Source organism: Cryptotermes secundus, unplaced genomic scaffold (genome assembly GCF_002891405.2).
Source record: "Cryptotermes secundus unplaced genomic scaffold, Csec_1.0 scaffold1991, whole genome shotgun sequence".
Classification (NCBI taxonomy): Eukaryota; Metazoa; Arthropoda; class Insecta; order Blattodea; family Kalotermitidae; genus Cryptotermes; species Cryptotermes secundus.
In genome coordinates, this window is record NW_019743182.1 from 354037 (window position 1) to 426125 (window position 72089).

General features: G+C 38.4%; 5 protein-coding genes across 13 annotated transcripts in view; 3 read left to right on the top strand and 2 right to left on the bottom strand.

The window, feature by feature from the left end:
- Positions 1–4066, top strand: part of LOC111874053 (D-beta-hydroxybutyrate dehydrogenase, mitochondrial) — a 25060-nt gene extending 20994 nt beyond the window's left edge. For all 6 annotated transcript variants that reach the window (XM_023869209.2, XM_023869207.2, XM_023869211.2 and 3 more), the window contains one exon: positions 681–4066. In XM_023869209.2, coding sequence (XP_023724977.1) covers positions 681–836 — 156 coding nt within the window. In that variant the 3' untranslated portion in view covers positions 837–4066. The remainder of the gene's footprint in view (positions 1–680) is intronic.
- A 3717-nt stretch (positions 4067–7783) lies between these two features.
- Positions 7784–22732, top strand: LOC111874052 (D-beta-hydroxybutyrate dehydrogenase, mitochondrial). 3 transcript variants are annotated; one of them, XM_023869203.2, is made up of 9 exons: positions 7784–9943; positions 10041–10139; positions 12865–13133; positions 14035–14118; positions 15472–15628; positions 15899–16051; positions 18410–18577; positions 19581–19723; positions 22412–22732. In XM_023869203.2, exons 3-9 carry the CDS (start codon positions 12936–12938, stop codon positions 22565–22567), a joined length of 1059 nt encoding a protein of 352 aa, XP_023724971.1. In that variant the 5' UTR covers positions 7784–9943; positions 10041–10139; positions 12865–12935; the 3' UTR covers positions 22568–22732. The 3 variants fall into 3 exon arrangements, with proteins under 3 accessions (XP_023724971.1, XP_023724972.1, XP_023724973.1); XM_023869204.2 differs by lacking the exon at positions 10041–10139; XM_023869205.2 differs by lacking the exons at positions 7784–9943; positions 10041–10139 and adding an exon at positions 12184–12368.
- A 5343-nt stretch (positions 22733–28075) lies between these two features.
- Positions 28076–54917, top strand: LOC111874068. 2 transcript variants are annotated; one of them, XM_023869248.2, is made up of 5 exons: positions 28076–28221; positions 29356–29570; positions 48681–48782; positions 53918–54059; positions 54233–54917. In XM_023869248.2, the coding sequence occupies exons 2-5, from the start codon at positions 29526–29528 to the stop codon at positions 54415–54417; spliced, it is 474 nt and encodes a 157-aa protein (XP_023725016.1). In that variant the 5' UTR covers positions 28076–28221; positions 29356–29525; the 3' UTR covers positions 54418–54917. The 2 variants fall into 2 exon arrangements, with proteins under 2 accessions (XP_023725016.1, XP_023725015.1); XM_023869247.2 differs by lacking the exons at positions 28076–28221; positions 29356–29570 and adding an exon at positions 47640–48043.
- On the bottom strand, positions 31718–36907 carry LOC111874067 (zinc finger protein 436). The gene is made up of 4 exons (XM_023869246.2): positions 36403–36907; positions 34812–34961; positions 33692–33792; positions 31718–32893 (listed from the first exon to the last, which is right to left on the bottom strand). Exons 1-4 carry the CDS (start codon positions 36523–36525, stop codon positions 32146–32148), a joined length of 1122 nt encoding a protein of 373 aa, XP_023725014.1. The 5' UTR covers positions 36526–36907; the 3' UTR covers positions 31718–32145.
- On the bottom strand, positions 41417–46472 carry LOC111874066 (oocyte zinc finger protein XlCOF6.1). Its single transcript, XM_023869245.2, has 4 exons — positions 45617–46472; positions 44299–44448; positions 42728–42843; positions 41417–42530 (listed from the first exon to the last, which is right to left on the bottom strand). Exons 1-4 carry the CDS (start codon positions 45767–45769, stop codon positions 41720–41722), a joined length of 1230 nt encoding a protein of 409 aa, XP_023725013.1. The 5' UTR covers positions 45770–46472; the 3' UTR covers positions 41417–41719.
- Positions 54918–72089: the final 17172 nt, after the last annotated feature.

Below are 72089 nucleotides of genomic sequence, written 5' to 3' on the forward strand. Positions count from 1 at the left end.
TTTACAGATGAACAATTTCTCCAAGTACTTCGGTTTCCCCTGCCAATTCTCATTCCATCAACTTCTCTGCTCCCATCTATGATCATTTTCATCATCTTCATTGCTGTCATCATTATCATCATCATCATTGTCATCACGCAGGGCTGGTAAAATAGGCCAGATAGTGGCTGTCATACCAAGTCATTTCAGTCTCAATCCGCACAAAAATTAAAAAGAAATTTCTTTTTTGATATGGAGAGGTTTAATATGTAGAGGTCTGATTGATTTGTGGGTTTCTTAATGATGTTTATAATGCCTAATCTGTAGAGCATGAAAAGAACTTTGGAAGGTAGTAGTGAATGGTAAATATGTAAGGTTATGGAAGGAGTGGTCATATCCTCTTTAAAAATGCTATTCTATTAAACTGCAATATTCTAAAATTGAAGAGCGCTACAGAGAACTCCATTCAGGATAGCAAGTGACCCACTTGGCATTTGTACTGGATACTGTCCATTTGTGCAATTGTAGAGTGTTATGCAGTCCTGCTTGGTGTATGGCGCTTTTATTTTTTGTGAGAAGAAATTACCTTTTGTTAGTTATGCCTGTCTGTGGCCAAAAGTCGGAGCTTTTTAACATTAAAGCAGGTGGTACATTTGCCCATCTATATCACCCTGAATACCTTGGATGAAACTATGTTACAGGACATACCCAGAACACCTGTGGTGGATGCATACATGCTGGCACTGGTGCATCGCTTTCCTCATCCTCGCTATCAGCCAATGGAACTGAGAATGAAGATAATGGTTTGGGTGCATACTCATCTCCCGGAATGGGTGTTTGAGAAAATTTTTACGTAGATGTATACCCAGAAGTTGCATGAGACTAACAGCAATCCATCTGGTGGGATTAAGAGCCAGTTCAGAGAGGTCATTAACAAATGAACATTTTTAAATAAGATTTGAAGCTTTCATGGCAAAGAAATGCATTAAAATCTTCTTGGGCGGTCAACCATATCAAAGTTGGTTTTAGAAACCGTCTTGATGCAGACTAGCTGACAGAGTACGGCCATTTCCCTGGTTAAGCAACAGGGTACAACAACTTAAGCAGGAATGAGAACCACTCAGTTTGTCTCTGCTCGCCTGCTGCCTTTCACACCAATGAGGAGGAGGCACTGTGTTGACAGATTTATGTGTCTGTGAGTTATGGTTGCTTCCTACATTGACCCTGATGATGAGACAGAACAAGTCTCCAGAATAGTTTGTATGTCAATTTTGATGCAGCTGATCACCAGGGAAGCTATCACATCTTTATTATAAAAATGTTAACACATTTAACTTCTATGTTACTATAGGCTTACTAATTTGAGGTGTTAGCCCTAGGATGCTGAAGCTGTTATTTTTAATTCAGATTACTAAGATGAGAATAATTGAATCCTTAAGTTATAAACTGAATTTGGTGAGGACCAGGTTGAGAGCATAACTGAGGACTGAGGTCATGATAGAAGTTCTTGTTTCTTTTGCCTGCCACACATCTCTGGGATGGTGATTAGCAGGAATAGCTGGAGTTACTTTAAGAAAAATCACTACCAGTGTTACTTAATGTGTCACAAATGTAACGTGGATGATGTCAGCAGTGAACCCAAACCTCTGGAATGGGAACTTGGTATCATAGCACACTCATGAAACATCAGCTTGGCATTTAAACCTCATGTGATCAAAGATACTGGGTTGTGAGCTGCAGCAATTTTTAATATCATAAACTTTATTCCCTTCATATCCAAAATAATTTTCCTTTAGGATGACTCTAATACATAATATAATTTATGTAAGTTTTCAGGATTTAATGGTAGTAATTGCTCAAATTATGGTCTTCTGGGATGTGACACCATGTAGTCTTGTGGAAGATAACAACATACAGGGTGAATATGCTGCCTCCACCTTCAAGATTGAAGTTTGTAGAGTGATGAGACAGTTGGGTTTTATAGGCAGGTTGCAAACAAGGTGTTCACTCAGATTCATAGGAGGTGGATGAGATGGAACTTGGTCCAGGGCAATAGGAATAGCAAACAGGAAACAGATTGAGTGGCACTCCAACAGCACAAACAGGGATGATGGATTCTCCTTCAGCAAGTTGTCGAAGCCTCTTATCCACTTCCTGAAACAAAAGATGGTGAAAGTTGTCTGCAAGGACAAGGTACTCTTTTCCTTCCAAGATCGCACTCCTCCATACTGGTGCCCAAAGAATGAAAGGCTTGCTTTCTCATGTCCCATCTGCAGGAAACCTGGAGAAGGCCATCTTTTCTCATGACCCCATTTCCCTTCTGTGGTGAATGGAAGAATTGTGACACTCAGTGGGAATATTTCCTTTTCACCATTTTTCTCAAGATGTCTCCTCTTCCTCTCTTATGGGTCTTAGTGATTGACTTCCCTGCAACCGCCCAATAAAAATTAATTAGCTGCTCACCCTACACACTTCAACCCTGAAATGGAAGGACTGTGTTCCTTTGAAACATTGGTATCCACATACCGGAGTATATGGCATAACAGTCTATAAGATCACAACTTAAAAGGGTAAGGTGTTATAAAGTTTTGATATGCAAACAGTTTTGATCAAAATAAGGAAAATGCTGAAAATCATCATTAAAAATGTTAGCAGAATTCTAATCACTACAGTTTTCTGTGTAAACTGTCAATTGTTCTGTAGTAAAGATTCTTGCAGTCAAGGTAAGTGTTCATACAGCAGATTGCAGTGCCTTGTAAGAAAGGGGCCAATGGCATCAGCTGGCAGAAGCTTAGGAAGTCAATCTTTGCACCCATCTGGTGTTGAACGCGACCTGATTTCAAACAACACTTTATGTACAATTTTGATGAAAAGTATAGTTCTGATAAAAATATTACTTGATTGTTCTCATTAAACCTGCATTACTAGCTCTAAAAGATATTTTAATAAGAGTTTGTCATCAGTATATGTTGCAAAATTGAATTTCACAAAACAATTAATTATCTATATACTACATAACAGCCAAAGTCCATTTGCCCATTTATCAAATCCTGTTTCTCCCATGTGGTGCATCGAAGAAAAAAATTATGGAAATGAAAGATATTCCTCATGGAGAGAGAACCATAGATACATTGTACATTTTGTACATGAATATGAATCCAAGTCACTTTCCTCATGACCTCCCCATAAGAGAAGCATTTTGATCATGATGAAAATGAGTATGTAAACTTTGTATGTTTTATAATGACCATGGTAACGAGCTGCTTTTACATTACTTGTGACATATTTTCATGCTTATTTTAAGATATTAATAACTTACTTGTGTCTGCATAAATATAAGTAGTGTACTCCACTTTTATGTATGTGAACTTCCAATGACAGCTAGGCTGTTTTATTGATGGAATACAGTCTTCTTTATACAGCATGTCCCACAGGAACTGTGTTCCAAACGTGATGTGTGTTTGAGTCCAAGAACCTAGGGATGTTAAATGTAAGTAACCTCTACAAAAAACAAAAATAATTTCTGAAATTGCAGTGCCGATTTTTCTGCATGGGAATGCTAGTTACAGTAATATAATCTTTAGTGTGTAAAATAATTATGCTGATCTCCACCATTTGATGCTCAATAAATATGCAGTGAACGTTGAACATTATGAATATTTTGAAGTGTATCTAAACTTTTCTTTTTGCTTGTAAATTAATTGTGTCAGCTGCAGGGAAAGCCAGATGTGAGTGAAAAATATTACAATGAAGTAACGTGTAAGCTTATATAGAAAAAACTGTAAATCCAGCAATGGAGGTATCACTACCCATAAAATGGCCATCTCAGTTCATATGACATATAGTACACTGCAAAACAAAGTAAGAGACACTATGTTTGTTTCTTCTGGTTTATGAGGGCATCCCAACTTCAGCTAAGGAAAAACAGGACATTACAAAAAATAATTTAGGAAATGTACACAAGGCATAAGAATTTTGGCACACTTGTGGCCATCACACAACAAACTCCTGCCCCAGCAAGAACATACAAGACAGCCACAGCCAACAAACCAACAAAACCATAAGGCAAACACACGCAGTTCAAGAACACCCAAATAAAACAGCTGGTTACCCCACATAACCAGAAGTAACCCATCGCAACTGCATAATTCAATTCAATTCAATTCAATTTTATTTCATCCATGGATCATNAGGCAACTGCATAAGGGAAACAGAACAGCATTACAGTGAGCAACAGATTCCTTCATCAGAACAACCTGTATATCTGAAGATGGCTGGTTAGGCGGAGACATGTAGTGTCAATAAAGAAAGAAAAATGACAAGTGAGTAGTAACCAACACTGCACATATGTGGCATAAAAGCAAAATTCAAAGTCAGATCTATACAGTGCAACAGGATGCTGCAACATAACATTATGACCTTGTATGACTCAGAAATATCTTGCTTACATTTGGAAATTATGTATGGTATAAGTAGAATAGTTAAAGAGTATTTGAAAGGTTGCCTCAGTTTGAAAATGTGTTTTATGCATGGTTGAGTATAATTTCTTTTAAGGAAAACTGTCTCAACTTGGGAAATTATGTCATGTATGATACAGCAAAGCAGTAGATAAATATACATTGTCTTTTGCAGTATGAAGTTCTGTAGGTAGTCACCACCTACCAAACTGTGTTGTGTCTTAATCCAGAAAATGACAATCTTCATTGCTGTGAAAATGTCATGTCTCATCAGTTGTCAAATTAATAAATAAACAAGTTGGAAATGCATGTATAGCATAACTATTCTGGCATGTTTGCTACCTTGTATTTAATTATCTAAGAAACTGTGAAAGTTGTATAAACTGGTATATTGAGCATAAAATTTGTTTCATTTTTCTCTACAGCTTATGTATAAAACATGTTTTGGTAAATATTTAGCAAGTTACATGCACGTAAAACAGAAGGTGCCTGAAAGAACATACATAGGGCTTAACATAAAGTATCCATTATTGTTATCAGTTTTAACCAAAACTGGAACAGGTTAACATGTTTTAGTTAAACTCCCTAGTATCATGCTTAATGGCTATATGTCTAATCATGCTTAATTGCTATATGTCTACAGGAAAACTGGTGGACAGAACAGTTTTAATATGGGCTCCACAGGATGCAAACATTCTTAATAAAAAGACAACAAGAGAATAAATGAGCTTTTGTCAGAGGAAGAGAAACAGGCCATAATAGCAAGCAAACATGATTGTGATTTCCTGACTGAGAGTAGAGGCTAATTAAGATTAATATACAATATATTTCATACAAGAACTAATGCACTGTAAAACTTTGATTTATATTTTGTAATATTTGGGTGCATGTTTATTTTTAGACAAGTGGTCTTTTTTTTTGTTGTTGTTAACCAAAGAGGTAAAGTTTAATATAGAATATGTGGCTTATACTCAAGAGATATTTCATTTGAACCTTCGACTGTGGTAACTATACTGAATATTTTATTTCTTATAGGCAGATACCTGGATATTGCCTTCTCTGAAACAGACATATGCTGCCTCCTTCCTATATCCGTCTCCTTCACTGATGTTTTGACACAACAGTCCCTGAGTATAGTCACCTGTTATTTCTGTGAAAAAGACAACATAATCTAATACTTTGATGGTGTTGACAGTTTGAGTGCACAGAAACAGTAGGTTCAGACAAATTTCATATGAAACTTGTAACCACATAAGATTTGGCATACCAAGCAAGTTGTGGTAATGCTTCTGAGTTGTATTCAGGAGGTAACTTGTTTCTAATCTCTTCCATGACACCAGTTACCCTGACTGAAGATCTTTGTGGTTTTCCTAAGTAATTTCGAGGAGATTCCAGAATAACTTAATTAGGCCATGAGTGTTCCCTTCCATATCATTTAAAATTCATTTTTCACTACCACCGAGTCATTTGAGTTACTGACAGTATCATTAAGTAAACTACAGTCTTTAGGGTATAAGATGGAGTCACCAGTTTGCTCCAAATATTGGTACCTATCTTCCAAGCTGCACAGCATCACATCCCAAAATATTCACTGTCAGAGAATCAGATCTCACATATGTTAATTCATATTCAGTTCTTTGGATGTTCTCTGTTTATTTAAGTAGAATAATGCTTTTGATAACGTTAATATGGTATGGACATTTGTAACGGCTCCAGCAGATGAGGTGGTCAAATTAGATTTGGAATTCAGTACTCCCAGAGAGGCACAAATGCTCATTTTCGTGGTCTGTTTTATAAGACTGTGAGTATCTCAAACCATACTGATGAATAATGAACTCTAAAGGATTTTAAAGGAAGCAGTCATGGCTTAATTGATGTACAGTCCCAGAATTTGCCTGGGGGGAGCTGAGGAAAACCACTAAAAACATCAACCAGTATACCCAGTGTTCCAGCCAAGGTTTAAATGGAACACCTCACAAATACAAGGTTAGACCATTATTGCTAAACAATTAGTGTGGTAGAAGAAGAAGTTTGGAAGCTGGCAAGCAACATGAAACAATTATGATTCTTTGTATTTCATTAACTATTCACATTATCAGCATATTTTTCAAATAACAGTTTTAGATCCTAATAATCTCTTCATCTGATGTTTCATTATATTTCTTTTTGAAGAATTGATGAATTTTGATTTGAGCTTCACATAAATTGTGTGTTTATTGGACAAATATAAACCAAGGTCAAACCTTTAGTGTAAACCCCCAGTACTAAATTAAAAAGAAATTTATATTAGTAATTTTTTGATATATAACATGCAGACAGAGGAACACAATCACTTCCCATGTCTGCTTACTTCATGTCCTTTCTACAGAAATCACATCTCTAGCTTCCATTTGAAGAAGTCAGAGATTTGAATATTGACTTGTGTTATCACTCTTGCTGGTAAACAAGAGTATTCAGGTTATCTCTGTAGACTGTAGCCTCAAGGATAATGTCGGTAAACTAGAAGATTTGAAGCAGAATTCACTGTAGAAATTGTGTGAAAGTCAGGAAATAGAGGAAAAGAGAGAACTTTGTTTAGAAGGCAGATTATGGTTTGAAACTCACATGAAATGCTGGATTTGAGGCTCTCACATCAGTGATTATGAAGAGCATGGGCATCTGATTCTGAGTTGTAATGCCATGGAGTTCAGACAGCCAAATGGTTCGGAGGAAGATACTATCTCCTTCTTCAGGGTTGAACTGCATGGCATTATGATACAGAAGATTGTGTTCCTCTCTGTGAAATATGTTAGACAAAATAAAATATTTTCTTTGTCAAAATTTAGTTACAAAGGAATTTGATAAAGAGGAGACTTGTCAGTTCAGCACAAGGCAGTTTGATATGGTGGTAATTCTGTTCCTGGTTTGAATTGCAGTTGTACTACTTGGCATCTGGATCAAAGTTTCTTTTGTATTTCTACATCCTCTCTGGACAAATGTCAGGATAGCACTTTGCAATAGGTAATGAGACCCTCCTTCAAAATCCTTATCCACTTGTGGTTCTAGAGTATCTTGTTCGATACTCTCTATGACAACTGGAATACTCCTTCATATTTATGAGGTCCTAGGTTCAAATCCTAACGTAGAGACCAAGATTTCCTCACTGGTGTTTTTTTATTTATTCTGTTGGTTATTCTGTTTCATGTGAGAAATGAAGAAGTGTTAATTAGAGTCAGGAAGAAGAAGAGTCAAAGGAAAGATAGAGGGGCAGATAGAAGTGACAAGAAGATGAGGAAGAAGATGTAAGAAGATGCTGGATGACCTTGGGGACAGAAGAGGATACTGTCATTTGAAGGAGAAAGCTCTAGATCACATTAAATGGAGGAATTGTTTTGGAAGAGACTGTGGACCTGTCGTCTTGACAGATTACTGATGATGATTCTGTTTCGTTTTCATAATTGCAAAATAGATATAATCATATAGTAGGATTATAGATAAATGCATAATTGGAATGTATCTGGAAGGAAGTGTCCATGGCCTAATCGAGATAATACTTCAGCATTTTCCTGGCCGAACTGAGGAAAACCACAAGGAAAACCTCAAACAGGATAGCTGGTATCCTGACCAAGATTTGACCCAAGCATCTCCGGTTAAAAATCTAGGATATTACCACTACAGCATCTTGCCTGGTGATGTTTTTCAGTTTTTCTTAGTTCCTCCAGGCACATACTGTAATAGTACTTCAGAGAAGCCAACACCTGCTTTCTTCCACATTCTTCCCAATTTTATGTACTCAGTCCATGCCTATAACTACTGGTTACATCTGTTTTGTATATTCAGTATTTTACATTCTGGATGTTTCCTTCTCATCAGTGTTACTTGTAGGTCTAATCCATTTTAGAATATTAGCGGAATACCCATTTAAAATTCAACGGGAGAATTTGACAGTTTCCATCTATAGATGTGGTATTAATAGAAAACCCTTCCATTGATCCACTATCTACATTATGGCCCTTAAGGGACACTTTAAAGTCACGATTTCGTTGGATATATGTGCCATGAACCTGTTTTTTTTTTGGCAAAAGTCAGCACTGTAATAGTGACTAAACATTGCCATTTATTGCTTCCATCTCTTGGTTCTGTCATAACAGATTAATTTTGCATTTTGTTTCCATGAAAGCAGCAAATCAACAAACATTACTATTTATAGACTAATTATTTTTCAATATTTTCTTTAAATCTGATTAGAAGTAGTAAAGAAGTAAATGGCATGAACTAGAAGAACTGATCCTGGTAGACTTTATTCATATGGAGTGAAGTTTAGTGCAGTTTTGCCATGATTTCTCAAGAGTAATCAAAGGTGTGTGTTATTTGTTTCATTTCACTGCCTGTCATTTATAGTGATAAATATGCAATTCAGTTAACTTTAATACTGGAACTATTCCTCCACATACATACATACATCTGCGTTTCAGGATATTCATAAATGCAATCTGCACTGAATATGAAACATGTCACAAGCTTTACAAACAACAATACCTCTTTACAATTCCAACATGCCATATCACAATAACAAACAAACATAAATGCAAACAACGTGCATCTAAATAAATACATAAAATACAGATTATATTTACACTTAATGTCTATATTGATGCCTACTGTGGGGCATCCATCAGTCAGCATGCACTCCCCTTCTATTCCTTAGCTGTTGATCCTGACAGAAGAGCAAAAGTTCATCAACAGTATATGACGGATTGTGTAATAGGACATCCCTTATTTCTTTTATAAACTTTTTTATTATGTACTAAATCAGTTAAATAATCTGGCAGACTGTTAAATATTTTTATACTCATGCAATGGACCCTCTTCTGTCTCATTGTGAGATGTGATTGTAGGGCATGTAAATTTCTTTCGTGTCTTGTCGGTTGCTCATAAATTGAATAATTAAAAGTAAAATACTCCAAATTATTTATTATAAAAGTCATCAAAGATAAAGTATATTGAGAGACCAGTGTTAATATATTTAACATGTTTCCATGCTGTGATACTTAATTAATTACTCACAGCTCAACAACAACAACAACTGTATGTTTACTTTATCATTCATTTTGTGTATTTACAAACATTTCTGTTTTATATTAGACAAATAATTTGTTTTTTAATCTTCACTAGAAATAAAAAGAAAATATATAGAATTCAGTTAATGTAAACTTTGTGGAATTCAGGGGCTATGGGTTTTTACTCCACATGTGTTCAACACTGAAAGACTCCATTCCATTATTCAGTTTATCTTGTTTGTTTTAAGAGGCAAGAGTCTCAGGATGGGATCTGTTTACCTTTGCCCAATATTGTTAGGCTTACTTGCATACAGAGTAAGCCCAAGGGAATATCAACAGAAATGCCTGATAAGCTTTCCCTAAAATATACTTAGTTCTTATCATCCCCACCATATACCTGAGTTGAAGGGTATACCTGTATAATGTGTGGTTTGTTTTCAATAGGGAGATTGATCTACTGAATCTAAGGTAAGTTTCTTACTAAACAGAAGCATAACATTGTGATGTATTTATATATTAAACACCTAGTCAACCAGCATAACTTAGTAAAGTGTCCTTACCGCAGGATGGTTGGTGTTTGATGCCTGGCAGAAGAAGGGATATTGCTCAACACCATTAAATCTTAATTGGCTGTAGGGTCCACCAGCCTCCCATTGCCCAACAGGTACTAGAATGGCTTTCCTCGGGGGTAAGGGCATGAAACTGACCACTCATAGCCAATAAATTTGAGAATCTAGAATATATGGCACTGTACTTCAACATCTCTTCACATCCCCTCAGCAGCGCATTTTTACATTTAAAAATCTGAAAGAAATAAGGATAAAACTCTCTGTTTTTATCTAAGTACCACACCATGGAGACATGGGGACATGTTGTTTCAGTAGCACACATTCATAACCTTTAGGACTGATAAAAGAACTGTAATGTAATTGTTACAGCTCATGCATTTATCGTGGTTTTCCTCATAGTGAGATGAGATAGAGGTCAGTGGTCAGCTTCATACCCTGGTCACTTTACACTGAGGTAAATAGCCATATGATAGCAGGTTAAGGGGTCCAAGAGCGAACCTGGATGCAACGGAGAAGAGAAAAATCTCTTACCCTACTGGGATTCGAACTTTGATTACCCAGTCATCCAGTTCATAGCCTAGTCAGTATACTGACTGAGCTTTCCTGGCTCATGTAAATTAAATAGCATGTCACACATGTGAGATATTTGTAGTTATAAAAGCCTTAGCTGTCACAGTAGGTGGGCATTTGATTTGCATTCAAGAGATATTCAATTCAAATGAATACAGGGACTCTTATCCTGATATTGGCTTCTCAGTTTCTCCCTCAATATCTCCAGAAAAATTTCAATGTAGGACCCACCCACCTTGCCTGACAATCCATTATCTTACCACATACTTACTTACTTACTGACATAATGTCAGTAGCTGATACAGCGTTTTAAAAGAGACACACAATAAAGTAAAATGTATTTAAATTTCGACCATCCTGAAACATAATTATTCTAATATTATTTGAGAGTTTCATTGCGTAGAATGCAATTTTTGATCCATCATCAAAGATTTAGGGTCCTGGAGGTCTTTGGGATTTGCATCCGGTGCCAGAGGTATTAGGTTTGAAACCAGCAGGTCTTGTGCATATTTTTCCAACTTCCATCCTCTGTAGTCACCTCAAATATTTTGTGAATTTTGGAGAGAACGGATGGATAGGAGGCCTCCCATTTTTAGCATACTTTCCTTATTTCAAAAAAATGAAAATAGGCTTATAAGACCATCATGCTGTCTGTGTCCGTGAATTCAGCCCCCCCCCATTAACCTTTGAGTTTCTGAATCAGTCTTCATGAAACTTGATGTGAATATCATGGCACCTGAGTCCATCTCAGCAGTATACTTCATAAATCCCTCCCATCAGTCTGTATGTCTGCATATGCATCCCCATATTGTTCATATGCAACGGCTCATTAAAAACGTCACCGTGGCAACAAATACCTCGTATACACGAAACAATAGAAGAATCATTGGATGTGTCGTATGAAAGGAGAGTAGGCTATTAATTCTTCCCAGAACTTCTTGTTTCTTTTTCATGTATGTGGTATGAGAAAGTATTGTAGAAAATGCTTGTCTTGGGAGTTTGATGCGTTTTCATGTTTAACACCCCCCCCCCCCCCCCCCGCCCCCCACCCAAATTTCGTTGTACAAAGCTGTCTGTCTCTTTGTATGTCTGTGTACGACTATCTATGTATGCATGCATATGCACCTCACCAGCGCCTGGGCGGTTGGATGAATTTTATTCATATTCAGTGTGTAAGAATATATCCATGATAGGTCTATGCCCTGTAAATATGAACATTCTAGCTCCAAAATATGGGGCCCTTTCACCTGTAATTTTACAGTTGGTAGTCTAGACATAAGTTGTAGAATATTTTTGGTTCGAGACCAATGCAGTGCAAATTTTCTTGCATGCCTTTTCCTTCCTTCACTTCAGAAAAAGTTAGAATTACTGAATGTGAGGAATACCAGGTCCCACAGAGGTCTGGATCCAGTGTTGGATTGCAGGACTCCCCTTCCAGTGGTCCTTACTGTTATTTTTGATATTAACTTGTCATTGAGAGCGACAGTGAAATCCGACTCACTGCTGCTCCAATCAAGAATATAGATTTCAATTCTTGCCCTAGACAGGCAGATCAAAGCCAAAATGAAGACCTCTATTTCCTGGGACATGATGCCATGCATTCCGATTAATATTCATATACTTTTCAGACGAACGTAGACCATATTCAGTGTCGAAGAGTAAGCCAAGCAAACTGCAAGCCAACTCACCTCATTTGTTGCTGATCTGGCTTACTCCCCAGCCAACAAGATGGTGGCAGTACCTTCCTCCGAAACGTTAGTGATCTTCTAATGGACCACATGAGGTCACATCCCTGAAGACAGTATTTTTCATAGACACTACTGTGAGATCCTTAAATTTAGCACAGAAACCAGAATGGTCAATCACCTCAAGAATAAACTTTTCCATGCAAGAGATCAGGCAGTTGTTTGCCACTTTCTCACCACACAGACCTGGGTATTCCATGAGGGATTAATGGTAGACAAATTAGCACTTGAGGGAAAATTATTCTTTGAGCAGTTGGTTTATCTCCTTCCAATTGCAATTTCCCCAATACTCTGTACTAATCTATCATCAGAGGCTGATGCAGCAGGACCATTTGAGGCTGCAGTCAGAAGGGACTCAGTCTCACTTCATTCTTATCATATTTTCCTGTGTATTATTTATATCACTTCTTTCAACACGTCTAAATTGTTGTAAACTTCTTTTCTCTAACCTGTGTCAGGATAAATAAACTAGCTCTGATTGATTTATAATCTGTTTAATTTACAGGTACCGAAAGCTGTATTCTCTGTGACAAAACATAAGGAAGATTGCTGGCTGTCATACAAAGGGAAACAAAAATGCGTGCCCATATTGACCTGTCTCTGGATGGAGTGTACCGTGCCGTAGTCAGAGGTCTGCAATTTGGGCTGGGAACTGCACTCATATTCTGGCTGCTGGACATTGTATTTTGCCTTTCCTTATTCAGCTTCTGCCCTGCTTTTGTGCTTGGAACTCTTCTGGGAGCTGCATACATATTCTATCAGGACACTCTTAAGGTACTTGTTAAGAATTGTGTCAGTACATAACACAAGATCATTAAATCAGAGGCTCGTTATTTCAACAAAGATAAAGATGTGGTTCTTTTTTTATTTTAAATAGTTTTATAACTACAAAACGTTCTGATTACCGCAACATCTCTAAAAATTCAGTTGTACACAGCCAGATTTTTTGCATTGTATCTTAAATCATTTATGTCCATGTTTGCTATAAGAAGTGTACACTCTGCTTCACACATATACAACAAGATACAACAAATTTCCGTCATCCAAGAAAGAAAGACCACTAGGCTTTTAACTATTAATGTCCGATTTTTAATTAAGACAAACATTCATTTTAAAATTTTTAATTTTGCTCTTCTCAGGAAGGAAAAAAAATACAGTGAAAGAACTTACATCATTTAATTAATATACCTGATGTAGCAGGAGCCGGGATAGTGTAGTTGGTATAGCAACTGGCTACAGGCTGGATGACCAAGGGGTCAGAGTTTGATTCCCTGTAGTATCAAGAATTTTCTCTTATCCACAGCGTCCAGACCAGCTCTGGGGTCCACCCAACCACCTATCCAATAGGTACTGGAGGCACTTTCTCTAGAGGTGCAGCTGCCAGAGTGTGAAGCTTACCACCCGCCTCCAGCTAGTGCCTAGGTCAAGAAAATGTGGATTTATACATCCACTCCCCCATATGCTTTCATGGCGTAGTGCTTAGTTAGTTAAGCACAGGGATGACTTTACCTTACATACTCTGGGGCAGTTCCTACAAGTATTCTTAAATGTCTTAACTTGTAACCAAATTTTTTGGGCTTCCCCCTCCGAAAAAAGAACCTGGCGGCGCCCATGCATGTACTCTGTTATGCTGAGTAGTTATGGGTCTACAGTGTAATATATTATTGTTTTGCAGATTTCTTTGGAAGGGAAAGGGGTGCTTGTGACTGGCTGTGACACTGGTTTTGGACATTCCCTCGCTTTTCAACTTGCTGATCTGGTACAGTAATTGAGTAGATGAATGTATATGCTTAATGAAGTACCTGCAGAAATAATCTTGCAAACTGAATAGCACAGTGAAATTATCTGTAAGTGAAAGTCAGCTGCTCCTCCTATTCAGGTTGACCCCGAACACCTCAGCATGCTTCATAGAAGTGATAGCTAGACAAGTCACTTCAGATAGAAACAGACTATGAAAGTATAGATTGTACATTCAACAAATGCGTTTGACAGAAGGAATTCTAGAAGACATTCTAACAACTGTTATATTCAGTTATTTATAATGCAAGAGAATGAAACTAATGTCAGAAGACAAAGTGACCTGCAATTCTGGAGGTGTCTTATTTTACATAAAATGGATAATTAGGACTACACAATGAACTCTTCTCTTATAATAAACATATATTCACGTTCATTTGTTCATTCCTAGATGAAACTGATCCAGTTTGTTTAGAAGTAATTATTATACACTGAATGAATGAATTATAAGCATTAAGTTTGCAATGTTCACTTTTACTACATAAGCTAAATGAAAATTATATTTATTTTTTGCATCCTCTTGTGTGTAATATAATCAAGGTATTTTGTGATTGTCAAAACAACAATAAACAAAAAGGCTGATCTTATGAGTAAAACTACTCAATACCTGTTTTAGTATGTATAGTGTTTATAGTGTATATACTCAGTAAACACGTTGTAGTATTGGTGTTATTGTTAATTGCTCTGTTGGTGGTCACAAAATATTTTGATTAGATTAAAATTAACTTTCTAAACACTTTCTAGACACTGTGACAGAAACTGTTATTGGTGTTGTGATCCTTAAAACAATTTTGTTTACACCATTGCATAAGATGTTTAGGTTACTGCCAACTAATGGCTATAATGTGAAAATGGTAATCAGAAATTAATTTTCATTTAATGAAAAACAGAACTCAGAAGACAGCTTGTAAAATTTGCCACTCCTAAACTCATGCAGCCCAAGTGGCCACTTGGTTCATTTGTGCTGTCATGCTGTCTCTACTTACAAAAAGAGATGGCTCTATTCTTTTGCCTTTACCATTTGCAGTATCTTCACAAGATAATCATGATTTTGTTAAGATATTTCTATCTGAATAATGATGTCTTATGGGTTGTGACACTGTACAGTCTGGTAGAATTTCATTGATGTTTCAGAGGAACATACTGTCTCCATCTTCACAACCAAAAAATAGTCCAAGCAAGTAGTAAGTAACAAGCAGGTAGCCAAAACACCAGTGAACTTCTACTGGACTGCATGGCATCATATTCCAGAAGGTGGTACTCTTCATAGTCACTTCAAATCCTCGATTTCTACTTATTAAGCATATTTTTCCAGGGTGCAGTGGTGTTTGCAGGATGCCTGACATCACAGGGAGGTGGTGCAGAAAAACTGAAGAGTTACAGGAACATTCATGTTCTACAGCTGGACATAACTTCAGATGAGGAAGTGACAGCAGCACTTAATTATGTTTCTCAGAACCTTCCTGCTCAAGGTGAATACAAAGTAACCACAGAGTTGAGGTTTCCATGGCAGTGTATATTCATATTATGGTCTTCTGTGTTGTGATTGTGTAGTCTGGTAGGAGGTTACAAACTTTTTAGGGGAACATGTAAGTCTGTAAGTTAACTTAATTGAACCATCTGATAGAGCAGCGTATTTTAATTGATATATTAAAGTGTCCACTTCACCCTACATGCTTCAGCAGAATTCTACCATCATTACCCAAGTTATAGCAATAAAATCTGTTTTTTGTCTTTGCCAGGTCTATGGGGAATAGTGAACAATGCTGGTTGGAGTACATTTGGTCATGTGGAATGGGTACCAATCTCTCTCTGTTGCAGGAGCTTAGAAGTTAACATTTGGGGTATGATGAGGATCATCCGAACTTTCCTACCTCTAATCAGGCAGTCAAAAGGTATGTATGTATTTCATAATCACTATAATTCACAAGCCTAACCAGATAACTCCACGGAGTAGATTCCTTCTTGAGAAAGTAATAGTTTCTTAGCCATTCAAGAAATTCATAGCATTTTATAGAACCTGGAAGTTCATTACCAGATTTGCAAGAACCCACCACTCATCTCTAACCTGAGCCACATAAATCCAGTCCACACCCTCCCATGCTGTTTCTTTAAATTCTAGTTTAATATTATCCTTAAGCCTAGTGAAATTGAAATCTACATTCATAAGTACAAAAACCCATGGCTTACCATTCTGTCACTAGGTGGCAGAGTTATTAGTAGTTATGGACAAGACTACCAGGTGGCATGCGAGGTATCTATGCTTCAGCCAGCATATCAATACTGACATTTGCCAGAAACAGATTTCCATTGCCGACAATCAGTGATTTTGTGATTTGATGTCTAAGAGTGGATCAGGGATCTGCAGAAACTGTACCTAGGGATACAAAATGTTTATCTCAGAATTTTCAAATAATTCTTTCATCCGAGACCATTTATGATAATATGAGGCTGCATATTAATGAAATATATATGGGGAAGTGGAGAAATCTGTGGTAAAATTGAAACAATATTTGCTAATGAAATAACAGTGCCTTCCTGTATTCTTCTTGCTTGTATATATTGCTTGGCTTGTTCTTTAAAGGACACAGGACATGCCTTATAAATCCCCACCAGACTACACAGCATTACTTGCAAGAAGATGGTACACTTTATAGTCATCGCCATGAGAACATAACATAACATAACATAACATTAAGATTATTTTTCTCTGGCATGTGACAACATGTAATCTGGTAAATTGATTTTGGATTAACCTACTACTGAAGATTGCAGGAGCCAGGTTAGTGTAGTCAGTAGCGACTGGCTATGGACTGGATGATTGAGGGGTCGGAGTTCGAGTCCCTGTAGGGTCTCGAATTCTCTCTTCTCTAAATCATCCAGACTGCCTCTGGGGTCCACCCAACCTCCTATCCAATGCGTACTGGGGGCTTTTTCCCTGGGGGTAAAGCAGCCGGTGCGTGAAGCTGACCACTCACCTCCAGCTAGTGTTGAGGTCAAGAAAATGTGGATCTATACATCCACTCTCCCATACACCTTCATGATGTAATACTTAACTCGTTGAGCACAGGGACAACTTTACCTTTACTGAAGATTGAGGTAGCATGTTGCTCAGAGATGTTGATGATGATCTACCAAACTACATAGCAGAACATACCAGAAGACAGCAAGAGTCATATTAAGAGTTGTAGTAGACAAACATTATAGATATTAATGAGGTAAACTTTTAGTCATACATATAGTTTTTGCACAATGATGCGTTATTGAAAAATGTATTAAAATGCCCATGAATATTTCCATTCACACACATATTCCAAACACAAGTGAGCTTTGAGAAAGTCTCATCAATCAAATACAGAACTTGATGTGAACTTCACTATATATCATAAAGAAAATCATATGATGACACACATCTCAATTTACACCCCATTATAGTATAAATAAAGAAGTAGCATGTACCGTCGCACAGTGCAAGAGACCCATAACATTACAACCTGGTCCCCAACTACATCATAGCCACAATGCCATAAAAGACTCAAAGACAGGGATAGCCAGTATACTGTTAGAATTGTCAACTAGGCATTCATAACCACCTCAAACTCTTTACAATTTAATACAAATCCATAAACACTGTTTGTAATACTAAAATTCTTTTAACTTTAATTTTAAATTTTAAACTTAAAATTTAATTTAATTTTATACTAATATAGATTAAAGCCAAAGAGTAAACAAACCAGAGGTTTATTACTAAACAATAATCACATAACCTTATAGTCAAATATGAAGAAAATATGAATTCATATTTGAACAAAAATTCAGCATCTAAGTAAACTAAGATACAACTTATGATGACGCAATAAGGGTCAAAGCACGTTGTAAATAATGCATGTAAATAACCATTGTTATTACTCATACTTGAATTATTGCGTTGACGGTTACAAATACACTGTCTGGAATGACACTCGATAGGATGCAACACACAAAGATTTTAATTATTGTCGCTGCTATTGGATATAATTTAAAGGACCACAATAATTTATACTTCTATGAAATTATTGTATTGTGGGGTGTGACACTATATAATGTGATATATTTTTAATAATGTTCCTCTAAAGATCTGTCAGACTACATGGCATCATATTATTGAATACAGTCAGCTTCATAGTCACCACTGTGAGAATCTCAGTCCTCACTTGTACTACAATGATTATGTCAGCTGGAAAAACGTATGTCACATCATGTATTATTTGCAGGAAGGATCGTGAACATGTCTAGTGGCATGGGGCGTCGCTGTGCTCCGAGCAGGGCAAGCTACTGTATCACGAAGTATGGGGTGGAGGCACTGTCAGACTGCTTGCGCTTTGAGATGAGGCAATGGGATGTCAATGTCATCATTGTTGAGCCTGGAAATTTCATTAATGGTATTCAAACCCTAATTTCACATAGAATACTGAATGTAGTGAATGTAAAGGTAAAATTTACATGTGTTTTAATTAAGCACCACACCATGAAGTGATGTGAGCAGAGGTATAAATTGCACAGATTCTTGACTTCAGTATTAAATGAAGTTTCTTGCCCAAGCTGTCTTACCCCTGGGAAAAGAATCCTGGTGCCTCTTATATAGGAGGCCGCTTGGGTACCACAGCTAGCTCCGATACTTTGAAGAAGAGGAAACCCCTGTTAGGAATTGAACCCAAGTTCCTTGGTTTTCTCGCATATACTACGTGTTTATGTAGTTGGAGGAACCTCATTCCTTCATATCCTGAAGATGGATTCAGCAAGCTTCTATGACACTACACAGTGTCACCTAGAATACCACAATCTTAATTTTCATCACTGTGAAAACCTCACTGTAGAGAAATGCAATTATAATTAATTATGATTATACATTATTATTATTATTAATTATGATATAATTATACACCAAATAGTCTGGTGGAGGTTTACTAGCATTTCAAAGGAACAAGCTTCTTGATTTTCAAGGTAGAAGAGTGAAGACGGAAGCTGTACATTCCTCTTAAACATTACTAAATTTCTACCAGAATACATGGCATCACATTTCAGAAAACAGTATTCTTCACAGTCACGTCCATGAGAATCCCAATAAGTTTAATTCTGAAGAAAGTCGTCTTCTGGGTTTAGGCACCGTGTATTCTTCGTTTTGGCCGACGTGTGTGTACACAGCTACTGCTCTACGCATTCCAAGCCATTCAACTGCTTTGAAGATGAAGGCGCTACGTTCCTCCGAAACGTTGGCCAAAACGAAGAATACACGGTGCCTAAACCCAGAAGACGACTTTCTTCATTGTCATCGCCGTGAAAACCTCAAAACTTACAAAGTTTAATTCTGTTAGTCAATATCTATACCATTTTTAAGTTAGGATATGATCCCCTGTATGTTGAAAATCTGCTTTTCTGTAACAGCTACAGGTATATTTACTCCGAGCTCAGTCCGCAGGGATGCTGAAGCCCTCTGGAAGCAGATACCTGAATCAGTCCAGGTGGCCTACACAAAGGAATACTTTGATGGTTTCACTAATAACATGATCAAGTACTCAACATCTGGGGTAAGATACAATTGCTTCTTGAATAATTTGGACTAAAGAAAACACGTGAAAGAATTTAATGTATACTTTCCATGACAGCACATCCTGATGAGGTCATTGGATTTTTCAATTGACCTAATCCTTCCAGCCGCACTATGGCCCTGGGGTCAACTAAGCCTCTAACAGAAATGAATACCATGAATCTTCCTGGGGAGTTAAAGGTGGCTGGCATGTAAGGCTGACCTCACCACCATCTGTTAGGTGACTGTCTAGAAAATGTGGGGGCCTCGACATCTCACCATCCTATGGGCCTCCATCGCCTGTTACAGGGATAGCTTTACTTTTTTTTTGTTTTTTTCCTTCTTCCATGACAGCACAGCCCATAAGGCAGCAACATTTTCCCATTCTAACTCTGACAGTTATGTTGCCTTTGTACATATTACGTCTAACCACCATCTGAAATGCAAAATTTATTTTTGTCTTTTGTATATCATATTGCATCATATTTCAGCCTTGCTCAGCTATCATCAGGTGTTGATATGCTTGCTAAAATGTTTGCGCTATCATCTTAGTATGCCACATGTGAATGTGTTGTAATCTTTAATTTTAAAATCATTAATATCTTCAACGGTTCATAAAATTGCTGATTGAGCCACACTGCATCTGATTGTCAGGTTTGGGTGTTCTGTCCATACGTCATGAGGTTTCCTAGGCAATTACACAAAATAGATCAAATGCACCAGACTTGTTGCATTACCCATACATTTCCTAACTTGTTTGTGTAATGTTCATCCCAGTGCCTTTTGAGACAGATGACAGGAGATTCTTTCCTTTCTTTTTTATTATCATTCAACAATCCATACATATAGGTATATATATATATATAAACACCTATATGCAGCAGCTCAGGCTATATAAGCCCTTTGTCTGATATTGTTATGGTGAAAAGATAAAAGTAAAGTTGTCCCTGTGCTTAAATAATTAAGCCCTACACCATGAAGGCATATGGGGGAGTGGATGTATAGATCAAGATTTTCTTGAACTGGGCACTAGTTGGTATTAGTATTAGTATTAGTATTTATTCAGTATTCCAGACATCCACAAGATGGATACAGAATTTGTCCTCACTCAGTACATACAGACCAATTACAAAAGTTGTTTACATGGACCATTACAACAGTATAAAATAAAAATAGTTAAGGCCTTGGATTACATAAATAAAGAGTCAAAAACATGTCATTTAAGAACAGTCATATTAAATAAGAAATCCGCAATAAACAAATAATTATGAGTTACAAATAGTAAATAAATCCTTCAGATTACTAAAAATAAGATTAATTGGCAATGCACAGGTAGAACTCATAATTATAACGAAGCAGGCATTATAAAATGAGTTTACAATGAACAAAAAAATCATAAATTACAAATATAATACACAAATTAGCCATAAAATTTACATTCAGATATGTTTATTATAACTACTCACATTATTGATCAAAGTACTCTTCTAATGAGTAGAATGAATTCGTGTATAAAAATTTTTTAAAGTGGTTTGGAATTTAACTAAGTTTCCATTAACATTCTTAATATGAGAGTGTAATTGCAGGTGGGTGGTCAACTTCACACCCCAGCTGCATTACTCCCAGAGAAAGAGCCCACAATACCCATTGGATAGGAGACTGGGTGGGCCCCATAGCCAGTCTAGATGCTGTGGAGAAGATAAAAATCTTGACCCTATCAGGACTCAAACTCTGACTCCTTACCCAGTTGCTATACTGACTGTGCCATCCTGGCTCCTAATATTGTTATGATAAATATGAATGGAATGAAATATGCAGAACATGTAGCAAGTATGAAGGAAAAGAAAAATGGTTACATAATATATGTTAGAACAAGCAACAGTGTAAATAAAATTGGTTTAACAATTGAGATAACAATAGCAGTCTTCATCGCAGTGTCTGAAAATGTCATACTAGTACTAATAATTGTGAGAGAAAAAGTTAATCTGGGATGGGTAGGTGGCAAACTTCTCATCGCCTGACGTGGCATTTAGGTTTACACTGACCGTGTCTGGTCATGTCCAGAAGCACACTTTACTATTTGCTGTTTTAACCTTCAGGTTTAATTTTAGTTAGTTAGTGTGTGGCCATGATTCAGCTAGCTCAGATGATGATTCAGTGATCTTCTGTGAATATCGTTACATGACCTTGCAAGTTATAGAAAATAAGGACATTTTTTAACAGATAAATAACTATGAAGTTTCCAAGATGTACTTGATCCATGTTAAGGCTCTTTATTTTTTTATTTATGGTTTATTTAACGACACTGTCAGTAACTCAGACTACATAGTGTTGAATAGTTGGGTGAGCAATGAACAGTGAATTGGAAAGGAGGTGTGAAGAAAATGGCCATGACCTGTTTCAAGGTACTATCCTGGCATTTGCCTAGAGGGACTCTAGAAAACCACAAAACCTGAGTCGGGATAGTTTGTGTTCTACCCAAGATTCAAATCAGGCACCTCCTGGTTACAAGTTAGACATGTCACCTCAGCAGCCAATCTGATTAACATTAAGGCTTTCTTTCAATGAACTGCAAACAATTATCTGTGTGGTCTTTTGTCTGTTACATACTAGACGATGGATGAAGTCCAAAATAAGCCAAAAGAAGTACAATTACCAGTGTGTTTCTTGTTACCTAATAATGTTGCAGTCAACAGACAAGCAGCCTGTGCTGGACGCCTTGATTAATGCTCTTGTGCATCAGTACCCGCATCCCCGCTACCAGCCCATGGAGCTGTACTTCAAATTGTCTGTCTGGGTTAACACTCATCTGCCAGAATGGGTGTTTGAAACCCTATTCACATAAGAATCTACATGGATTACCCATTTTGTTCTTGTACATGGAATCTCCTTAATTGTCTTTCGTAATGCAGTCAGATGTAGATTTTAGGGTAAGTGATCCACAACATAGTGACAAGTATTGTACCTGTGACCTGTACTGAGGGCACAGAATAAAGAACCCAGGATTGAATTCCTCCATGTCTCCTTGAGCTGCTATGCTTTCACCTCCAGTGAATTTCCCTACATTCTCCTCCAGTCATCTAACCAATACTTCACATATGCTGCTACTGATAACCTTGTCTAGTGACAGACACTTTGGGCTTAATGGCATATACTGGAGGATGATACAACAGTAGACACAAGAAGAAGTCTTAAGCACTGTCATCCCTACCATGTATGAGACTTCTGTCCATGGCCTAAGTACAGGTTCAGAACTCACCACAAGTAAATTGTAAGGACATGTTCCAAAATAACTTTGCACATTTAATTTCTTTTAGAACATACTGGAGAGTTCTTGCACATTACGGACCCTCACATGTAACTGTAAGAATATAATCACCTTCAGTCAACATAATTCTAATAGTGTAGCACAGAATACATTCTTATTAAAAGCTTTTGATAAATGATTAAATTATGAACTGTCTTCAGCACCATCTTATATGAGAAATGTAATAATATCTGACAACTATGGTATATTCAGGGTATGATGGAGCAGACATAAACAAACAACAGCCAGGAAATGATATTGAGTTTGACCAAGGAAGTAACTTTGAGAGCAATTCATGTCGTGATGTTACTTGGAAACAAATTGGACATTTAATGGGACTTGTGTAGGCCAACATTGATTGTGAACTAGAAGTCACTGTCCTTGCCCATGTTTATTTCCACTCTGTACACATCCTGAAGAGATGAGACTGTAGACTGCTTTTAATATTGGAAGGACTACATCAATACAGCTAGGAGAGTTTCGTTCTCTACCTTGTTTCCTATGGTGGTAAGCGATATTATTTTTAATACCAAAATATGTACATGATCTGAGTTCAGACTAGCATTAACAAGGTTTGTTTCTGTATCTAATAATTTATAACATCTTTTTTTTTTTTTTACTGCTAGTGGGGTGGGACTAAGTCCCTTGTACTGTGGCCACTTCTGGCCTAGTGTACCAGCCCCAGATGATGGGTGAGGGTGATTGTGGAGCAATTGGTGGAATGAAGATTGGCAGGGGAAACCGAAGTACTCGGAGAAAACGTGCCCCAGCGCCACTTTGTCCACCACAAATCCCACTTGACCAGGCCCATGATTGAACCCAGGCTGCCGCGGGGGGAAGCCAGTGACTAACTGCTTGAGCTATGGCGTGGCCCTTATAACATCTTACTATGAAAGTAGATCTGTGACATAACATTGATGTTTGTAAATGCGTACTTTATTCATTAATTAAGCATAACTAAACAAGTCAATATCAGGACCCTGCTTGTGACAGTATTTTGTGGATCTGTGGGATCGATGTAGCTGCATTCATATCATTCAGCACATTCCCACCATCTGATGGGCTGTGTGCATGCTTACTGATGTTCTCTCTTCCTCCTCCTCTGACATGTATTCATGTATTACCAATTTTATAAGACTGCATCTGGTTTGTGTTTACGTCATAAGATTAATCATCACATGGAATTATATTAAAAAACCTTCTTGCTTATGTCACCTGATTATAATTGTTTATGGTTCAAACACAGAGTGTATAATCAAAAAAAAAAAAAGAGCTGTTTTTATGGAAGTTAGTGTGATAGTTAAGCATATGACAGTGTTACCAACTGCCACCTCCACAGTGTTTAATTGAAAAGCAAGAATTTTTCCTCTAACCCACAGAGGAACATGTCAGACAAGCTGATACAAATTCTGAACAACTGAATAAAGCTGGATTCAATTATGTATTCCAAGTGTGGCAGAGAACTTCTGATTATCTAATGGTTGGGGACTTCAAACATCTGATGGTGAACCACATTATGATATTTATGTTTAAGGAAACAGAACAGCATACCTACACCACAGAAGGGATAGATAGCAGTTAGGATATATGCTACAATTTTTATATAAAAATGCAGATTTCTAGAAAGAGCTAAAGTGAGGTTGCCCCTGTGCTTAGTTAAGCACCATGCCATGAAGATATATAGTGGAATGAAGGTATAACTCCACCTATTCTTAACCTGAACACTATACACAGGTGACTGGTCAGCTTCAAGCCCTGGCTAAATTTTCCTTTGGGCTAATTTCCAGCTTTATGAATTTATGTACAGAACAAGAATAATCAGTTACAGTTTATTTTCATTTATGTTAATGATTATGAAGAAAGATATCATTGTATGCAACATTAGTGTGTCACTTTATGTTTGGGATAGGTTAGATTTGATTATGTTATTATTAGTTACCCTAAAACCATAATATGACTTGGTAAGACCATGGTTGTAGACTGTGGAACTATCAGGGTGGGGACACTGGTTGGAAAGAGAAGAAAGCCATAACCATTTTTCTAACCGCCCCTTAACTTCATAATTTGATTGCAGTGATTAAGATACACCAAACTTGTAGTTACATTCATTTATATAAAAATGTAACTCAATTCCCAATTAATATTGACATTATGTCTCATTTTAAATTACAACATCATAGACTGTTTTACTGTATATTTGGTCTCCCCTCAACATTTGAAGTTTGCAATTGTATTTTGTTTGCTTCAGCTTGGTCCTAGTGCATGTCTAGCATCCCACCTTGATGTTTTATTAGCCATTACATTTAGTGCAAAATTAATACGTTTTCTCAAAAGTTATCTTCATTAAAAGGTGCTATCTTTCCCTATTGCTCTGTCATATAGAACTGAAATGTAAGTTTACTAAATAAAATAAAATCTGATTCATGCATATTTTTATTTAAAAATGTACATAACTTGACACTTTCATAAGAACAAAGGGCACAAAAAAATGTCAATTATTACTTGTCTGAAGACAACATGAAAAATGTGCAGAACTCAAAACAGTTATCTGTCCTGGATCTAGTCCATTAGACAATGAACGCTTCTTTCCCAGGTGAAGGTGCAACACCTCTAGTATCATTAGTCGCAGAGAGTAGATGCGATTTTCTTTGGGTATGACATTCAAGATGGGGAGAAGACATCTTATAATAATCAACTGGTAATGCCTACAATGTGAATGACTCTGAGCTTTTGGAGTTCTTTGTTGTAACCAAAAACAGAGTTCATCTTTCAATCTAATACTTCGCATCTTAGGCATATTTTACAATGTTGTACAAAAATACAAGTGTCTGTTAGAGTATGGAAAAGCTTTGTTCTGCAGATTTTATACTGGAAAGCAGGTACTGAAATTCATAAGGATAAAGGTAAAAGGTAAAGCCATCCCTCTGTCAGGCCATGAAGGTCCATAGGGCTGTAAGACATTGAGGCTCCTACAATTTCTCTAGACAGTCAGCTCACAGATGGTTGTAGGGTTGTCAGAACAACGTGCCAGCCTCCCTTTATTCGCAAGGAAGATTCCTGGTACTCATTTCTGTTAGTGGCTGAGTTGACCCAAGGGCCATAGTGTGGCTGGAAGGTTTAGGTAAATTGCAAAATCTGATGACCTCCTCAGGACTCGAACCCATTACCTCCTGGCTTGTAGCATAGTGCCTCAACCAACTACACTACCGCATTCCCCCAGTTCATATGGATACATGCCACAATTTGTATAACACCTGGCTTCTGTCCAGTTTTGATACATCACTGTATCAGTGGAACAGAGCTCCTCCCATATGGAAGCCTGTTTGCAAATTTCTGCAATATTCTTTTTCTTCCTTTTTCAGATAGGTTGCTTTCATGTTTATCAATAATTGTCATTTTCTGTCACCTGTTTCCATGAGAGCTTTTGTGGTATGTTAATACCGGGGCTATCATCAGGCTGAAGAGTGTCATGGTAATTTCTAGTGATACAAAGTTGAAATACCTAATGTCATGAGTTGCTCCGGCTGCAACTGTTGCTCTCTACGTTACATGCACCCTACAAGCTATTCCCGAGGACTGGCGATGAACTTCCCAGTACATAAAAAACATCACTATTTGTAAAATCTTCCCTTATGTTACATTATCATTCATGGAGATTCTATTTCCTTTCTTAAAACCATTTTTGCTGTTTTGTCTTTCCTCATTTTGAAATAGTTTTCTTTTGCCCATTGAATGATTACGTTGAAGGCCTCCACTTACATATTATTTGCTCTACTACAGTGTGTCTGCATACATGTGAGCTATGGCTAATTTGTTACAGTTCACTGCTGCTGCTATACTGAACAGCAGGGGCTGAGCAGTCGGCATGCAGGCTGCTGTTTATCTAGAAAAAAGTATTTTATGCACTGACATTATTTATTCTGATTTTCTTTACATAAGGATATTTATCATCCTGTAGGGAGCCGGGATAGCATAGTCAGTACAGCGACTGGCTATGGGTTGGACAACCAAGGGGTCAGAGTTCGAGTCCCTGTAAGTTCAAGAATTTTCACTTCTACATGTCGTCCAGATCAGCTCTGAGGTCCACCCAACCTCCTACACAATGGGTACTGGCAGCCCTTTCCCGGGGGTAAAGCGACCGGGGCGTGAAGCTGAGCACTTTAGTGAAACTAGTGCAGAGGTCAAGAAAATGTGGATCTATACATCCACTCCCACATACATCTTCATGGCATGGTGCTTAATTAGGTAGGCACAGGGAAAACTTTACCTTTACCTTACCATCCCATACACTGTACTGTTCAGACTTAATGCCCCAATTTTCCTGTGTGTGTTCATCTAATTAAACAGTCAAATGCTCTACTGTAATTGACGAAAGCACAGCAAAATTTTCGTTTTAAAAGTGCAAGGAATCTTTCACATCGTTGAGTAAAGTATGAAAGTTGTAAATGCCTCTTCTGTATCCAAATTGTTGGTCTGGTATGCGCGGGCGCTTTGACTGCTTCCAGTAAGCCTCTTTCGTGAACAGCTTCGGGAAAATTGTGATATTATTTTCGAGCATTTTTATTTTCCTAAAGGAGCATGGCGAACTTTTATTTCCTTTACCGTACGTAGGATTTTGATCATGTATCCATTAGCACGACAATATTAATACTGTATTATAACTGTATTAACTTTTCAAGCAAAACTATTATTATACAGATATTACGTATTTGTACTTGACTTGTTCCATATTCTACGGTGTCAACCAGTACTTGAATTTATGGAACGTATATAAATTCAAATTCAGATTCATCGAGTCCCTCCGAGACTGCGGTACCTACGGCCTCTTCATGTATTCGGTTTTCGAGCGCCACAGAATGCCTCCCAAAGTAACCCCCCGCCCTGCTAGGTTCAAACTTTTCGAACAATTTCCATCCCTACGACTATTTGCCGTGAGAACGGCCGGAAGTCGTGGAATAAATTTAAAACACGACTTATAAATATCCCTACTGCAGCTTTCACATGAATTAATTATGTTGGTGCCATTGGTCGAAGACGTATGACCTATTCCACTGAACAAGAGGAACTTACCAGAACAAGGACCGTACATGAGACAGAATGCTGAAGCCCAAGTTCTGCTGTGGGAAAAATTCGCCGAAAATCAAATCTATGTATCGGCATATAAAATATCGCCCCTTTCCAAGCACTTTCAGGTACGTGTTTAATTCTGATTTTTTTACCTTAAATATATTTAGATTTGTGACCATTCTTGTGTAATGGGATGACCAGATTTTAGATTAAAAGGGTTCTGGTATTCAGTTTATTAACCCCCACAGATCTGTTATAGTAGTAACTGGAGAAGAAAGATATGTCCATAGCCCATTTAATGGTAACAATATGATATTTATATTTGTTCAAACTAACACGAAACTGCAAACATTTTCTGTCAATATCATGGAATAATTAAGGAACTCAATATTAGCTAAACTGTACTGTTTGTTCATGACCCTTCACATAATAAAAACACCAATCCAAATAATTAAAAATCTGAACTTAACTAAACAGCTTCATTTGTGTTATGATGTAGCACATGATGATCAGACTGCCCAGTCCACATAACAACTTGTCACTACTAAGCTATCCCATCTCATAAGAGGAGAAGTCTTTATTAATAACGTAATTATGGATGTAAATACATCTCCTGTTTTGTGCTTTGTTGTCAGGGTATATTTCTATAACTACATTGTATGCTCTACATCCTACCCTATACACTCCATTTTGTTAATACATGTAGCAAAGACTCTCAGATATGGAGAAACTGAAAAATTATGATGGCTGCTGAAATTTTTAAGAAACTCAGTAGTTCTCCTTAGTTTGTTGGAACACAGAAACTATTCATATTGGATTTATTACTTGGAAATGCTTAGACAACTTACTGAATAGTAATAAATTAACCAGCTGATGACCAAAACTGTGCCACAATTTTACAATCATTATCACTTTATTTCCATAACTTATGATTGCTCAAAACAGAAGATGTACCCACCAATGAAATGACTATTCTGTTGTGTACAACTGCTTCATGGGAGCTGAGATAGCTCAGTTAGTATAATGACTAGGCTATGCAGAATTGGGGTTTGGTTCCTGGCAGGGGCAGAGATTTTTCCCTGATTCTAGAGTCCACCTAACCTATTCAATGGGTAGTGGGGACTCTTCCTCGAGGTTCAAAATGGCTGAGGCATGAAGCTACCCACCTACAACTTTCTAGTGCTAAGGTTAAGAATATATGAAGCTACATGTTCATTCTCCCATGTCTTCATGGTATTTAATTATAAATTGTTCGGCAGGGCATGGGCTCTGAGAGGCGCAAGAGGGTAACAGTGGTGTCTGCCATAGGTAGTGGCACACAAAGAGGAAGAGCTTTCTCTGCACTACTAAACAGAAAAACTAAAGTACACATTGAATTATATTGAGTGACTGGTGAACATTTTACAAATCTTCTATTCCATTGAAAGCTATGGGACATCTCAAGGTCACAGTTCCTGCCCCACTGAACCTACTTGTAAGTACAAGAACAGCTTTACGTTTTATCTTTCACATCTGCTTTATGAACCTCTGCAGCNAGCGTGGCCTTAGAATAAGCTTTACGTTTTATCTTTCACATCTGCTTTATGAACCTCTGCAGCAGCAGCAAATTATGTCATACTGTATTTACATACAAAATAAGGTGACTGTGTAAAGGATTATTATGGGAGGTTGGATTTGAAGTCATCTAAGGTGGTGAAACAGTATAATTTTCTAGGCTGTTGTGCTGTGTAGTTCAGAAGAAGTCCACCAATGTTCAGAGAAACATATTTCATAATTTCTCCTTTGTCTATAATGACCTGGTGTGGTTTTCTCAAAGTCAAATAGAATAAAGTATAATTTGGCTTATTAACTAAACAGACTTAACATAGTGTTGCAATTGGATGGCTGGCACTCCCACTTAGTATTCAGGAGATCGTGAGATGACACCCTGGTCTGCAGATGGGCTACCCCGACTGAAGTTTACAGCCCCTGCAACCAAGTAGATTCTAAAGGGTTCTGATTATGGTGTATAAAACCCTACATCCAAATGCCATAAATTGGGCCATGAATTTCTAATTCTTGCTGACCATTCTCTCATTTGGTACGATATGTTCTGAGTATTTGAAAGCACAAATAAATAAACAAACCATAGATTGTAATTAAATATGTTGTCCTGATAGAACACATTAGAAATATGAAACTATATTATATATTTATTTAAGGATCATTTATCAACTGCTTGATTATGTAGGGTTGACAGTATGTGGTAAGTGAATGATGTAATTAAAGGAATGTTAAAAGAGGTAGTTGTGGCCAGTCTTAAAGCACCATTCTGCTATTTGCCTGGAATGACTAAGGAAAAAAAAACTCCTTTGGGATAGAGTATTGGGTTAAGTTCCTGAACAAGGAATATCCTAATTATGAAGTAAGAATGCTAATTACGTAAACAAAATAACAAAATTGCCATACGATCATACTCACTCACTCATGGAACTGAGCCCTTCTTGAGAAGCCGAGAGTGGTGCAGCTACTCAAGAACTTCCCAGCATTTTACGGAACCCAAAGGTTTATTACTGTGTTCACAAGAGCCTTCTACCGGTCCCTGTCTGGAGCCAGATCAATCCAATCCATCCCATCCTATTATTCTGAGATCCATTTTAATATTGTCCACCCACCTACTCCTTGGTCTTCCTAATGGTCTCTTTCCATCTGGCTTTCCCACCAATATCATGCATGCATCCCTCTTCTTCCCCATTCATGCTACATGCCCTGCCCATCTCATCCTCCTTGACTTGATCATTCTAATTACACTTGGAGAAGAGTACAAGTTATGAAGCTCCTTATGCAATTTTCTCCAACCTCCTGTCACTTCATCCCTCTTCGGTTCAATGTGAACATTAATTTTAAAATTTTAAGTTGCACTGATGGTCCCCACTATAATAAAATGTGGCTTTACTGATAATTTAAAGCAAACATTAGCTGAAACAATCAAATTATGAAATATGCATTGATATGGTGTAATAACATGATTCAGGCCATGACTGGAAGCAATGAACTAATGCACTGTAGCAAATTCTGTGCCTCTCCTATGGTGGCATGCTTGAGTTTCTGGAAGAGTGCCATCACTGTTTTCTGAAGAATCAAGGGGTCGGTGTTTGAGTCTCACTATGAGCAAGAATTTTCTCTTCCCCATGTCATCCAGAGTAGTTTTGGGGCCCACCCAGGCTCCTATCCAATGGGTACCAGTGGTTCGTTATCCGAGGGTAAAGCGGTCGGGGTGTGAAGCTGACCACTCACCTCAAACTAGTGCAGAGGTCAAGAAAACATGGAACTATACATCCACTATGCCATATGCTTTCATGGTGTAGTGCTTAATTAGGTAAGCACAGTGACAACTTTACCTTTACGTTTTAATACAGAAAAATTGAAGCGTGATCTACACAGTTTATATGACTTTCATTCAAACCTGCAGAGCTACTCATTTCTTACCACTCAAAAAATTTCTTTTCCATCACTTGGTACATTTGATATATCAAATTCTATAACTACTGTCACCAAGCTAAACAATTTTCCTGGGGAGTAAAGTGCAGCCGGTGCATGAGGCTGACAACCTCACTGCCATCTTTCAGCCGATTATCTAGATAATGTGGGACCCTCAACGTTTCACAACCCTATGGGTCTTCATGGCCTGTTACAGGGATAGCTTTACTTTACTTATTGTCACCAAGCAGGTTGATGTAGCTGTAACATTCTGCAGATTCATGTTTAGGAGCTGCTTTGTTCAACTCTCGGTTGGGACACTGGGTATACTAATTGAGGATTTCCTCAATCCCACCAGACAAATTTCAACACAGTGCCTTATTTAGGCTACAACCTTTTTCTTCAAAGTTTATTTCAATTCATTATTTACAAGTCATCCTATCATTTTATATTATATAATCTGAGATAATGGCAGTGGACGAAAACAAATAAAACAGTATCAGATTTGTCTTGGTTAGTGTGAACTAAGTATGCAGTGGGTCTGTCAAGTTATTATCCTGCAAAATATATAACGTTACAGCTTATAGAGATTATACATCTGAGGCCACGTTTTTCTTTTTATGGACAATATAATGCTTCTTAAGGTGGTCTTTCCTTGCAAAACCCTTGGAACAATATTCACATGCATGAGGCCATTTACCAGTATGAAAAACAGCATGCTCTTTCAATCGAGAATGTGTTGAAAATGTCTTTGGGCATTCCTGACATTGAAATGGCTTGTAGTCTGTATGCGATGCCAAGTGAATTTTGAGATGGGCTTTCTGGATAAAACTCTTACTACATAATGTACACTGATGTGGCTTGTATCCTGTATGTGTATACAAATGTCTCTTCATAGTATCATGACGAGTAAATGTCTTGTTACAAAGTTCACATGAGTATGGTCGCTGGCCACTGTGACACAAAAGATGAGACCGACAACTATCGGGACGACTGAATTTCATTCCACAGTGTTTACAAGGGTATGGTTTTTCACCTGAATGTGTATTTAGATGTGCAGCAAGTTTATTTTTCTGTGTAAAACAGAGACCACAAATTTCACAGCAGTAAGGTCTGGGATAATCTCTCTTCTTTGGTTCTTCTGGTAAGATCACACCTCTAGGAGTAGTATTTTCATAATATTCAGTGTCGTTTTCTATCTCTTGTTCTTCTGTCAATACACTGAAATCTGCAGGGCTGTTTTCATTAACTTCACGTGTTATTTCTTCCTTAATTTCATTTATTTTGCAGTAACAGTCACCTGGCCACAAGCTGGTTTCAGTGTCATCATTATGCAGCCTGAAAAAATAGGTGAAGTTTGAACATAACACATTGCAGTGCTTACTTTCCTATGCTTTCACATGTTTGTAATTTAAACCCCCCACTCCTGAAATATGTTATAAGCGCATATGTGTATAAAGTTTTCATACAAAATTTGTGAGCACTATGACAAGTGACATTAGTGTCAGTCACACCTTAGAAATCTACACAGCCATGTTGGATTACTGATGGTAATGCCATAATCATATTTCTTTATAACTAGTCAACTTCTTAGAACGCCTCTGTGGTCTAGTGATCAGAGTTCCTGGGTTCGATTCCCAGTGCTACCAGATTTTCTGAGAAGTAATGGGACTGGAATGGGGTCCGCTCAGCCACGTGAGGATAATTGAGGCGCTACTTGAATGGAAAAGTAGCGGCTCCAGTCTAGAAAACCGAAATTAACGGCCGTGGGGATTCGTTTCACTGACCATGTGACACCCTCTATCCGCTAAAGTTGGCACTAACTTTGCCGACAAGCAGTGGTCGCTCGATCGGAATAGTTCACGTGCCTACTAAAGCCATGGAGTTAAATGTAAACTTCTTGAAAAATGATTAAAGGCCCATAAGGGCATGATCAACCATTCATCTGTTCTTATGAAATAAGACAGCCAACCTTCAGAATTAAGTTTTTAGTAATGTCAAATTCTTCTGAGTGAAGTAATTACTGGGTCACACGGAACATTATTAGTCTGTTTTTTTTTTTTTTGTATTTCTATGACAAAGCCATTTGTCAGTTAACCCTCTTATTACACATATTTGTTTAAAATAATATCTAACCTGTCACTGGTGTCCACATGATTGCTACATTCTTCATATTTATTTTCTTCTTTTACCTCTACAAACATACACACTTCATGTTGACAATTCCATATGTCTTCCTGCAACAAATTATGTACAATCAAATGAAATACATAAAAGTACATGTACCTGGCTAATAAAATATGTTTCCTTTCCAAAATAATATGTCAGAATTTAATATATACAGGAAAAGTTACAATGGGTGACTCTGATCATGGGTTCCTTAAAGAAACGAAGTTACATTGGACAGTTCTGATCATGTGTACCTTAGAGATGAAAAACTGTTGGATATTCTGTTTGTGGATACCTTACAGAAGAAAAGTTACATTGGATGTTTATGATTGTGGGTACTTTACAAATGAAAATTACACTGGATGTTTCTGGTCATTGTTACCTTACAGAAAGACCGCCTCTGTGGTCCAGAGGTCCGGGTTCGATTCCCGGCACTACCAGATTTTCTGAGAAGTAGAGGGTCTGGAACAGGGTCCACTCAGCCTCATGAGGATAACCGAAGACCTATTTCAAGGAAATGACGGCTCCAGTCTAGAAAACCTAAATTAATGGCTGTGGGGATTCATTGTGCTGACGATGTGACACCCTCTATCCACTAAAGTTGGCTATAACTTCGCTGACAAGCGGCGGTTGCTCAGTCGGTATAGTTCACTTGCGAAATAAAACCATGGGGTGTTTTGTTACCTTACAGAGGAAAATTAAACTCAGTGTTTCTGATCATGGGTACCTCACAGAGGAAATGTTACACTGGATGTTTCTAACACTGGTCTGAATAAAGTAGCGAGCAAGGGCCAGACACTTATTGTGGCTGGTATTGGGACTGTAACACTAAAGCATGGGGCAGCTAATCTGGAAATCTGAAGATTACTGTCTTCTGGGATGTGGGTCCATGTAGTTGGAATGAAATCACGATACTGAGATGCCTGATACCACCATCTTCAGGTTAGCTTCTACCCTTCTGATGAAATCGGCAGGTCCCCCCACCCCCCCACTGACCACACTTATCAACCAAATTATACAGTGTCACAACCTGGTCAGTGCTGTGAAAACCACAAATAAGGGATTCTGTTCCGCTAACATTATTCACCTTTATATCTGGCTGTGTTTCCTGGTGGACAAGCAATTTTCTGAGGGTTGCATCACTGGCTTCACACTGTAACTTGAAGCTGTAACTTGTGTTGATCTGATGCACACACTGAGGGCATACTTGGGCTGGCAGACCATCACCTATACACAGCTGAAACATGACAACAGCGGCAATAAAATTCTCACTTTAAACATGGCTGAAAAGGGTAGGCTGCAGGGCTCCTGTACCAAAGCTTTCAGACTTGAAGCTGGTTGGATTCCATGAGAATTTTTCTGTATTCCTCACTTATAGAACAAATCCCTTGTTATGAAGCTAGTACCTCCTTAGCTACTGAACATAAATGTTCATCGATGTGAGATCCCAGGTACTCATGGTAGAGACTATTGTGATCATTATCTTCTGATGTGACATTGCATAGTATGATAGTAGTTTATCACCATTTTTATTAAAGAATATGCAAGCAGTATGCTTGCCTGCAAGGCCTATACTTTGACCCTGAACATAGTCTCTAAAATGTCAGTTTACTTCTACTAGACCACACAGCATAACATCCTAGAAGATGGTGCTGTCCATTACTGTGTTCACAAGTGCCCACCACTGATCCTGAGCCAAGTGAATCCAAGCCACATTCTCATGCCCTTTCCTTAAAGTTCATTTTTGTCCAGTTTAATATCAACTTCCCACAAGTGCCTACAGAACTCCAGTGTAGTCCTATCCTTTCAAGTTTAGCAACTAATTTTGTCCCAATTCATCTTTCAATATGCAAAAACTTTGTGAATATGGAGAATATTGCCCATGTAAATTATCTCTAAGGGTATGTCGATCTTGAGTAGGCTACCTTACAATCTCTGAGATATTTCAGACAGTTTACTTGGTCCACATCATGGTTGAGAATTAGTTTAAACTGTAGGCCCCTCCTATTGGCATATTTACATCATTGCCTTAATGTCTGGAATTAACAATCCTCCTGTATCAGAACCTCCAACTCATTTACCCTTCCTAGGAAGACAGCAATGAGAAAAACTAAGAACCCCTTACATTCTGAACATCCACTTCCTTCCACTTCTGAAGTCTGCATCCAGTAATTATACATAAGAATAAATTTAGTTACAGGTTATACTGGATTAGGATGAAGTCTAGAACCACAAGTGAAATCTAAATTCAGTGAGAGGTTGGAGGAATAGGTACATTAGTTTCTTTTATGTCTGGTCCTTGTATAAGATTTCTCTGCTGGTGAATTGTAAAGCTTTAATAGGATCTAAATATGTTGTGATATGTGGTTGCACCTCCAGCAAATATTAACATGTAACATTCTACAAATTATACGGTATTTGTTGCTTAAAGTTTCTCTGTAAACATTACATTTTCCCATATACTTTAATTTCTCCTGTCACATACATACATCTACTACAGGACCTTTTTGGGGCTCTGGATCTTCTCAGTCATTATGTAGACAGTAATGTGTTCAATTTTAAAGTCTTCCAAATCATGTTATATTAGCAATTTTGATAAAATGCGAGTTTGTGACATTGGCACATCATTTTAAAGGATGATCTAAACTGGCTGGCTGAATCATTCATTATCTACTAACCTCTAAATGCGGTATCAAAACCTTTATTTTCTCAAAAATATTATTTTCGTCAAAAAGTGGTAGCAACGTGTCTTCTTGTTTTATCATACAAAGGCGACATATCTCAGTGAAATTCGGTGACATGCCTAATATAATCAATGTTATACTTTGTTACAACTGTATATTCCAAACAGCTCACGTGGAACGTTGCGGTCAAGTGGTTAAGTTTGCATTATAAGTGGGAAGATTAGGTTCAAACCGTGTAAAAGACCTACAATCCTGACACTTCGTTGCGTTTGCTGTCCCTGTACGAAAATGTCGGGGATAGTACATACTTAGGGCATGACCACTTTCTTGCACATCCTTTGCAACGCATTAGCCACTAATAATCCCACTGTCTCACGCCATACAGCCTTAAGCTATTGAGAGCGTTATTAAAGAACCAGCAGTAGATTCAAATTATGAGCAACTTCACACACATACACCATTGACATTCTCAAGTTCTCAATACTATCATATGTCAACATATCAGGATAGCAAACATACGAAATATCCCTCCGTGCACTATGCTGTGAGAAATTATATTTGTTGTGTTGTTTATTCCACTGATCTTAGAAAGTAGCAAGAATGAGGAGCAACTCATACAATCAATATTTCCTGTAATTAAATAGCAATGGGTCCGGGGCAGCTCAGTTGGTGTAGTGACTAGATCTCAGAATTGTCTGACTGAGGAACTGGGTTGGAGTCATGTCAAGGGCAAGATTTCTTCAGTGTCTACACCGGCTTTGGGCCTCACCCAGTATCCAGCCTCCTCTCCAATGGGCAATGGATGTGGATGATGGTGGGAATAGCAGATCACTAACGCTCACTAATGATTTGTATGAAGAGCAGTGCTCTTACCAAACATTGCAGTACAAGATAAAGTTATCCCTTTAACAGGCTGTGGAGGCCCATTGGCCTGTGAGAAGTTGAGGCTCCCACATTTTTAGACGATTGACTCACAGATGGCAGTGAAGTTGTTAGCCTTATGCCCTGGCCATCCTTTACTCCCACCAAGATTCCTTGCATTCATTTCTGTTAGAGGCTGAGTCAACCCCAGGGTGGCTTGAAGGATTAGGTCAATTGAAAAATCCAGTGACTTAATCCTGAATTGACTTTCTAGCTTGTAGCTTGGTGCCTCAACCAGCTATGCTACTGTGTGCCCCCAAACATTGCAGTATGCTACTTTTTATTTAGGAGGTGGAAGAGTTGGAAATGAGATAAAATATCGTGATTGGATTTTTGTGGTCTTATTCTCTCAAAATTAAGGCTGGAACAATACATTGAAACAGGCTTTGGTACTCAGTGCTGTGACACAATTCATAAACATTTCCACATGTGATACTACACAAGATCGGCTATGACCTGTCAAATGCTAAAGTAGACAACTGCTTCAGGGGAACAATATTCAAACATATAGCAGAATATTGTTCTGTTCTGGTACACTTCTAGGCTTAACAAGGAGGATCAAAACTGTCTGACTTCACCTCAGCACAGTAAAATAAAAACCAGCTGTTTATAATCTTTTGGAATATAATGAAGTGACTAGATGTTTAAAAAAAGTAAGTAAACAGTGGGGAAAGCTGACAGGTTTAGACAGCATGTCTCTGATAACCTAAAATGGGTATATTTCATTATTACAGCAGATTAAAAATTTCTGAGTAAATAAACTGTGAATTTCTTTCACAGTCTTCCCACAGCAGAAGCATAACTAAATTACAGTCCAGTATGCAAGAATATAAATGGAATACTTTGTACAAGTGAAACTAATAGAAGGAACAACCTACAAGATAATAAAGTCTATTTTTAATGCACAAAGTACCTTAAAAACCAGAAAATATACTGCACAGGCATACAAACTTTTATTAAATGTGTGTGTTCCAGTTAATGTTATATACTAATATCACATAATCTTGATGGAGGGACTGATTTATTGGTTACTTAACAATATTGTATCAATGCTATCATATAAGAAAAGATTTATCATATATAAAACGTGCGAGTCAGGATAGTGGTAGGATAGTGGTATAGTGACGGGCTGGATGGCCCAGGTTTGATTCCTGACACTGCAAGATTTTTATCTTCTCCACAAGATCTAGGCTGGCTGTGGGGCCCACCCAGCCTCCTATCTAATGGGTACTGAGGGGCTCTTTCTCTGGGCGTTAAGCAGCTGGAGTGTGAAGCTGACCACTTACCACTAACTAGTGCCAAGGTAAAAAATGTGGATCTATACATCCACTTCCCATATATCTTCACTGTATAGTGCTTAATTAGTTAAGCACAGAGATAATCTTTATATAAAACATATTCCTTATATATGTACGACTGCTTTTACAGTGGTGAAGATTCCTGTAGTCTGGATTATGACAAAGTGAAATCTTGCAGGTGGGTGCCAACATGTTCAAGAAACACAGTGCTTCCATCTTCAGGGTAAAGACACCTATACCCTGCAGATGGAAGCATTGTATTCCTGCGACACACTGGTACTCACATATCATAGTAAACAATGTCATAGCCCAGAAAACCACAGTATGAAAACATTACTGGTACTTACAAACTTTAACATATGGAGCGGTCACAGAGTAAGAGATTTAAGCAGATTACAAACTGTAGAAATTAAATTTATGTGTAGTTGAGCGATTGAAGAGCCATGCAATCAACACTAAGCTCAAGTGTTTTGATGTTATCATATGTATATATCTGTATAAATGTTTTGAAGGCTATCTTTTCGTGTAAAAAGCAAACTGATAGTATGACTGCCATAACTTTTCCATCACACTGTATTAAGAAACTAACAAGAAGGGATAACATTCAAAACAAAGACAGTAGATGCAATCTGACAGGAGAAATACTTTCAGGAAAATTGGAGAAATTATGGATACCGTGATATGGACATGTGTTATATATGGTTGGAATAGGATTCCTTCAAGAGGGTAAAAAATGATATAAAATGTACCAACTGAGAGAACAAGGAGAGAATACATACAGATAACATGAGGAATGCTGGTTGGAGGAGACAGCTGAATGGAGAAAGTTTGCCCTAAGATGATACCCTTATGGAAGTGCTGATGTGTGCTGGTAGTGATACAGTAACTGCATCAGTGAGATGTGAAAAAGGTTATAAATTAGGCAAACACAAGTCTCAAATTTTTGAGACCAAATTGTAACACCAATTTTCAGTCTCCGATTAAAAATAAATTTAGGTAACTGCTTGTGCTTAGTATAGGTATAGTAGCATGCGAGCTACAAATCCATCACAATCTTAATGTTAGCAAGAATCAGTTTGTCAACAAAACCTGTTTCTTTCCCCTCTTTCTGCTTACAGTGGAAAAACGACATCGTCCTAGAACTATTTTTTAACAGACTGACTTAATGAGAATTCTTAATTGAAAATGGATATTATATCAAAAGGGATAACTAATGCACTTTGAAAAACTGGCCAGTGTTATATATTTTTAGTCAATAAAACTGCATTTGTAAGGAAAATTCTTGCTCTCTTCTCATTTCTCAAAATTTTCCGAATTTCTCGAGAAAAAAACTTTCTCACATATGCCTATTATACAAGGGCTATTCGGAAAGTAACCTCTGGCAAGCTATTAACAAAACAAGCAACAAGAAAAAATATTATTATGTACAGTAAATAGTACACACTTAAGCTGCTTCTCAATAGTCACTGCCAGAACTGAGGCACTTGTCATATTTGGGAATAAATTGTATGCCTGTATGAAAGAAGTCTGCCACCTGTGAGCTGACATGTTTCGACACCTTTCATCAACTCCTCATCAGTGTTGAGGCACTGTGATCACAACCAGTTCTTCAGGTAGTTAAACAGGTGGTAGTCACTCAGAGCAAGATCAGTGCTATAAGGAGGGTGATCAAACAACTCCCAGGTGAAATGCTCCAGCAGTGCTCATGTGTCAGCAGCTGTATGTGGATGCGCATTGTCATGGAATAGGACTACACTGGATGTCAGCATTTCATGTCTTCTGTTCTGAACAGCCCTACACAATTTTTTTTTACTGTCTTGCAATATACTTCTGACATTATTGTGGTCTTCTGTTGCATGAATTCCATCAGCAATCCTTTCCTGTCCTGTCCTTGAAAATTACCATCAGCTTTCTGACAGGCAGACATTTCTTTATACTTTTCAGCTTGTTCGGTAAATGTGTGTGCATCCACTGCTCTTTGGTTTCAATATTCACAAATGAGATCCAGGTTTCATTACCTGTTACTCATACAATGAGACTGGAAAATCCATCGTCATTTTGGGGTATCAATCTAAAGAAGTCAAAGCTCAAGTCATTCTCTGTGTTCTATGCACACCAACAAGTATTTTTGGAACCCGTCTTGTGCGAAACTTCTGATTGTCTAGCCTACGTGTGATAATCTTGTAGAGAACAGTGCATGAAATCTGTGGAAATCCACAAAAGTTCTGAAAATTTTTGGTCAACACATTGAACAAGATCACCACAGATGGCTGTCCACTTCGCTCTTCATCACGAACTATCTTTGAACATTCTACACCATTGTCTTCCTCTTCCTTCACTCCTTACATTTTGGCTGTACACCACATATAATTCATGATGGATTTCCACAGCATTCATAGTGCAAAGATAGCAGATAGCACGAATTTCACTGCTGGTGGGATTATCAATTTCAGGACACATCATAACTCACTCTGCAGAGACAAGAACAAACACTAGGTGACCAGTTATGTGATTGATTACAAGGTATGTGGGAGCTTTCCCCCGCTCCTACATTAGTTACCTAAAATAAACAGAGGTTACTTTCAGAATTAAAAATAAAAGTAAAGCTAGCCCTCTAACGGGCCATGGAAGCCCAGAGGCTTGTGAGATGTTCAGGCTCCCACATTTTCTAGACAGTCAGTTCACAGATGGCAGTCAGATTGTCAGCCTTATGTGCTGGCCGCCCTTTACTCCAGGAAGATTTCTAGTACACATTTCTGTTAGAAGCCAAGTTGACCCCAGAGCCATGTGTGACTGGAAGCATTAGGTCAATTGAAAAATCCAGTGACCTCATCAGGCACTGAATGCACAACCTTCGAGCTTGAAGCATAATGCCTCAACCAACTATGCTACAGCGTGCCTCCTAGCTTCCGAATAGCCCTTGTACATTGTACGTTCAAAGGAATGAGACACTAAGGAACTGTTCTAGGTGTAAATTACGGTGATGAAGTGAATAACAAGGGCTTAGGAAACCAGCTTCATAGCCAGTTTCTTAATGACAAATATGGTTCATCAGTTACTGAATTATAGAAATGAAAGCACTTATCTTGAGGTCATAAATCTGTTTGTTTCTTTCCATGTACAGCATTCAGATGATATTTAAGATGTTCTCTCCTTACAAAACCCTTCGCACAATATTGACAACAAAATGGCCTCTTGCCAGAATGTACAGATGAATGATCTTTTAAGCGAGCATTGTTGGCAAAAGATTTACCACATTCTAAACATATGAACGGTTTATTTTCCGAATGAGTTGCAATATGAACTTTAAGGTTCTGACTTTGTGCAAAACTTTTTCCACATACTGTACATAAAAATGGTTTGTGGCCTGTATGAACACGCATGTGCTTCTTTAAAGAATCCCTTCGTCCAAATTCTCGGCCACACTGATTACAAGAAAATGCCTTTTCACCGGTATGTCGAACCAAATGTGCCTGCAAGTGAGAAGGACGGGCAAATTTTAGCCCACACTCAACACATGAATAAGGTTTGTGTCCTATATGAGTATTTCTATGGGTAAGAAGGCCACTCTTCTGAGTGAAACGTGTACCACATTCTTCACAGCAATATGGCTTCTCACCAGTATGTATCCTGGAATGAATCTTGAGACACTCTTTCAGCGCAAATGTTTTCAGACACACATCACATGAAAAAGGTTTTTCTCCTGTATGTGACAGCATGTGATTGTTTAGATGTTTTTTCACTTTGAAAATCTTCCCACAAATATCACAAACAAAATTCTGTTTCACCCTCATCTCTTTTGTTGTACTGGATCTAATGTCATGATCCTGATTGTCCATTTCATTTATGTCAATTAGCAACGGATCAGTCAAGGTGTCTGAGCCACTGTATTCATCACACAACCTAGAGGCAAAGATCAGTAATTATTAGACAGAACAGTGCATAAATTTTGAAGAGAAAACCTCATGGGTCAGATCTACTGACTGCTATTAAAAGGTGAAGTCAAATAATAACAATCCATCTGATTCTACCATGATCACTAGAACACATCTCAAACATTGACTCAGAATTTTGTAGGTTAAAGAAATTATCTGTCTAACCCTGGGCTCTCATTATCTCTAACAAGCATATCATCATCTTCAATAGTAATCTCTAGCTTTATAAGTTCTTCCTTCACTGGTGCTGACGTACAGGTTCCATCACTACTGCTTTCTTCCTGCAACAGAAAAACAGAAAGATATTCAGAGGATCAGCTTATAAGTTAAATAAGGCTGACGAGATGAAAAACACAAAAATATTCTGGTTAAAGTTTATTTCATTTCAGTCTGACGGTGAAGCTATCTGTTTATGTCCACTTGTAAAGTCTAAGGGGGTAAGAAATCAGCAGGAAGTTGGGTCTGGGTAAACTGCTTGTACACAATCTCTACATCAGTGGTTCTCAACTTTTGTGAGACCGCGGCATGGCAGTTGAGAAACATGCTCTACGTTTCTCTTTTCTGCCACCAGTAAACAGAAAGTGGGCCAGCTATGTCCAATTATATGCTTCTTTAACTCAATGTCAACTAGCAGAATTTCTGAAACAGATGTTCTGAACAGACAGACATACCAGGTCTCTAAAACATTCTGAAGTACATGTTTAGATTTTGTGAGCATTTTGTCCTACATCAACAAATGGCAGCTTTATGTTCTCTGGTCTCTCTTTGACCAAAGAATGAATTTTACATGTAGAAATACATCAAGGAAGATAACATTTCAAGAGCAAAGGCTTGCTGCCATTTAAGTGTGGAGCTCAAATACAGATGTACACTACCAGTGGACTTAAGTAGTATACAGTTTATTTTATGAGCCTGTCAGTATCTAGATTATGTAGTGTCAAATGCTAGATCGAGTGATGAAATTAAAACGTTTGAGAGGAAGCAGACCTGGCCTAATCAATGTACTATCATTGCATTTGTATGGGGAAACTGAGGAAAACTATGAAAAACCTTAGTCATGACAGCCAGTGTTCTGGCTAAGATTCAAACTGTACACCTCCTGAGTAGACATTGTAGACCATTACTGTACACCAGTCTGCTTGATGGCAGAGGTGGGGTTTATGTAGATTGCAAACTGATCAGTGTTCAGATGATGAAAATAGTGAAAAGCATGACTGAAACACGGTCTTAACCAAGATTACTGTCTCCTGGAATGACACCATGCAGTTTGATAGATATGTACCAATACTTAGGAGACACATGCCAGCTCCATTTTCAGGATACAAGATCGAGGCAACAGATCCCTCCAAAATGCTGCTTTCCACCTTTAACATACAGAGTTACAGACCAGAAGACTACAGTCTGAACGGAAACAAAACCAAAAGAGAGACCTCAGAATAAGGGAATGAGAATCTTGGTTAGGAAACCGGCGATCCTAAAAAGGTTTCTGTGATTTTCCCCAATCCTTGTAGTACAATTCTGTGAATACCTTGAGGTAGATTAAGAGAGCTTCCTTCGACACTTCATATTTGAATTCGTCTTGCATTATATAATCCCTGCAGTTGAAATGTTATTAAATAACTCAACAACAGTCTAATCATACAGCAGAGCTTTGATAACCTATAAAATTTCTCATTCTTCATTATTTTGAAACACACACTGAACAAAATTTTCCCTTCTTTTGTTGGTATCTATACCTGTAAAGCAGTTTGTGATTGATGACAACCAACTAGTTGCTTGAGTGTAGCATCAGCAGTTTCACACTGAAGCTTAAAGTTATAACTTGTGTTCACTTGTTGAACACACTGAGAACACACTTGGGATGGCAGACCATCATTGATGCACAACTGTAAAATGTAAATATTGACATCTCAATTACATTGTAGTAAATTAAAATTATATTCCTGAAGAAATTAAGACCAATTTGGGAAATGCATGCCACAATTCAGTCCCCATCACCATTTCAAAATTTAAAAAAGGCATAATTTTACACAGTTTTATGTTGGTGTGATAATTTTCCATTCTGAGGAAAGAACCAAGTAGTGTGGAAAATTTCTAGCCCTATAAGACATGAAGGTATACACAATAACAAAATGTTGTACTAAAAACCTTTACAGTTTATACTATTCATGATGGAACTAAGAACTACACATGAACTTTGCAAGGGAAAATATATTTTAGAATAATATGCGAACTGGACCCACACAAAACCAAGTGGCAGTCCTTTGTGAACACTGTGGTGAACCTTGCATGTTTCAATGAAACAAAATTTTGTTGATTAGCTGAATAACCAGGGCTTGAGGTTGGGCAGGATGGCATCCCAGTTCTTTTCTAAATGGCTTAAAAGCATCCCGTTACTTCTTTGGCAGTAAATGCAATGTACAATACCTCTTTTGTTAAAAGGGGAAAACCATCCCAGTTCTATTTTCATTCCACCTCAAGCACTGTGAATAACTATCTAATGCTTAAGAATGATCTTGAATTATGAAGTACCTTTATGCTTTTCCACAGCAGCTGAAATGTGTTCATTAGAACTTTAATCGAATAACAGCACTTAACTGTGTTTATGGAGACTGACTGTTCTGATTCTTTTTTGATGGTAGGAGCAAATTTGGAGTCAGAATGGGACTAGACCTGGTGGATAATGATGGTTGTCCTATAGGTGCAGATGATTTATGAATTACTGTGGAATAGGAAATCATTAGCTGTGATTTTGGAATATTACCCCTAGGATTTGTCTAGAAATCGAGGAAAACGATGGACTCGTTTTTCACCAGTTTTTAATAGTTTTGAAACTTATGAATATGAGAATCGGATTCTTCAATACCATATATATTTACATACGGGTACTAGGTTTGCGGAAAACTTTTATTTTCTGACTGCTGAAGTGGTGACCATGATTGATGCTTTTTATTGCAATGTGTTATAAAACTGTAATTGTTATACATATATACATGAATATTACTGATTAATGTACAAACACCTTGTGGCTACTTAAATTCATAATATATTAACCTTTATAAGTGGCATCAAAGTCATAACTTTGCCAGGCAAGTTGTCCTCTTGGCTAAATATTGGTAACAATGTTCCACTTGGTTGTGCCATACACAGACGGCATATTTTGTTGAAATCTAGCGTCATTCTTACTTTAAAAGCATAAAGACACATGCACGCGTATTTTATCGTACATCAATAAAAGGCGTCCGTCAAATATACATCAGTTGTGAATACATAACCTCTTCTCCGCGCAATTTGCTTTTTCTCCCCCCCAGGTTCGCGACCGAAATAAGTTACATGTTCAAAATATCCTTCAAAGGCATGACAACCTTTATTAGGCGTTTTGTTATAAGCAAAATATTGTCTATACATATATTTGTGCATATCAAACTATTTTTCCGGGCTCATTACACGGTACTTTTTTCTGGCAATATCTATAGTACAGTATCGGGCGTATCGGGTGTGAGTTTCTCACGGCGGCACAGCTTGACTCCTGCTGGTGTCTCGTCCGGTCTAATCTGTCTTTTTTTAATGTGCTGATGTAAACATTACATTTCTCCGAATCACCTGGCTGCCTCCAAACTGCGAACTACACAGCGCGGCTACACAATTACGCGAAGTATCGTATTGTTCATCTGTTCACCGCTGCTAAATATATCAATCGAGTGTCATTGGTAGTTCGGGTTGCGATGAACAGGGTAACAAATCTTCGGCTGCGGAATTGTACGACTATTAGCTTCTCAAGAAGAACTCTGTCCCTTGAAGTTAATTTGTTACAACATATTTCTCAGTGTGCCTAACGGTCGCTTTAAACCTAGTTGTGAAACATTCCATTGGAAGTATAATTTTGTTAGCGTCAATTGTCATTCCGAATGTAGTGGTTGGCACTGCTGCTTCTAATACTCGACCCTCCCATTTCGAATTCCTGCCGGGAGACCATCTGTTGTGATCGTCGAGATGGTCGAGATCGAGGCTTTTTCGTAGCTTTTCGCAGTCCCTCCTTGCAGATCTTGAAGAAGGTGTGATAGTAGATGGAAACAGGACCGAAGATGAAAGTGTTTACCATTTTGCCTTGATCACTACCCGCTTCCCAACAAAAGAAAAAAGACTGAAGTGCACAAGCAACTAAACATTCACTTTATTTTATTTGTTATGCACGATTGTTTCGTGTGAATTCCCTTTTCTTTACGTGAAGCTTGTACGTGTTTTTTTTTGTGTATTGATTCACTGCGGCTTGTCTTATGCGTCTTATGTAACTGATTCCTTGCAATAGTCCACTGTTGCAAAAGGTACTCTCTCTCACGCACGCACGCCCATACACAGTCTCCCCCCCCCCTCAGGAAACTTGAAGTTGCACAGCTCGTCCATTGTATTTTCATGTACATGATGAATAATAGTAGTAATAACATTTATATAATGAGTATAATAATGCTTCTGATTTATATTTGGAAGGTGCACAGTTAAAATATTGACCGGTTAACTGAGTCATCCTGACCAAGATTTTTATGGTCTTTCCCACTTCCACCAGGCCATTGCTGTGATAATGCCTCAAATTAGGTCACCGTTGCTTCCTTCCACATACTTTCCAATTCAGTATTCGCTAATCAATTCCCATACAACAATAAATCGAGATCTATGATAATCCATGATAACTAATGAAACGGGGCCAGGATAGTACAGTGCCTAGCTACAGGCTGAGGGGTCAGAGTTCGAGTCCCGGTAGGTGCAAGCTCTTTCTCTTCTCCACGTAGTCCTGACTGGTTCTAGGGTACCGAAGGCTCTTTCCCTGGAGGTAAAGCGGCCGGGACGTGAAGCTAACAGCTCACCTCCAACTAGTGCGGAGGTCAAGAAAGTGTGGATCTATACATCCACTCCCCCACACGCCTTCATGGCGTAGTGCTTAATTAGTTAAGCACAGGTACAACTTTACCTTACCTTACCTTTAGTGGGAATATGTAACAATATGAATACGGTACACCAAATAGGCTAGTTAAATTACCCCACAGGGACATTTTGGTTATAACCTTGTAATGTATTGGGTCAAGATATTTACTTTCACGGGCGTCGGCTTTAACATTTCATGGGAAAGAGTAAAAATGTACGGATTGGTACAAATAATGCTACCTACATCGGAAACTGCGGAGTCCGAGACGGCTGTTGCCAGCTGTTGCCGTTGCTGCAATGCGAATCCAACATGGAAGCTTGTCGGTTTTTGTGAGCAGTAACAGTTTGTTGTCTCCCTCGTAGTGAAGTTAAGTTTCCTTAAAATAAGCAATATTACTGTATATATTAATTATAAAGATGTCAGAATACGATTATGAGTATGAACTAATGAGGTCTGAACTTCTGGGATTACCGCTACCGGAAAAAAAACCGGTCCAACCTGTAAATGAGGACAATGTACATTCAAGCGATGTTGAAGACCACGGCATAGAAGAAAATGAGGTATGCGCCTATTAAATGAGAACGGTTACTCCTCCAGGTTTGTTACTTTTGGTATCAATTTACAGAGTTTCAAACAATAAGAGGTGTGAAGGCACGCACACCATTTACTTTAAGATAAGCACACGTCTGTATATTGTATTGTTTGTAGGCGCATTATATTAATATAAAATAACGAACAGTGTATTAAACTGCAGAACATGGCTTTGGGCTCTCCACCTTAGAGTATTCAACATATTTTGACCGCACCGTACACCTTGGCGGCCCTTGTTTGTACTGTTTGGTTACTTCTGACATGTAAATGTGTACATACATTTTACACTTACATTATAAGTTATTTTGAAGCGTATACTCATACTGGGTAATATATGAATGTCATAGTAACAAAAGTGTGGATGTAGTTTTTTGTAGTGTACTATACACAAGTGGGTACTTATTATAATTGCAATATTATTAATTTTTCTTAGTAACCTCACCGTTTAGGCAGAACCGTATGAAGGAATGTGACATAAGTTTTTCCAGTTCTTGTCATTGTTTTAAACCAGATATGTTAAAACATAAATAATGTCTCTTTTATACTTATGGCTTTGAAGGGTTCTAATGATTAAGTCATATAAATAATAATTGTTTTTCATCCCAGGATATTCAGGTGGAGGGGGAACAAATGGGGAGGGTGTCAGGAGGTCTGGACGAACTGAACAGCATTCTCAGCATCACACAAAAGAAGATCAACAGATTTAAGGCAAGATTTTTCAGCTGTTTGCTATCAGCCACAAGTATCTTGTTTAAATCCAAACTGTTCATAATTGTACCATAATTTATGAGCAGGAGGTATGTACAGATAATACAGACATTGCTTCAAGTATTCAATAACTTTTTTTTTAACCATATTGTCATGAAATAGGCTGTTGTTTCATTATGGTGAGGTAAGGTAAAGGTACAGTTGTCCCTGTGCTCAGTGAATTTAAGCACTATGCCATGAAAGCCTATGGGGGAGTGGATGTATAGATCCACATATTCTTGACCTCAGCACTAGCTGGAGGTGAGTTGTCAGCTTCACACCCCAGCTGCAGTGCAGAAGCTTAACTGAATCTGAGAGCCAAATTTCCATTTCATAGTTTCCATGAAACAAAATTGAATGTCAGTAATTTTGAAGATCAGTAGAGCAGCAACTTGTATTTGGGAAGCCATGGTTCATATCTCAGTAGGAGTAGTGGCTCTCCTGACTACGCTTTTCATGATTTGCTCAGGCTTTAAAGCGAATATTTGGATGTATTTTATCTTTTTAGTAATATTGAGGGAGCATATTCCTCTGAAATGTTCTTATCTACCTACTGTAACGTCAGAAACTACCGCCATGTCCCTCGACTAGAACCCCCCTTCATTCCTTTTCCCCCTCACCTCCTGCCCTACGCCCTCCTTTCACCAGGGACTAGCAGGCTCGTCTGAACACGGCAAGGGGATTCTGCTGCACGCCGTGCTTGTCTCGTTCCCAAACTATTTCTTGAACTTTTTGGTTTGCTAAATTAACGGCGGAGTTGGTGCACGCTTTTACGTTGTGCCGTCCTTATCTGGGACAGTTTGTATTTTTATTTCACTCAACCAATTATATTATTATATTTATTTGGTGCGTGTATTGTTTAAAATATTTTCCTACCCCAAACCACTTTTCGGTCCTGGGCACTGGTACGTTTCAAAAAGTGGTAGCAGAGCGTGGTTTGGGGTATTTGTGCTTTGGTTTGCTTGTTGGGACGTTTTGACTGTTTCTATTCTGTTTTGTGTTGATCATGACGTCTGAGCCTCTACTGCCCGAGTACCTACACAAGGACGAGCTGCAATATGAGCTGGCAGCTCGGGGGATTTCGACGGAACGGTTGAATGTCGCCACCTCAGATCACTACTCAGGACCTCCCGGGATGTGGAGGAAAACATCGAGCTCCTGAGCAGTATGAAATGTCTGAAGGATCTAACAGCAACCATTTCCTTGTATCGAGAGAAATTCCTCCAGATCAGGGAACTGGTGGAGAACACCGACAGCTCCCACATTGCACTTGATTTCCCTCGCTATCTACATCGACTCGTCGTTGTGTAGATACTCGGGCAGTAAAGGCTCAGACGTCATGATCAACACAAAACAGAATAGAAACAGTCAAAACGTCCCAACAAGCAAACCAAAGCACCGATACCCCAAACCACGCTCTGCTACCACTTTTTGAAATGTACCAGTGCCCAGGACCAAAAAGTGGTTTGGGGTAGGAAAATATTTAAAAAAATACACACACCAAATAAATATAATAATATAATTGGTTGAGTGAAATAAAAATACAAACTGTCCCAGATGAGGGAGTGCAGGAGGGTAGAGTAATTGTCATTCAAATGTGACAGATCCGGGTTAAGGTCCTCGCCCACTAGAACAGTGTCGTATCCGCGCAGTGCAGAGCGAAAGCTGCAGATGCACTGCTCTCCATGTATTTAAATGGAAGTGCGCCCACTAGAGTAGGGTCGTGCCAGTATAGTACCGTCTCTGTTGCTCAAAGAGGCAAACATTCTGCACGGCAGTGTCATGGCAGCACGCCGCATCCCCCTTCACACATACCAAAACGCTTTGTCATTCCTGGGTTGAGTGTCAATGAGGCAAGACATGGTGTTAGAGGAAAGATTAATCTCCACTGTACAAGAGTACAATATAATCTACGACTGCAGTCATGCCTACTATTATGACAGCGTGAGAAGAGAAAACGCTTGGACGGAGATTGGCGAAACGCTGTAATTTAATTTCAATCAATTATTATTCTATGTAAAGGAGCGATGGTTTGTTTTGTGTCACCTTACTTAATACGACTGTAAATACTAATAATATAAAATCAACTATCTGGCAATATAAAAACTTCACTGGTTTTGTCATTTAGAAAACAAGTGTGAGAACTAGAGTTACCTTAAGGTCACTGCTAACTGTTCTCTTGGGGTTATGGCCTCTCTAAAATTCATGTTCTTTGTTATGGCCCAAATTTGAGATTGAAGAGGGTATGGTATTACCCAAAAGCTAGAGACTTGCGAAAAGAGTTTCGCAGCTATTGCCGTAAATTGTAAACACCAGGACTGGCAATTAGGTTAAGAATGTGACTGCACAGCAGGTCTCTGTAATCGCAGAGCAATAGCTTACCTCACTCGTTCACTGGATTTAATCGTAAGAGACTGCTTACGCAGCAATAAGACGCAAGGGGTCCGCCCACAACCACCCATGAGAGCCAATGAGGAGGTTATTATGAGGATTGAGGACACTGAGGGGGAGTCACCTACCCTCTGTCGTCAACGCTGAATCAGCGAAAGAAAACGATAAATTAGGGAACTTCGGGGGATTTGAATCATGTTCTATCACAGAATATTGAAGTGTCAGCCGGAGGCTCTCGGCGACATGTATACCATAAGAGGGTGGATGACGGCAGTGATCTACATATGTATTGCAAGTAAGTCTCTTTGCTCATATACGCCATGCTGTTAAAGGTTGTTGTTAATACAAGTGTTATTTTGAGATAATGAGGCAGGATCCAGTGAACCAAGTGAGAGCCAGGGTAGCACAGGGTAGGAATGAACGGAGAGTGGCAGACGACGATAGGAGTGCAGTTTCAGGGCACCTCCCCTTCACAAACTAGGATGGTAGAATGAGTTAAGCGAGAAGTGTCATGTCAACAGATAAGAGCAGGCCTTTTTCTTAATGTATTTATTATTGTAAATAGACAGTGTACATATTGGAAAATGTACGCAGGGAGTTCTGATTCACCTGTTAGTAACCATCCCGACCTCAACCGAGCCCGAGCTTCCCTAGCCAAGACAGCCGACGGCAGCCGAGTGCAACGCAGATGTTAGAAAAAGAGTAATAACCGACGAAAGTATTTATAAGTCCTCACCCCCTCCCCCTGAGGTGTAACATTGATCTTCTCTATGCTTGGCTCTATTGCTAATAATAGCTCACAAAATTTGGCATAGCGCATGCGAAAGTAGATAAAAAAACTTTTTATCGTCTTCAGTTAGGTCGTGAAATATCGTGTGGAACTCTCCGAATTCGTTTCTTTTCTTGTTAATATAGTGCACCCATATTCGCTTTGGCTGATCCTCTTGTAGCATCATAGCTGCACAAATCGTTTCTTCTTCCGAAGACGAGTCGGTCATTGCAATATTCTGTACAACATGGAGTGCAAGACTGCACGAAAGCGGACTTGGTTCAACTTGGAGGGGTAAACGTAGTGGGTAACAACTTTGCTGGGGAATGCTTTTGGTCCCGTCTCTGACGCTGCACGCCTGCAGTGGGTGCACTCGCTGCAGACATAACTACGACGACACTGCACTGGTCTGCTAACCATACTGCTCTAGTGGGCGAGGAGCTTTAGCCGGCGTGGCTGCACACACCCACGACTTATCGTCGGGAGGACTTCGCCCCAGTAAATGCAACCTGTTAGTGGGATCAAATCTAAACAACGCGTGCCCCTGCTGAACATCAGTCATCAAACCCGTCTTCCCTAAAAAATCAGCACCCAAAATGACGGGCTGAATCAAGCCGGGAACAACGTAAAATGGGACTTTCCATGTATAACGATCAATCCTGATCTTACACTTGTCTGCAGTATGAACTGGGAAAGTCTGAGCAGACGCGGTAACACACTTTACCGTCACGGGATAAGTGTGCAGAGAAGGGAGTGCTTTCATAAGGGATAGGCAATGTCGGACATCAAAGAACGGACAGCCCCAGAGTCTAAGAGCGCACAAACGGGTCTAAAAGCGAGCTCCACCTGAAGACAGGGTAAGCTATATTCTAGAACCCCTGTATTTGTTGATTATGCGAGTTGGAAATAGTGTGGCTGAACGGGGTGGAACTTCGAGGTGGGCAATTCCAACGAGGAGGGGCTGGGTTACGTGCTAGTCAAAGAGTATTTGGTTGAGGTCGAGAATTCTCAGTAGCTGAGGTGGGTAACCGGACATAACGGTCCTTGCAAGTGTGACCGGGTTTATTGCACCGATAACAGACGGTCCTCGGACGGGCCGAAACAGGCGCAGCGGACACGTGCCGATCAGAAGGTGTCGCCGAGTTCGATGGAGTCCCCGTTTGAGAGGTATGACTCTGGTCATATCGCAGAATACTGTGTGCATATATGCTGCACATTTTATCTAATTCCGCATAGGTTGTCGGGGCATCGCAGAAATCTAGGCGATTCCGCTCCTGAGGATGGAGTCCGTCAAGAATATTCCGGACTACCACAGCCTCATTTGCATCCTGCTGAAGAACAGCGGCCATTTCCTTGATGTCCGTTATGTACATAGATAGGGGTTCATTGGCCCTCTGAGCTCTCAAATACTCTGAATTTAGTAATGGCAACATGGAGTGCTGGGGAATAAAAAAGGAAAGTATGCTCTCGTGGTATGCGTGGTATCCCCGCGGCTTATGGCTTCGATAGTCTTGGATGCCAATGTGCCTTTAGTGAAAGTAAAAAGGACTTGCAGCACGTGACCCGGGGGAACTTGGAAAACCACCAGGCTTTCTCGAATCCGCACTAAAACACAGAAAAATTTTATGAGGTTGCCAAGATGCAACCCATCTGTGTGGGAAAGACCCTCAAACATGCGCTGCACAGGATTTGGCAGCTTGGCAAAAACAAAAGTGGGATTAACCATAACCGGCGGGTAACGGGGGGCCCCTGGGGGAAGTAAATTGGACAATGTAGGTTGACCATCACTCTGGCTCGAGCCGTCAACAAGCCTACTGGTGGGGTTCAAACGCTCCTTATCCACACGCCCAGGGAGGTGAAAAGTTGCTTCAAGCCTACCTTGAGGTGTGAAAATTTGTGGTTATTCATGTCAACATATATTTATGTGTTGATGCAGACAGTGTGTGGAAGCTTCACAAATCTCTTGAAGTTGAGGATGGGCGCTAAAAGCGATGGGGCATCAAGTGATAATAGCAGCCTGGCATCTGAAGCAGACTGTGTCTTGCAGAGTGAGGAAGTTCATGAGAATTCTGAATCAGGTTTGTATTATTCCCAAGCCAAAATAACTCAGTTTAGTTTGATTATTTATTTTCATGCTGATGGAGGTGCCCAGTTGCTAATTGCAAAGCAAGCATGAGTACAAAGCAGTCAGTAGATCATTTCATAATAATGACACAGAACAGTTCTTATTTTGTGTGTTTGCTTTTTGTAGGTGTAGATGCTACAGAAAGCAAGGCACTTGTGGCGTCCAAGAAGACAGCACAACGAGCTTTGGATCTCGAAGGGACGTTGGGCTCACAAATCGACAAGCTAGATTCAATGCTCATGAAGGCAGAACAAGCTGAATTGAGCATGTCAAAACAGAACAAGGAAATGAGGATCTTTCTGAACAAGTAGGCAACCCGTCCTTCACTCACATGTAAAGAAACTTGTATCTGCATCCTATTTATCTCTGTAATGGCCTTTCAAAATTAGGTCATTAACGTTGAAAGCTGCTGTATGTTGTATTAGCACTGCTTGAGGTTTTCATGATAGATCGTCACTATAGTACTCAGTAAGTGTTGTTACTTTCTAAGGGACCTTATAGACAGCCTAAGTTATTGGTTTCAATATATTGACAGTACTCTAGTAGTATTTGTTACCATAAATTTAAAGTGTTTTGAACTTTACTGTGCTTTGACATGTTAACTTAGAAGGTAGAGGTGTTTACGTCTTTGGAGATAAAGCTTTCATCTTTTTGTATTTTTGTTTCTGTATAATCCATCGCCAACCATTAATTAAAAAGTATTTCAAATGATGCAAGTTTTGAGGATTTCACAGTGGAGATCATTCAGATTGTGGTCTTCTGAGTTGTGACACCACATAGACATTTAGGTAGTTACCTATAATCCAGAGGAGCATACTGCCACAATTTCAGGGTTGAATTCAGTACTGAAGCTGGAGGTACTATGTTCCTCTGAAACATAGGTATTCACCTACAAGTTTGCACAATGTCACAGTTTAGAAGACTACAATCTGATCCTGATAATGTTGATATGTAAATACTAATATAATACCCAGAATCAAACTAATAAAAGCTTAACCCTCTTTTTATGTTCACTTTTTTACACAATATATATATATTCAGGGCATGTGGTAGCGTAGTTGGTTGAGGCACTATGTTACAAGCCAGAAGGTTGTGGGTATGAGTCCCATTGAGGTCCATTTTTTGTTCAATTTACCTAATTCTTGCAGCCGCACTATGGCCCTGGGATAGACTCAGCCTTCAACAGAAATGAGTACTAGGAATATTCTTGGGGTGTAAAGGGAAGCCGGCATGTAAGGCTGACAACCTTACCGCCATCTGTGAGCTGACTGTTTAGAGAAAATGTGGGAGCCTCGATGCCTCATAACCCTATGGGCCTTCACGGCCGGTTATTGTGATAGCTGTACCTTTTTTTTATTTACCTATATTCAGGGTACTCTTTCACCTTGAAGATGGAAATAGCAGGCTCCTCTGAAACATAGGTAACTGTTTACCAGACTACCCAGCATCGCATTACTGAAAACAGTGATATTGATATGAGTATTTATTTTGTCTTAATAATACATTAAACAGTAAGTGTACATGAATTATGTGACAAAATACATTATTCTGATCTGATACAGAAACTATTGGCTGAAAGCACTAACCTAGGCTGTCAATGTATTGGAAGTTTGTGAAACTAGTTTTATCATGACAGATATTGTGGATACTTTCCAGTTAGGTTGTGCCTGCAAGACTGAGTTTCATTAAGTAACATTTTTGTGTTACTTATGCTGTAAAAGATATTTTGATATCATGACCACAATTATGTGTCATTTTATGAAGATGGCAATGTGGAACTCGCAATGGTGTTGATATTATTTATTTGTATGTTGCCTACTGTTTTCATAGTCATTTTTTTAACTTTTTTATTTAATTACACTCTTGGTGTTAAGGCTATGTAGCACTAATGATGTGTTATTGATGAACATGGAGTAGTTAGTGGAATGGGAATTGGCAGGGGAAACTGAAGTACTTGGAGGAAGCCTGCCCACATGCCATTTTGTCCTCCACAAATATCACCTGTCATCTGATCAAACCAGGGCCACCATCGTGGGGAACTAATGATTAACTGCCTGAGCTATGGCATGGCCTGAAAAAGACAATCAGATTGATTTAATGTGAATTATTTTGTAAATCCTGTTTCCTGAAACCATCGTTCTCTTTTGTAGACATTTTATATAAGATTACATGCTTTGTACTGAAGTGTTTATTATTGCATTTCCAATAATTCTGAAAAGGCAGTGGCACTGAAATGTGATCATAGGACATTCCAAAGGAAAGTGTTCTTTTTAGCCTCTGATACAAGTTTTTGTTCTTTTATGCCTGATTTAAGGCAGCTGTGTTAGATTGTGCTTTTTTTAAGTTAAAAGTAATAGCTTTTTAGAATATAGCCCATTCTTATGCTCATGAAAGTAAATTATATTTTGTAAGATTTGAGGTTTCCACAGCAGTGACTATGAAGAAAGTAGTCTTCTGGGATGTGGCACCATGCAGATGTGGTTTTAACTGATGTTTCGGAGGAATGTATCGCTTCCATCTTCATGGTACAAGCAGACTGTGTGCTTGTACCAGTTCTCACGGTCTCTTCGCTTGCGGATTTCTTATTTTTCCTTCTACCCTGAAGATGGAGGTGATACGTTCCTCCGAAACGTCGGTTAACACCACATCTACACGGTGCCACATCCCAGAAGACTGATTTATTCAAATGATATTTTGTTTCATATACAGATAATTTTAAAGTTTTCAATTTGTAGTCCCAGCCAATTATCGAGTGTCACATTGCTTTCATACAAGTTTTCTTCAGTTTATTCTGTAAATTTAATGAAAATTTCACCTTGTGTTTCAAGCATCTCTTCAACTCTTTTGCATCCAGAGGTGTAGTTCAAAAAAGGAATGTGCTAGGACAGTCTGGCACACAGTTCCAGGTTAAAGGAAATGGGTATATATCACTATATGAGGCTGTTCGTGTTTACTCATGATACACTTTTAAAGGCACAGTTGAATGATGAACAGTTCATGAAATGCATATACTTAAAGAAGCTGATGCTTTTGACAGATTTTCAGCAAGCGATGAGAATCTGGATGTTAGGCACTCATAATGCTGACAATGAGCAGTCATATCTTCTAGGATGTAATGTTGTGTAGTCCAGAAGAAGTTCACTGATGCTTCAGAGGAACATGCTTTTGTGTTCAGGTTGAAGGAGTAAGCCAAGCAAATAACCATCAAGAAGCAGGCTTGCCATCTTGCTTGGCTTTCTTTTGGCCCTGGAGATCAAAGCAGTTTGTTCCTTCATAATGTTGGTGAACTTCTACGGGGGCACATATGTTACACCTCAGAATAAATTGCTCTCAAAGCAGTGAGAACCCAACACTCCACATAATTGTATTTAATAGAAGTGGCAGGGCAGTGTTTCACTCAAAAATGCACCAGAGTGCCACCTGGAATGCCTTGTTTTGGCTTATGTCCTAACCACTGTGCAGACTAGCAATATAAATGTGTAAGCCATATCATTTCTTTAAAAACCATAAATTTATTCAAACATACTGTAACTGCTAAAGTCAGCATTAATGGGTACTTACAATATTGATGTGGACATTCATAATGACATCCCTATATAAGGTGCTTGAAAATTTTAATGTCATATTTCAACATCTGTTGTAGTTGTTAATTTTGTTATTTAAAATTCCATATTATTCTACAAGTTTCATTAATGTGCAATTATATGAAGTATTTTGTGTACAGATAAATGAATATGAAGTGAAGATGGAAGTTGTGGAAAAGATGGAATTTTACTCAATAAAAATGGCTTGAAAATTAATTTAAGGGGGTGGATGACAAATACTTCTTTCTTATGAAGTATTGGCAGACACTCCCAACTGTAAGTAGTGATCACAGGCAGTTGTTGTAGTTAAGGTAATATGAATATTTTTAATATGTGGGTAGAGTGTATGTGTATATTCAAGATTATCTAGAAGGATATTAATATTTATTGTTAAAGTAAACCTTAATATGAACCAAAGTTTGCTGAGATTCTTCTGGCTGTTTTATTATTATACTGTAGGTTATTGTTGTGAAGTTATTTACATATTTAGCCTCTCTCTAAGCAACTAAGTATTCATTTTAAATAAGTGTCTTCTTTTAACTTAATGTTTCAGATTTGTTTGGAATCTTAATGGGTATTAACAAAAAACAAATTTTTGATAAAAGGATTATATTCAAGTTATATGAATGTTGCTTGTTAAGAACAATGTAAATAGCTATAGACATTGTTGAATAACGTTTTTCTTTATTTTTAATTAAAGGTGCCATAATATAAGGTTCTATAACATACCATCGCAAAACTGCGCATAAGAAAATCATATGATAGAGGTCTGTATGTGTTATTGTTTTTCTTACATTGTTTCTGCCCTGTATGGGCTTATGTTTGAAAAGTCTCCAGTGTGTTCTTTCTTCCCACAGTATTTGTTCCCTTTATCTGAGATCCATTTTAATAATATTCTCCCACCTATTCCTAAGTCACCTCTGCATTTTTAATGAACCAGATTGAAGACAGCAAGTCTGAACGTGAAGTAGATGTGTAACTGATCTCATCTGCTTCTGATGTATAATCATCTGCCAGTTGGGCCACTTGTTGACATATTGTAACCTCATTCATCCAGTAGTTTCTGTAGTGGTCTTCTTCGGTACCATGATCCATGTGGTCAGTAGTTACTTTACTTCTGGAAGTCTGTTTCTATACGTTCTGTTGACATGCAAAATCTAATAGCTGTAGGCTATTTACATGTATGGTTGTGCTGTAGTTTTATGTGGGTGTGAAACTTGGTCTCTGACAATAAGGGAAGAACTTAGACTGAGGGTGCTGAGGAGACTATTTGGACTGAAGAGGGATGAAGTGGTAGGAGGTTAGAGAAAACTGCATAATGAAGAACTTTGTAACTTATATTCTTCGCCAAATTCAGGGTTATTAAAAAAGAATGAACCAATTTTATTATGCAATATTTTATTAAAGGAAAGTAATACAAAACTCCAGCCAAGTCACAAGTATTCTACTCACAATCAACTTTTATTTCCTGTCTTACAAGTGTTCAATGTGGCCACCACCTGCAGCACGGGCAACATCAATGCGATAAGAGAATTCCTCCCAGGCGCATATCAGCATATCACAATGCACTGAGTTAATCGCTGTTATTCGATGTTTAAGGTCATCGTGGTGAGTGGGTAGTGCTGTAACATAGATGTGATCTTTTACATATCCCCACAAGAAGAAATCACACACGGTGAGGTCTGGGGATCTCGCAGGCAAAGCACAAAGAGCAAGGTCTTGGGCCCGCTTCCGACCAATCCATCAATGGGGCACTTCCTCATTTAAAAAAGCTCGGACCATCAGGTGCCAATGGGGCGGTGCTCCATCTTTTTGAAAAATGAAGTCGTGCAAATCTGCTTGCAGTGAAGTGAAAAGTCAGTTTTGGAGCATATCGAGATAGGTTTGTCCTGTAACAGTGTTTCCTTCAAAGAAAAAGGGACCTTAAACCTTGTCCTGAGACACAGCACAGAAGACGTTCACCTTAGGGGAATCTCTTTCGTGCTCAACTGTTTCATGTGGGTGCTCTGTTCCCCAAATATGCACATAGTAATGACTGACTGTGCCGCTCAAGTGAAAAGTTGCTTCATCACTAAAATTAAACGTGAAATGAAGGTTTCGTCTTCCCATCATCTCCAGCATTGAATTGCAAAATTCCATCCGCTTCCTTTTGTCGTCATTGGTAAGTGCCTGAATGAGCTGCAGTCTGTATGGTTTCAAATGTAGACGTACTGTTAGCACATGCCAGACAGTGGATTGAGGGATCGCAAGCTCACGGCTAGCTCGATTTGTTGACTTCCACGGGCTCCTCTCAAACGCAGCACAGATTCTCGCCACTTGTTCCTCCAAGACTCGTGGTCGTCTTGGTCTTTTTCCTTTACACAGACACCCACTCAAAACCACCATTGAATGTTCTTAGAACAGGGCAGATTAATGCCGAATCGCCTTCGAGCCTGTTTTTAAAGAATCGTTTTGATTTTTTTTCATAATCCCCTGATTCCTTTTTTATTATTTGCCATGTTGCCCTGGTAGGGTTTAGTGACCTTGAAATAACTGCCATTTTCTCTTTTTCGTGCTTCAGATATCACTTTCTTAAAAGTAATTTGGTATTTCTTTATATACGAGTAGTTCAGTGTTTTACTTCTCCATTAGATATATGATGGGGTAAATCATTTATATATAATAAAACAGGAGCAGGCCCAAAATAGACCCTTGAGGTATTCGAGTTTTGTATTCCTCAGTGTAGAACTGTACCTATTCATAGAATATTTGTCATTAAAGGTTATTTCTACATACTGAGAATGCAGTGGGAGATAAGATTTTAACCAAACATTAATTTTCCCCTCTTATTCCATAATGATGTAATTTTTCAAGAAGTACGTATATCATGATCAATAATAGCAACTGCAAATGACCACCTGTCCAGAGTTTCCTATACATTCCCAATAAAGGACTGACACGCATATATGGTCAACTTATTTTTCTGGAACCCATATTGATTTTCCGTTAAAATCTTAAATTTAATAATAAAAGGCACCAATCTGTTATACCTTTTTTTTGAAAATTTTTTGAGAATATACATAACAGATATAGGTCTGTAATTACTAATTTCATGTCTATTACCCTTTTTATAAACAGGTCTAATTTTTTCAATAAATCTGGAAGTACACCTTAATTTATGGATTCATTAAATATGAAATTAAGTGTTTTTTATACATGTTTTTACTAGAAAATCGGGAATTTCAGCAAATTCTGCAGAAGCTCTGCCTTTTAATTCGGATACTGCTGTAACTATTTACATAGAGTTTGGGTTCCAGTCCACTGCCTTTACTCCTATTTTTCTCAACTAGTTCTACCTTATCAATAAAGTAAGAATTTACTGTATCTGCCACCTTCTGAGGGTGAGTTATTTTCTTTAAATTATTTTGTAACTAAATATCCTGATATTTCCCTTAGCTTCCCATTTTTTTTATTAACTAACTGCCACATCATTTTAGTTGGGTTTGACGCACTTACTATTTGTTTGTCTTTTTTTTTTAGCTTCCGAGATAAGAGTTTGACCTCTTCTTTCACTGTTTGTGGTGGCCCTTAGATCAGCACCTGGCTTTATGATCCTCTGGACTTCAAAATCATTGTCCAGGTTGTACGTTACCTTGGATGCACATTCTCTTCCATGGCTATCCCCCATGATTAAAATCCCACGCTGCTTCTTTTTTGGTGATGTTTGCTTTTTGTAGTGTTTTCTTACTTCTTGATTCTTGGCTGAATTAAAGACCTGGGTTTCGCAGACTTCACTATTGCAAGGTAATTTGTAGCAATTATTTATGACGGGTATTCAGTATTGAGAGGGTGGGTTTCCCCATGCACCGCAACCGATAGTCTATTGTACATCACAATTTTAATTTCTACCGTCTCCATCCTCTACCGATACTGGTGCTCGCTATCAGCCCCTTTCTGCCAGCGAGGTTTCTACCCTCTACTTGGCAGTGGTATCTAGTAGTCCCTTTCTGTCAGCGAGTTAGTCCCTCCTCTGGCAGTGGTACCTAATACTTTAGCCCCTTTTTGCCAGCAAGGTTTCTACCCTCTACTTGGCAGTGGTATCTAATAATTAGTCCCTTTCTGTCAGCGAGGTCATCCCTCCTCTGGCAGTGGTACCTAATACTTCCCCATCTATCGGAGGCATTGCAAACTATTTGGGCGGGAAACTTTTTGGCCTAATTTAGCTCAGACGCCTCGTAGAGGCATGAGGTTCTTTTACATGCCATAAATCTATAACACAGGACCCACAGCTTAAAATCCCTCCCGGAGGACTTGTTCCCTGAATTTTTCCACCCTTAAAAATTCCACAACCTCCACCGGGTTTGAACCCGCATACCTTGAGTCATGAGGTGGGAACGTTACCCCTAGACTATGGAGGCTGCTTATGACGGGTATTCTATAAATGTTTTCCCGTCTACCATTGGCAATTCTCTTGTGCTTTCCAGTCACTACATCAGTCCACTTTGGTTTGATTGAAGTTTGTTCACTAATGGTTTCACATAAACTTTCTGCTGATATAACCTCTTTCATGGACGGTCTTACGGCTTTTGCTGAAGCGTCATTTAAATTCTTTATATAGCAGCTTGATTATGAATTTAGATGAACTCAACTCTAGTAAAGCTTCTTTTAACTGGCTTTCTAATGTGACACAATTATGACATCTATAAACATCATAAGCTTGGTCATGACTAAATTGCTCGGAGCAAGAATCAAGCAAGACACCAACTGAGGCCATCCTGAACTTATTCATAAATAACTGATATAGTCATTTACATTCTTTTCCAAGTAAATTTCCTCCTATAATTCATTATTTAGCATGACCGAACTTATCTACATTCTCTTTAGAGAACTTTCTTTGCAGTACCCTTTTTAACTCTATATTTTGTGTGTTTATGTCGACTTGTAGGATCTAGGCAAGGTGGTAAGAAAAACCCATATTTACAATCTCTATATAGTTCTTATTAAACTGTCTATTTGTAACCACGACATCCATTAAAGATTCTTAACTACTGGTAACTCGCTGTTTGTACAGTAACTATATCCTATATAACTATATATATATATATATAACTATTTAAATCATAAGATACCAGTATATTTTCAAGTGCCTGTACCTACTCATTATCTTGGAGGTTTATGTTCCAGTCTCCACAAATTAGTTTTTTTTTTTATGTATTCTGTCAACAAGTGTTCTTGGTTTGTCCAAAAAGTATGAACATCACTGTGAGGAGATCTGTAAATACAGATTAATAACCATTTCAATGCTACAGTTTGTAATGCAGATATCTCAAAGTGTTGTTCACAGCCTAGGTTATTAAGAGACGTGATTTCCCTAGTACTTAACTATTTGTTTATAAATATACAGGATCCTCTGTTTTTACAACCCTTCCTACAGAATTTACTAACCAGTAAAAAATTATTAATCTCAAACAAGTCTAGTTGGGCTTCTGCCAACCAATGTTCTGTAAAGCACCAGGCATCTATACTTTGTAAACTAGTATTTAAGAGGACTGATAATTCCATTCGATATCGTGTAGAATTTCAAATTTATTTCTTAAATTCAACTTTACTCTCCTTTCTCATTTTTGGTTATTTATAATTTGTCTAGATCTGTCCATAAAAAATNTAAACTAGTATTCAAGAGGACTGATAATACCATTTGATATGTAAAATTGCAAATTTATGATTTCTTAAATTCAGCTTTACTCTCCTTTCACATTTTTGGTTATTTATAGTTTGCCTAGGTGTGAACTCTTTATTGGTATTTTACAGAATCGTTTTGGCTGAAGCTCTGTCTGATTATCAAGCTTGATTATCATCTCTTCCACGTTCACTATTTATTGTATATTCTATAGACCTTCCAAACATGGAACATTCTTCACCTGTGATGTTTCACAGTTGTCAGAATGGATCCAGTACATTTTTCTTCTTTCCATTTAATCCCAACTGAAGTGATTTTTTCAAATTTGCGGTTTTTTTGCATCATAACTTCTTTACCTCTCCCATTTAAATGCAAAGCATGCCTTGTATATAATTCCAGATAGTTTTCCACTTCAAGAAAACGAAGATTTTTAAAACCCTTATTATATTCCATCAGCTTTCTACTGAAATTTTTTACTGCACTGTTCACACAGGATCTCTCCTGGAGGTCATGGTTATAAGGGACGTTTATTACACCCAAATCTGTGTGATTCTGCCTAATTACAAGGTCATTCATTTGCCGGAGACCATTCTCACATTAATTTTTCGCTACATCGCGACTCCCTCCCCACACAATAAACACGTCTTTTTTGGTGAGCTCACAGTTGAATTTAACTTATTAGTTATCTTTTTAATGTTTGACCCAGGTTATACTATGCCTATGCAGTTTAATTGCCATACCTCTCGCATGGCTAACACCCATCTTTAGGACTCTACTACCACTTGCCATTTTACCGTACGAAAAAAGCACGGGCACAGCTGGTAAGGCGGGTACACTTCTTTTCATCACTACCACTGAACTGCTGAGCACAGCTCTATAAAGACCATAAAGACTTTTAGGCATATGTGAAGGGCCTGTGACTAGACAACACAATGTTTTGATTGATTATTTAATACACAAATAACGCTATTATTACAATATAAAACATAGTTAAAAACAATAAAGTCCTCTAATATTATATACACAAATGTATTACCTCCAAAATAACTGTACTGTGCTAGTTCTTGTAGCACGCAACTAGTTGGGCCGTGGCGCCACTGCCTTCACTCACTTGCCCTAATGATAATATGTACGTATATTGTTCTTGCGTCACGTATTTTCTGTCTAGTTCTAAGAAGAAACCACAATCTAAAAAGACACACTTCTTTTTATTAATAGCACTCAACTGATGTTTGTGTGCTGGAAGGTGTACAGTCCATTGCACAAGCATCGAAGATATTCATCGTATTCTCTGCTGAACTTGAACAATCAGTTGGCTCTGAACCTTTATCATCGTCTTTAATGAATCAATCTCCTTCTCTATTTCGGCAACTCGTTGGTCTTGCAGCTCCGTCATCCCTTTGATTGAATGCACCTTCTCATTAATTGAAGCGAATCGATTCTCTTCCTCGTCCATTAAGGCTAGCATACTTTCCATCTGTGAGATGAGCCCAGTACTATCATGAAACAAACTGCTACTGAGCTCCTCTTCTGTTATGCCTTCCCTTTGCAACCACCGTCGATATATGTAACGTGGGAGATAAATCCAGACAATAATGAAGGATGCGATGAGCTCGAAAATCAGCTCGGCAAGGAACGTCCACAAATTCAGATGTTCTGCTGGTGTGCTCCATAGTTGAATTTCCCAGGACTGCGAGGATTCCATTTCGTCTGCTGAGGCGACGGTCCCGACTGGGAATATTTTAGAGTCTGGGATTGTTTCGGATGCTGGAGCTGGTTCGGGTGCTGGAATTTGTTCTAATGCTGAAGTTGGTTCGGACGGTGGAGTTGTTTCGAGTGCTGTAATTTGTCCTAATGCTGGAGTTAATTCGGGCGCTGGAGTTGGTTCGGCCGGTGGAGTTGTTTCGGGTGCTGCAATTTGTTCTAATGCTGGAGTTAATTCGGGCTCTGGAGTTGGTTCGGGCGGTGCAGTTGATTCGGGTGCTGGAGTTGGTTCGGGCGCTGGAGCTGGTTCTGGCGGTGGAGTTGGCTCGGGTGCTGGATTTTCTTCTAGTCCTGCAGTTAATTCGGGCGGTAGAAATGGTTCGAGTGCTCGAATTTGTTCAAATGCTGAACTTAATTCGGGCGCTGGAATTAGGTCGGATGATTGTAATGAGGGAAAGTATCCTCCTTTGAAAATTCCCGCAGGAATTGCTAACATTGCTATGCTGAATACGGTAATTAATATATTTGTCTTCATTTTTTGTTTGCTTATATTTCTAAGCTTGAAAGTAAATAGATCTCTTTCCTGTTTCTTCCTCACAAGGTCTTCTGACACCAGTTATCACGTGTTCGTCACTGTCTTCTCTCTGGCTTCACAATTCGCACTCTCACTCTGGATACCAGGCACATACTGGCTCACACCCCCCTCAGCCGGCCTTTTATACTGCTCTCTGCTGCCACGTAGTCACAGCGGTGTCCCCTAATACGTCACAGTGTGAAGTGCTGTTACGTTACCGCGCGGGGTGCCACGTGGCGGCGGCGGTGTGTTACGTGGCACAGGCAGCCGTACTATGCTGTTACAATGGTCCCCTACCACAGCTGCTCTGCTGTTACGTCACCGCTTGCAACGTGTGTTACCGTGTCGTTACCGTCTCTTGTATTACATTTGGCCACTGTCAGATATATAACTTTAGGCCAAGACTACTACTACCAAAAAGGATGTCTGAAGAAATCATGAATAAACCCAAAAAATAAATCGTTTAATTAGTAATGGCTGTATCCCATTTAAGTTTCTGTCATAACCACATATTTAAGTCAAGACGTCAGCTGGCAAAAAAGAAATCCATATAAATTACGAATAAAAATAATCACTGAACAGTGTAATTAACAACTTTAACAATTCAGCTGCCAAAAAGGAAATCCGTAGAAAATATGAATACAAATAATCACTAAATTTTTTAGTTAATAAACTATGTTCTCTGCAAGGTTAAGTGACAACTAGATTTTTTGGAGGGGTCAGCGTTTTTATTGTTCATTCTGTCGTATTCAGGATAGAATATACATATTTATATATTTTTTTCATTTATTGTATAGTTTCGTCTTTCACTTTCTTTGTGGTTGGGGGAGCTTTGATTATACGAACCCGTCGATCCCTCCCCGAGACATGTGCTAAGATGGCTTCAGTTCTTGGACTTCTTTGTAGGTATGTGGATCAAGGTGATCAAGATCCTTGCGTAAGTGAAGAGAATTGGTGGCAAATTGTTACCGTTAGAATGATGAGGTAAACAAGACAACGAAGTTGAGGACAAATAATATGAGTTACACAAACGAGAAAATACGCGAGAAAAAACAAAAACGTATAGTAATGGTAGACAGCATTGAAAGAGGATTTGCCAAGGAACTGAAGGAAAGATTAAACTGAACTTTAAATGCAGGTTATTATAAAAGCTGGATCCACTCTAGGAAATTTTCTGAAAACGACTTGCTCGGATGTAAACACTTTTAACTAAGAGAGACGTTTGTTTAGTATAGGCAGGTACAAATGTTGGGAGAAATGTGTTCTTTCCAAAATTAAAATTCAGTTACTGCTCCTCAGTTCATATTCTTACCATCAAGAGGATTTCAATGAACCAATTGCAGTTCCAGTGGTGCCGTTTACAAAGCAATCAAAATACGAAGTTGCATTCATCTGCGATGGCAGTGTTCATTCTTTGAATGTTATTTCCAGACAGATCATGTGAGTACATTCAATCTGCCTGTATGCTTTCATGAGGGTGTATCGTATGTGTTCAGAATTTAGACAAATTGTTGTTAGTGAAATGTGGAGGATGTTTGTCCAATTAACAAGTTCCCGTGGTAGACACTATATGTATTTCAGTTTGTGTTTCATTTTGAGGGGTTTTTTCTTTCCTGAATGAAACGCTGTGTCAAAAGTCTCACCCAATAGAACAAATACACTTCAGGAAATGTTTTGTATCTTCATGTTGGTGGTCATTTTAACAAGCAGGCGGCTTTGTTTACGTGCGTACTGGTACAAGGGTACTTTGTAATTTGAGTCAGAATTACTGGGTTTTTGGATTTGTCCATCATCGTATATTCTAGAAACTAGAGAACAGAATGTTTTGTAAACTGGTTCTGTTTCTGTCCCCAGGTGAAGAGGGAAAGGCACTTCAGTTGAGCTAACCTCAATCCAGTGTTCGAGGTTAGCTCTTTCTAAGGGACCCAACTGAGTAGGTGTCTTCCCTCCCTCACCTGAGAATGGAAAGAGATCCAGTTTGCAAAACGTTGTGTTTTCTAGTTTCTAGAATACTGGACAATGGACAGAGTCCAGAAACTTGGTAATTCTGAGGGTTATACACCATCATCAGAACCGTTTAGATCTACTTGTAATTTGTGTGTTTACAGCACCTAAATTGGGGTGCAGGTGTGGCATTGACGTGGTTGTTGTCTGTGTTATATGATTCTCTGAGGTGAACATGTTTTATTGTACGTTTGTTAATAATGGTGGCTATAATGCCTGATTCTGACCATTCTGACAGTGAAGATGAGTTGCTGCCAGGCTGGGAGGAGAGGGTGACAGTGGGTGGCAGCATGTATTATGTGAAGTGGGTATAACCCATGGTTCCTTAATGGCCTGTCCCACTGGCTGCTTGTGAAGAGAATTCATTCATTCATTCATTTATTTCACTTTCTAATTGATCCTGATACAGGCATAATACAAGCCATAGGATATAGAATGAGTCACAAGATCAAAATTTAAGTTACAATAATTAATTGAAACATGTCAAAAACAAAAACACAAAACAAACATACATGCAAACAATTATAAAACATAAAGCGGACATACATAAACAAATTTACATCGGATACAATAAATATCAAAATTCTAATTCTGGTTCACTTCATTAATAAAATTGACAAAATTATATGAGATAGGACAATAATCCAACACAACAATTGATAACAGTAAACCAGATACAATATAAACAAGCTGTATGCTAAGGCATGAGTCAAAGTTATAAAAATTCATTATATAATATAAAGTTTATAGTAATATTTCATCAAAACATAAAATTATATTCATTTAATTCATTTTATATATCAGGTAAAATACCAATTCCATAGATCCATCTGCAAACCAAATGTAGGCAAGAAATACTTGCTACCAAACAAATACTAGCAGTCCATTATAGGTCCCTAACACCATCTGCTGATCACAAAACATACTAATAAGCAGAAAACAATTCAAATATACTTTAATTGTAAAATATATATATGATTAAAAACCTTTACGTACCCATAGGGTGAAAGCGTCAATGTCATCCTTGACACTAAATTTCACCATCAAAGAACTCCTTCAATGAATAAAAGGAATTCAATAAAAGATATTTTTAGGACATTTTTAAATTGGAGCCTATCCTCTGATAATTCCTTTATGTAGGGAGGTAGATGATTAAATGCTTTAATACCCATATAATAAACACCATTTTTATAGATTGCCAACCTTGGTAGTGAAAGGTGAAAATTATTTTTATTTCTAGTATTAAGATCATAAATCTCAGAGTTTGTTTTGAATAGAGAAGCATTATCAATTACAAATTTTAATAATGAAAAAATATACTGAGAATAGAACGGCAATATTTCTAGTTTTCTGAACAGGTCCCTGCAGGAGTCCCTATTTCCAGAATTCGTAATAATTCTTATAACCCTCTTTTATAGTTTAAATACATTGCTACTATGTGAGGAATTACCCCAAAAAATTATACCATATGACATATGATTAGCATTACCGTTGTTTGAATGTGGAATTATTCCAAGTTCGTAATGAAATGGCAGTGCAAGATTGCAAGATGTAAAATTGATTGTAAAAGGAGCTGGATTTTGTGTGAATGGATGTATTTTTAATGAACTGATCTAAATGAGCTCACTACAGACTTTGTGCTGTTTGAGGGATTAAGATATAATCAGTTCACTACAAACTGAAATTAATTTTGTAAACCTCAGTGCCAGATGAATTGAGAACTGATTAGGCTTCTTAATGATATTTGTGTTAGGCACAGTGATAGCGTAAATATTCTTGACTGCTACAACAGAATAGCATTTGTGGACCTAACCTGAGCCAAATCTGGGTCTCATCTCCTTTTCTGCATCCTGGGTGTGATTGGCCACTTCTGCCTTTCATGAGCCATTTTGGCAATCTTTCCTATACATACTACTACTTTCCCAACTTAGATCTCTTCTACCCTGAAGATGGAGAGAATAGGTTTGTCAGAAACGTCATTAACCACTTCCAGACTTCATTGTATCATTACCCAGAAGACCATCGCATGACACATCAATCTGGTTCATATCCTGGAAAGCTATTTCCACAAGATCTACTTTAATATTATCCTTTCACATATGTTTGTGTAGGTACTGGCAAGCTGTGTGGCACACAGTATTGTTGTACAGGCTGGCGTGAGCATGGCATACTCAGCTGTATTGTTGCCACAACTTGCCGATCCTGACAGTATTCCTACGGCCACAAAAGACCAGAGCTCATGGATTGGAATGTAAATTTTCCAAGCAACTTGATATTACTAAAAAACTTATGATGAACTAAATGTAGCAGGGCTGACTTGTTTTTATTTGATGATTGTTCCCTGTTGGTGGTTTTATAAGAATACTGACTCACATTGTACATTTGAAAATACAGATATGCTTTACAAATTAATAGTAGGATCTGGGATAGCGTAGTCTGTATAGCAACTGGCTATGGGCTGGACTACCGAGAGGTCGGAGTTTGAGTCCCGTTATGGTCAAGAATTTTTACTTCTGCATATCATCCAGACTGGCACTGGGGCCGACCCACCCTCCTATACGAAGGGGGACCCAAAAATAACCGGAACCGACCTGTTGCGCGCGCATGCTTTGTAGTTACGAGTTGTGCTGCTAGGTGATGTTAGCTGGGGGTCTCCCGCGACTGTTAGTGAGCTGGCGTCAGTCTGAGTTAAGTGGTTTGTCTGTGGTGCTCTGTTGTGTGCGTTCCTGTTTCAACCCTTTGGCAATTAGTGAGATGGCCGACCAGAAGGAACAAAGAGTGTGCGTGAAATTTTGCTTTCTGTTAGGGAAAACTGCAGCCGAGACTGTTGGGATGCTTCGGCAAGCCTTTAATGATGATGCTTTGGGGAAATCACAGGTCTACGAGTGGTTTTCCCGTTTCAAATCTGGCAACATGTCAACAGAAGACATGCCACGCCCCGGGCGTCCTTCGACAGGAAGAAATGACGAAAACATTGCCAAAATCAAACGTGCAATTGATGAAGATCGTCGAAAGACCATTGACCAACTTTCTGAGGAAACGAACATCTCATGGAGCACGGTCCAGCGAATTTTAACCGAAGGTTTGCACATGAGACGGGTGTCTGCAAAATTTGTTCCTCGCTTGCTCGGAGATGACCAAAGAGAAAACCGCGTGAATGTTTGCCGCGACTTGAAGAGTGAAGTGGAGAACGATCCAGAATTTCTTAAAAGAATTGTGACTGGCGATGAGTCTTGGTGCTATGGGTACGATCCAGAATCAAAGCAATCATCAAGCCAGTGGAAAACTCCAACTTCACCACGACCGAAGAAAGCGCGTCAAGTGCGATCCAATGTGAAAATAATGTTGATTTGTTTTTTTTTTAGATGTGAATGGCATTGTCCACAAAGAGTTCGTTCCGCCAGGACAAACAGTGAGACAACATTTTTACCTGGATGTGTTACGAAGATTACGAGAGAGTGTGCGACGAAAACGGTCCGAAATGTGGAGAAATGGGAACTGGTTGCTTCACCACGACAATGCTCCAGCCCACACAGCTTTGACGGTCCGACATTTTTTGACAAACAACAACATGGTGATTGTGCCTCATCCACCTTACTCACCCAACCTGGCTCTGTCGGACTTTTTTTTGTTTCCACAGATGAAGAGAAGTCTGAAAGGAAAGCGATTCCGTGATGTGGATGAAGTCAAAGAAAACACGCTAAAGGCTTTGAACAGTATCCAGCCTCAAGAATTCCAGCACTGTTTTGAGTAGTGGCAAAAGCGTTGGGACAAGTGCATTAATGCACATGGACAGTACTTTGAAGGGGACTAATATACAGTTCAATAAAAATGCAGAAATAAAAAATAACAAAAATAAATTCCGGTTATTTTTGGGTCCCCCCTCATATAATGGGTACCAGGGGTCCTTTCCCAGGGATAAAGCGGCCGGGGCATGAAACTGACCACTCACTCCATCTAGTGCTGAGGTCAAGAAAATGTGGATCTATACATTCACTCCACCATACATATTTGAGATAATGGCAATAGAAGTGTGAAACTTTGACAGGTGTTACACACTTGTTGATTGCTTGCCTGTATGCCATGTATTCATCTACTGAATAAAATGCATTTAAAATAAGATAATCTTTTAGCCATTGTTTAAAAGTATTAATATTGTCTTTCAAAGAATATATATTGTATGGCAAGTTATGAAATATTCTAATGGATGAAAAATGCACACACTTGAATGGAAGATAATCTCACGGAAACATGTAGTTTATTATGCCACCTAGTACTTAATTTGTGTATGCCATTATTCACCTGATACATATCAGGATTTTTTAGTACAAACAAGACTATGGAATATATATATATATAAACAGGGGACAGTAAGTATGCCCCTTGTCTTAAAGTCTTCCCTACATGAACTCCTTGGCCCTAATCTTAACAAAACTCTTAATGCTCTTTTTTGTACAG

What these genes read in the sequence shown, in the direction of transcription:
- LOC111874066 (XM_023869245.2), bottom strand. Translation starts at nt 45,769, where the DNA reads ATGTGTCTTTATGCTTTTAAAGTAAGAATGACGCTAGATTTCAACAAA. An exon ending in CTTTGATGCCACTTATAAAG is followed by an intron (nt 44,449 to 45,616) that starts GTTAATATATTA and finishes TACATTTTACAG; the next exon opens with TTGTGCATCAATGATGGTCT. An exon ending in AGAGATAATGAGAGCCCAGG is followed by an intron (nt 42,531 to 42,727) that starts GTTAGACAGATA and finishes CTTTGCCTCTAG; the next exon opens with GTTGTGTGATGAATACAGTG.
- LOC111874068 (XM_023869247.2), top strand. Translation starts at nt 47,900, where the DNA reads ATGTCAGAATACGATTATGAGTATGAACTAATGAGGTCTGAACTTCTG. An exon ending in ACGGCATAGAAGAAAATGAG is followed by an intron (nt 48,044 to 48,680) that starts GTATGCGCCTAT and finishes TTTTCATCCCAG; the next exon opens with GATATTCAGGTGGAGGGGGA. An exon ending in AGAAGATCAACAGATTTAAG is followed by an intron (nt 48,783 to 53,917) that starts GCAAGATTTTTC and finishes GTGTTGATGCAG; the next exon opens with ACAGTGTGTGGAAGCTTCAC.
- LOC111874067 (XM_023869246.2), bottom strand. Translation starts at nt 36,525, where the DNA reads ATGTCACCGAATTTCACTGAGATATGTCGCCTTTGTATGATAAAACAA. An exon ending in TTTTGATACCGCATTTAGAG is followed by an intron (nt 34,962 to 36,402) that starts GTTAGTAGATAA and finishes GTCATGTTTCAG; the next exon opens with CTGTGTATAGGTGATGGTCT. An exon ending in AAACACAGCCAGATATAAAG is followed by an intron (nt 33,793 to 34,811) that starts GTGAATAATGTT and finishes AATTTGTTGCAG; the next exon opens with GAAGACATATGGAATTGTCA.
- LOC111874052 (XM_023869203.2), top strand. Translation starts at nt 12,936, where the DNA reads ATGCGTGCCCATATTGACCTGTCTCTGGATGGAGTGTACCGTGCCGTA. An exon ending in TCTAATCAGGCAGTCAAAAG is followed by an intron (nt 16,052 to 18,409) that starts GTATGTATGTAT and finishes TATTATTTGCAG; the next exon opens with GAAGGATCGTGAACATGTCT. An exon ending in GCCTGGAAATTTCATTAATG is followed by an intron (nt 18,578 to 19,580) that starts GTATTCAAACCC and finishes TTTCTGTAACAG; the next exon opens with CTACAGGTATATTTACTCCG.